General features: G+C 37.0%; 1 long non-coding RNA gene across 2 annotated transcripts; it reads left to right on the top strand.

The window, feature by feature from the left end:
* The first annotated feature begins 14,829 nt into the window (after positions 1 to 14,829).
* Positions 14,830 to 68,040, top strand: LOC128112143 (uncharacterized). Of its 2 annotated transcripts, XR_008218858.1 has the most exons (5): positions 14,830 to 15,085; positions 26,277 to 26,347; positions 27,239 to 27,361; positions 62,602 to 62,696; positions 64,029 to 68,040. It is a non-coding gene; the product is annotated as an uncharacterized LOC128112143 (long non-coding RNA). The 2 variants fall into 2 exon arrangements; XR_008218859.1 differs by lacking the exon at positions 27,239 to 27,361.
* The last annotated feature ends 4,049 nt before the right edge of the window (positions 68,041 to 72,089 follow it).

The raw sequence follows: 72,089 nt of genomic DNA, 5'->3' as shown, positions 1-72,089 counted from the left end.
AGAAGAATTTTAGTATGTTGCCTAGAGATCATTCTTGTGATATTTTGGTGAAGAAAGTGGCTGCCTTTTGCCCTTGTCCAAAGAGTTGGCCTGAGGCTACAGTGAAGAGTTTTGGATTAATTTTGTTGGCAGAGGAAATCTCCAAACAGCCTAGTATTGACTCTCTTGTATGGTTATTGGAGCTAACTCTAATGAAGATTTATAATGAAGAGGAGCAAGCTGAGCAAGGAAAAATACAACAGACAGAACAAATTGAGGAGAAAAGGAGCACCAGGAAGTGGAACGGAGCTAAGACCTGTGTTCAAAGAGATAAACAGATTAAGAAATGAAATAAAAGGAGTGGTGATCTTAAGGCAAATTCCCACCCAGGTAAGTTTCCAACTCATGAAAGAGAATTAGAGAAAAGATTAAAGTGGGGTGTGGTGTTGCATGCCTTTAATCCCAGGCACAGAGATGCTGGTGGAGCTCTGAGTTTGAGGCCAGCCTCGTCCACAGAGCAAGTTTCAGAATAGCCAAGCTTAAGTACTGAAGGAAACCATGGAAAACAAAAAGCTGGTGAAAATGTAATTGAATGAGGGGGCCACGATCCAGCCCTTGTAAGCAGCAGAACTTGGCAGTTTTGGCTATATGGTTCTGGAGTTAAGGATGGAAAACAGAGGCTATGGAATTTGCCTCTATGACTAACTAAAGCTGCTAAGGCCAGGCGTGTGTTAGGGGTGTCCCTGAACAGAGGTTTAGAGAGGCTATTGTGTGAATCTGTGAAATTGAAGCATGGATTGCCCTGGAAAACTCAAGATGTTGGAGATGTTAGAGTCATGGGATACCTGCCAAGGAGAGCTGCTAACAGGGAGTGGAATCAGTCCAAGAGAAAGAAGTCTGTTGTAGTCAACAAAGCTGAAAGGAGTTGGAGATCTGAAGAATGCTTGGACATCAGACATAGAGATGCAGTTTGGAGTTTGCCCAGCTGGTTTTGTTCATGCTTTGGTCTAGTATTTCTTCACTATGCCCCCTTCCCTACATTTTGGAATGGTAATGGAGATCCTGTGCCATTATATGTTGGAAGTATGTGATGTGTGTGGTTTTTTTTTTTTTTTTTTTTTTTTTTTTTTTTTTTTTGTTTTGTTTTTTTTTTTTTTTTTTTGGTTTTTCGAGACAGGGTTTCTCTGTGTAGCTTTGCGCCTGTCCTGGAACTCACTTGGTAGCCCAGGCTGGCCTCGAACTCACAGAGATCCGCCTGGCTCTGCCTCCCGAGTGCTGGGATTAAAGGCGTGCGCCACCACCGCCCGGCTGATGTGTGTTTTGATTTTGATTTTACAGAGGATTACAATTAAGAAATTGTGTGAATCTCAGAAGAGATTTTGAACTTTAGACTATGAGGACTTTTGAAGTTGGACTGGTGCATTTTTGCATTACGATATGGCTACACGCCTTTGGGGAAAAGGGAGTGTAATGTGGTGGTTTGAAAGAAAATACCCCACAAAGGGAGTAGCATTATTAAGAGGTGTAGCAGGAATCTTAAAACTTCTTATTAATAAAATCAAACCTGGGGACAGTTATTGGGGTGAATGCTGGAAGATCAGAGAAGCAGAACAAGCCACAGCTACCTCACCTCACCAGTTCCTCAGCTGGTCCTGTTTCCACAGACTGGAAGCCTCTGTGTCCTCATCCAGAATGAATCTCAGCTGAACTGTGGTGCTAGAAGCCTGAAAGCTTAACCAGCCAAATGCATCTAGTTTCTGGTCTTCACGCCTTATATACCTTTCTGCTTTCTGCCATCATTCCCTGGGATTAAAGGCTCACTCCGTAGGATTAAAGGCATGTGTCACCATGCCTGGTTGTTTCCAGTGTGGCCTTGAACTCACAGAGATCCAGAGGGATTTCTACCTCTGGAATGCTAGGATTAAAGGTGTGAGTGCCACCATTTCCTAGCCTTTGTATCTAATGGCTGTTCTGTCTCTGACCCCAGATAAGTTTATTAGGGTGCACAATATTTTGAGGAACACAATACCACCACAAAGAGGTATGGCCTTGTTGGAAGAAGTGTGTCACTCTGGAGGCAGGCTTTGAGGTCTCATATATACTCAAGCCACACCCAATAAGACAGATCACTTCCTGTTACATGTGGGTCAAGATGTGTTGACTTCTTCTCCAGCACCTTGTCTGCCTGCATGCACCATGTTGCACCATGATGATGATGGACTAAACCTCTGGATGTGTAAGCCACCCAATTAAATGTTTTCCTTTATAAGAGTTGTTGTGGTCATGGTATTTCTTCACAGCAATAGAAATCCTAACTAAGACAGTGACATTTAACATCCTAATCATCATACTCTGCCACTGGTTCCACAAAGACATATCCTTCTCATAATGCAGAATACCTTAATTATATCTATACCCTGTATGTTAATCAAAAGATCAAAATAAATTTTATGTATGCCTTTATTCTATTTCTAAGGATTCTCAAAGTCTCGATAATCCTAGAATTTCTCAAAATTCCATGTCCAAAGTTTTCTTTGATACCAAAGGTAAACTCTTAGCTGGTGAGTGCCTATTGAAAGAAAATCAAAATATAAGTTATATACTCCTAACATAGAAATTGAAACTTTCCCAACAAAATGAGGAATAACTCAACATCCAACAGGGCAATCGTTAAATTCTGCAGCTCTATATTCAGCATCTGGGCACATACTATCTCTCTGTAAGCTCTATGACTTTTGAAATGACTTCTCATTATAGACTGAAGCACACACATGGTTACTCTCTCATTTTGGGTCAACTAGTTTTCTAAAGCTTTACTTGGCAGAATTCCATATCCCTGGCATCTCTAATTCCTATAGGTTGCCTTTGAGAGTTCAGCTTCATTCACATTGCTGAATGCATTCCATCTCTTAGGAAATCTGGCACCCCTACCCACTGCCTAGGCTATTAGACTTTCTTTTTAAGTCTTGGTAGAAGTCTTTATGAATCATAACTTTCAAGTTCTACATGCCCATAAAACTGGAATCATGTGAACAATTTCAAGGTCTTCTACCACTGGTAACAGAAGCTGCTTGCCCCCCACACCGCTTTGTGACTGTAATAGCCTATGGGTACAAGGGTAGCTAAACCAGTGAAATACTTTGCAATGTGGCCCTGTATAAATAGGATGTCATTTTGCTCTCTTCTCAAAGCAAAGTCTAGCAAATGAGTTTAAACCTGTATGCCCTTGAGTGTGTCCTAGATAATTATTGGCCACATCCTGAGATTTCCTCAAGACATCTTTCCTGCTATCCTGGTTCAAATCCTTGGCTTCTTTTTCAAGGAGCTAATATAGTCAGCAATCATACTGTCCTTGGCTTGGAACTTTACAAGCACTTCTCTGGGAAAACTGCAGTTTGCTTGTTTTTAATCTTTCTGCTCTTCTTCTTATTCTCTTTCCTCGGCGAGAAGATTCTGTGTGGCATCTGTACTGCTTTGAAACTTCTTCCATTTAGTTTATTTTTTTTCAAACTTAGCCTCTCCTATGGTCTTTGAAACAGACAAAAGATAGAAATAAAATGTGCTCCATTTCGTACAATTCCTGATACACCCTTCCTTTCTGCCTGGAACCTGGTGAATACATTTTTTAATTAATTAATTAATTAATTTATTTACTTTTGCCAAGTACACTCCTATCAGAATTTTAGCTTCAAAACTCTCACCAAGAACTGTCTATTAAACTCTGTTTAAAGCATTCCAAGCTATTTCTAGCTCAGTTATCCAATTTTTTTGAGTCTTTGAACAAGTCAATTTTAAAGCCTTCTGAGCCACAGGGACAGGTATGTTCCTAGCAATGAACCGCTTTTGATACCAGATTTCCCTGTTCGTAGATTTCCATCACTTTGACAAAATGCCTGAGAAAAATATATTTCTTAAATATTTATTTTGTTTCAATGTTTCACAGATTTCTGTTAATAACTTAGCTTCATGCCTGTAGGCTTGTATTGAGGCAGAAGATTATGGAGCAGTGTGCATGCTGGAGCAAAGCTGTTCATCTTGTGGTAAGCAGGAAGAGAGGAGAGCAGAGGAGAGGAGCAGGGGGTAGAAGAGAAGAGATGAAAAGGGAAGAGAGGGAGAAGTGAGGTGGAGAGGGGAGGAGAGGGGAGATATGGGAGGAGGTGGAGAGGAAAAGCGGAAATGAAAAAGAAGAGGGCAAAAGGGAAAGAGGAGAGGTTTTGGAGATCAGACATACCCTTCCAGGGCTCACATTTGGTGAGCTGCTTTCTTCCATTAGGACCTGTGTGTCCTAATGAATCTACACCTTCCAATAGTACATGTCATTAGGAGCCCATCAGGATACTAATCTACTGATGACTTCAAGTGCTCCAGATCTACTCTCTTTCTACCAGTCTCACCTCAACATTTTGTACAGGAGAACAAGCTCTTCTATATGTACATGTTTGGGAAACATTTCTGATCCACACAGTTACAGTAGGTGTGGAACTATTAATCTTATGTTTAAGTGAACTTTGCTTGTTTATTACATATAAAAAAGTTAGTTCATTTTCATAAAACTCGGCAAATTGTTGTAGTGTTTTTAGCGTTATACTGTAGATTATTATGATGTCACTCGATTGTTGTGTTTTAGATTTGTTTCTTTCTTGCATATGGGTGTTTTGCCTGCATGTATATACACACAGAAAATGCATGTCTTTTGCCTCAAAAGTCATAAGAGGATATCAGATTCCCTGGATAAGGATTTAGGGATGATTGTAAGCCACCATGTTTATGCTGGGAACCGAACTTTTGTTTTTGAAAGAGCAGCCAAGGCTCTTAACAATGGAACCTTCTCTCTAAGTGAGCCTCACTTCTACCATTTTTTGATGTTGTTCTTTTTATGCTCGATTTTGGGGGATAAAAGGGGTATTAATTTTAACAATCTTCTTAATTGCAATTATTTCCTCCTATTCATAGGAGATGTGTTTCATGTTCCAATATCTCCAGTGGATTCCTGAAATAATAGTAATGAACCTTTTGTATGTATTTTGTTTTTCTGTTTGTTCTGATCATAGACATTAGTAACATTGGCATAGAGTTATTTTTCACTTTTATAGGTCAAGAACTTGTTTCCTTTCACTTGAATGAAGCATTTGATTACTTCTCTCTCATATATCTGAAATTCCAGCATCACCAGTCATATAGTGCTGCACATGCAATTTGAGTAAAATAAAGGTTCCTTGAACACACTGTTGGGATAGAACAATAGTCAATCTTATGATGAATTGGAAGCTATGGATTTATGGATATCGAGATGGCACATGACCCAAGCTGTAGGGAGGAGGGTGGGGAGGGATTTCTTGATGCTTTCTATAATGTCACTTTCAGGTAACTTTTAGAAATTTCTAGTTCACTTCTAGAAATTACATGGAATTTTTTAGTTGACTATGGGTAGTGGATTTTAATAACTGAACTAACTTGTATTTTGATATCAATTATTTTCTGCTTAATTCTACTTAATTTGCTCTTTATTATAAAATTTCTTCAGATGGCAAATGAATCCCATCATTTGCCAAATTTATCCTTCATAGTTTTGATATATAGTTCTGTGAATTTCCCCCTCAATTCTTTAATGGTATCCAACAAAACAGGGCAATATAAAATTGCAGCTACCCATCCAGGCAGTGGGACCGGGACCTGTCCTCAGTGCATGAGCTGGCTGTTTGGAACCTGGGGCTTATACAGGGACACTTGGCTCAGCCTGGGAGGAGGGGACTAGACCTGCCTGAACTGAATCTACCAAGTTGAACTCAATCTTCAGGGGAGTCTTTGCCCTGGAGGAAATGGGAATGGGGGATAGACTGGGGGGAAGGTGGACGGGGGTGGGGGAGTGGGGGGGGAGGACAAGGGAATCTGTGGCTGATATGTAAAATTAAGTTAAATAAGAAAAATTGCAGCTACCTTGATGTAAATAATTCTAACTTAAAGACATTCAAGTATAGGAAGTCAATTTATCAGTGAGTATTTATCTTTAATATATGAGAATTTTGATTTTGCACTCAACCCATTATGTTTCTAGAATTAAAACTAGTATTAAATCAAAATATTATTTCCTTTATATTCTTCTAAAGTAAGCTAAGATAACTGAGCTAATTAGAAACCTGTACTTCATAAGTTATAGCAATTATTTAATTCTGCATTTGACGTTGATTGTTCTCTGGTCTTTACTCTGTATTCTCCCCACCCCTCCCACACATTCCCTGCCAAGAAGCATCACCTAATTTCTGTTTCAGAGCCCAAATGATTCAGGAGAACAAGGGAGTGGAATGGAGCTAAGGCCTGTGTTCAAAGAGATAAACAGATTAGTAAATGGAATAAAGGAAGTGGTGACCTCAGGGTAAGATGCTGCTAAGTTTTCAATTTATGAAAAAGAACTAAAGAAAAGCTTAAAGCTGGGTGTGGTGGTGCATTCCAGAGACAGAGGCAGACAGATCTCTGAATTTGAGGTCAGCCTGATCTACAGATGCAGTTTCAGGACAGCCAGGATTAGGCAGCCAAGGAAATCATGGAAAAACAGAAAGCTGGTGAAGACATAATTGAATAATGGGGCCACGTTCCAGCCCCAGCAAGCAGGAGAACTTGGCAGCTTCAGCCTGTGGGTCTGGTTTTAAGGATAGAAGAAAGAAATTATGGAATATTCCTTGACAACTAAGGAAAGCTGCTAAGACCAGGCATCTGCCAGGTGTTGTTGTTTGCTTTTGCTCTTTTGGAGACCTGTCATTCAGCTCCCAAATAAATCACACATGGATACTTATATTTAATTATAAATGCCTGGCTTTAGCTTGGCTTGTTTCTCACCAGCATTACTTAACTTTAATTATTCTGTCTAGCTTTTGTCTTTGGTCTTTTACCTTTCTCTATTTCTGTATACATTTCATTATTTCTTACTCTGTGGCTTGCTGTTTAGCTAGGTGCCTATCCCCTGATAGCTTCCTCCTTCTGGCTCCTAAATCTTTTTTTTTTCTGCCAGATTTCTCCTTCTATATATTCTCTTTGCTTGCCAGCCCTGCTTATCCTTTCTCCTGCCTTGCTATTGGCCATTCAATTCTTAATTAGACCATCAGGTATTTTAGACAGGCACAGTAACAAAGCTTCACAGAGTTAAACAAATGCAACAAAAGTAATACACCTTAAAATAATATTCTATAACAGTTAGGGGTGTCCCTGAATGGAGGCCTAGAGAGACCATTGTGTGATGCTGTGAAAATGGAGCCTGGATTTCCTTGGTGATCTAAGATGTTGGAAATGCTAAAGCTGTGGGATACCTACTGAGGAAAAATGCTAATAGGGATTGGAACCAGCCCAAGAGAATGAAGTGTGATGCAGTCAAGAAAACTGAAAGGAGTTGGAGATCTAAAGAGGATTTTGACATCAGACATGGAGCTGCACAGTTTGGAGTTCCTCACTTTGCTTTTCAGTCTTTCTTTGGTCCAATATTTCTTTACTATGCTCCCTTTCTTACATTTTGGAATGATAATGTATATCCTGTGCCATTATATGTTGATGTATGTGATCTGTTTCTATAAAATCTTTTGATTTTGTAGGGATTACAATTAAGAGATTGCATGAATCTCAGAAGAGACTTTTAACTTTGGAATTTAAAATGTTGTTAAGACTGTGATAGACTATGAGAACTTTGGTAATTGGACTAAACACATTTTGCAGTGTAATATGGTTACAAGTTTCTGGAGACCAGGAAGCAGAATGTAGTAGTTTGAATGTAATTGACCCCCATAAGCACACAGGGAGTGGTACTATTAGGAGGTGTGGCTTTGTTGCAAGAAGTATGAGGTTTTTGGAGGAAGTGTGTCACTGTGGTGGAGGGCTTGAGGTCTCATATATGCTCAAGTCACGCCCACTGTTCAGACCACTTCCTGTTGTCTGTGGGTCAAGATGATCCAGATGTAGGACACTCAGCTCCATCTCCAGTACCATGACTGCTTGCATGCCACCATGTCCCACCATAAGATAATGGACTGAACATCTGAACTGTATGCCACCAATTAAATGTTTTCCTTTTTAAGAGTTGCCATGGTCATGGTGTCTCTTCACAGCAATAAAAACCCTAACTAAAACAAGATGGTTTTAAAGCCATCTCTGTATGTAAAGTGTAGGACATAAATTAAGTCAATAAGGAACTTTTCTTATCCATGATAAGCTTGTTGCTTAAGCATGATCCATTTATGTTAAACCTCAAATTACTTGTGGAATTTCTAAGAAAAAGATTTTTTCTCCTTTCAGGATTATGCTTAATTCTACACCCTACTCATTTTAGAAATAGCATGTTTACTATATGAGGAAAGTCAGCCTGACAACAGATCTAGTATAAAGAGAATGGGAGGGCTGGGAAGATTTCAGTAAAACAAAATTGGATGTGGGGCTCACACTGTTTGAAGGATTTTATTGTTCAGGATTTTTGGCATATGATTAGTAAGTGTAGTGTGCATTGTTTAAAGTACTTAAGTCAGCTGTCTGTTATTGCAACTAAAAGATGAATAATCAAATACCATAATTTACATAAATGTGTTAAACTTTGAATGGAAGTGTGTTCATGAAAAGAAAACTGTATGTCCATTATGTGAGGGAAAGAAGTAGATGTTAATAAATATTTGCCATGCTATGGGCCGTGTATTGATCTGACTCTCCAACTTATTTTTCATAGGTCATCCCACACTGTTTCTACTGTGACATTCACTGCAGAAACAGAAGGTTAGATCTTTTGTCTTCCTGATCCGTATTGAGTAAAGCGAACCCAAAATATCATGTCTTAATCTCGTAAAACTTTAAAAACTGTTAACTTATTCAGAAAAAAAAATTATGGATGAAACTAAGAATCTTGATTTGAGATTGAGCTTGTGAAATGCACAGAATAGGAAACAACTTGAAGATACAAGTGATGCTGCTTTAAGCTAAGAAATTCTAACAACCATGATGGACTAGAAGAAGCAACAAGCAGAATCTCTCCTAGAGATTTTGGGAGGAATTGCCACAAAACTGACGACTCAATTTTGGATGCCTTATCTCTAGAAGTATGGGAAAATATATTTCTGTTACGTTAATCCATCAAAGTCGTGTTAACTGATTATAACACACGGCCTCCGACAACTCATCCAATTGCTTTCTTGTACAGAAAAGTGGAATAGGCTTGACCAATTGAATCCTTGGACCATGGTCTCGGCTGTTTTAAGTGTTACACAAAGATAAAGTATAATGAACTCATAAAGGTAAACTAGTAGATACTTGGCATGGCTTATCTGTGCATGGTGAAGATGTGTCCTGCAAACACTTGGCTCTCTAGTGCAGGAATCCTAGCTGTACTGCTTTACTGGACAAGCTTTGTATTTGTATATATAGTATCTTCTTCTTTTGGTTACTTTCCAAATTCATCTCTCTAGAATCCCATATATTTGGGACACATTTTATGTCTTCTAATTTCAGGCAAATTCCGTAAAACGGTAGTTTGAAGCATGAATCTATTTAGTCTTATCAATAAAAACCAGGGGTCAAATACCAGGGTAATAACCTAAAAGATCAGAAAAGCAAAGGAGCAGTCACCAGTGACTTCTTACCTCTCTGATCCTCTGACTTGTCTCCACCCACCTTATTTTCCTGTTTCCACCTTGAGATTGTTCTGGGAATAAAAGCATGCACCACCACCGCCTGGCTCTGTTTCTATTTTAGATTGGTTCAATCCTGTGTAGCCCAGGGTGGCCTTGAACTCTTGATCTTCTTGCTTCCTCTTCCCAAGTGCTGGAATTAAAGATGTGTTCCACCGCTGCCTGGCCTCTATGGTTAACTAGTGGCTCGCTTTGCCCTCTGATCTCCAGGTAAGCTTTATTTGTCAGAATACAAACAAAGTATTATACAATATTAGTCCATTTTTTCACTGAAATTACAAATTTATAATTGTCTTGAACAAGTAATGTTTTAATGTTCTGAAATTTTGAATATAGAAATGGGTAGCAGATTTCTATTTTTTTTTCTTTTGAGTAATAGCTAAGTATACTAAATGCTTTAGAGTTAACAATACCTGGGTACTTATTTCTTTTACTTTTCTCCAAAGTAAAAATCTAACAGACACAACTTTTGAAAATTGCTACAATAATATAACCCCTCACTCTCTAATATGCAAAATCAACACCAGAATTCTCACTGGAGTGGTGTTTTGAGTTCAAATGTCAAATGGACCTGGCAATCACATTTTATTCTAATATTCTTTTCTACACCAGCATTTATCTCACTCTTTTATCCACGTCTTTCTGCACCCAAAAGACTATTCCTGTATTGAGCATTGCCAAATTAAAAAAGGGTCTAGTTCTCATTCTCAAATAGTACAATTTTCTTTCATGTTCTTATGTAGCTAAATGTGTGTACTGAAGTTCAATATGCCTTGGGGAAACAGTGAACTTTGCAGTAATTAATTGAAAAAGTTTTATATTTACACAGGACATTTTTCAAATATTTTTTTTTTACCTTTTAGAAATGTTTGAAGACTAAATAAATAGGATGGACATTTGCATTACTATAATCCAAAGAAGGTTCTACTTGATTTTCAGCTTAGGGCTTAGCATTTTTTAAGCTATGTCTACATAATATTATATGTATTAATAAGTGTTCTCTAGAGAAACAGAGCCAAAAGTGTGTGTGTGTGTGTGTGTGTGTGTGTGTGTGTGTGTGTGTGTGTGTGTGTATGTGTGTGTGTATGCAGATAGAAGGACAGATAAATAGGAGATAGTTAGATAGACAGATAGATAGATGATAGGTAGATAGATAGATAGATAGATAGATAGATAGATAGATAGATAGATAGGCAGATACATAATTTATTAAGGGAATTGGTTTTTTACAGATTATAAGAAAAGTCTTGACATACTGTCTGAAATATAGAGACTGGGATGTTTAAGCATGGCTTTGTTCAGACCAAGTTCAATGGTATGGAGGCCACTGATGTTAATGTAAGTTCTGAGTCTAAAGGGTGAAGAGGTTGTAGCTATGATAGCCAATTATAAGAAAAGGATGTATCTAAGCTTTTTAAGAAAGAGAGAGACTGATTTTTCACCCTTTCCTCTGTGCTGACACCCCACCTTTAACCACAGCACATTGAGTGACATGTGCACATTGAGAGTGGATCATCTCTAAGTCCACTTAGAGTCCCATAAAACTTCCTCTCAGACATACTTGAAAACAATACATTGACAGCTCCTCGGATATTCATTAGTCCACCTAAAATTGACACCTAAAATGAGCCACCAGGCAAGAGAAATAGCACATTTCTCTAGAAGAAAATCAGTGCAAATAAAAGGTAAGGGATAGCAATAACTAACTGCTTGACTAATGAAATATTTTGGTTGGTTAGTTATAGTTTTATATCAAAGTGGATTAGGCTTTAGTTTATTTCTCTTTTGTGCCAAATAGAATTCAGAGGGAGTTAATTATAACTTTGTAAGCCTTTTATTTCCCTACTCAAAAAGTCATACATTCCTGACAAAAAGAAAGTAAATATATCACAGCCTGACACTCTGAAGCCAAATAAATATATTCCATCCTTAGCTCTAGTCCCCTCTCAAAGACCACATCTTAGTTGCTCATCAGGAGCAAAGTGTTACATGTCATGTGGCCTTAATGCTCAGAAAACAGTAAAGTCACCAGTGTTACAATCTTGAAAATGAAGAAAACTTGACATTATGTAGTGTTTGGCTGACTGCTGAGTAAGTATTGTGTCATTGTTATCCAAAGTGTGTTAAAACAAAATGTCTTGTACTCTAGTGGCAAGCTTTTATACTTTTAATGTTGTGTCATTTAAGTGTGAGTCCATGATTATATGAGAACACATCAAGACTGATTGTATATGTGAAAACTTTGGATAATAGGAACTGATTAACTACACAGAATGAATATCAAAGTAAGTAAATCTCCTTTATTGATATTTTAAATAAAAATATGACCATGACACAGATAAGTTGTGGGGGTATATTATTTTTTTTAAAGGACGTTTTGTGGTTTTTAGAGTAATGGAAGTGAGAGGATCTTAGAGATTAAATAGTAACCTGAAGCTTTTTCATCTTAATATAATGATGTCAGCATATGATTCTAGGTGTCCCATAATTTGTAGCAGAAATGATATTAGTGTGCAAGGTGTCTAATATCTCCTTTTTTTTACGTCATAGGGACACACAACAGAATCTTTTTAGATGAGCAGTTTATTGCACAATAATATCAACATATTTGCACACTGTGATGGTTTGAATGAGAATGACCTCCATAGGCTCTCATGTTTGAATGTTTGGTTCAGTTCTCAGTTAGTGGAACTCTTTGAGAAAGATCTGCAGTCTTGCTGGAGGAGCTGTGTTATTGGGGCTGAGCTTAGAAGTTTCTAAAGCCCACACCACACCCAGTCTCTCTCTCTCTCTCTCTCTCTCTCTCTCTCTCTCTCTCTCTCTCTCTCTCTCTCTCTCTCTCTCTCTCTCCTGACTGCAGATCAGGATGCAAGGTTCTCAACTACTGCTCCTGAGCCACGCTTCCTGCTATGATGATCATGGACTAGCCCTCTGAAACTATAAGCAAGCACCCCATTAAGCACTTTCTTTTGTAAGACTTGCTTTGGTCATGGTGTTTTTTCACAACAATAGAACAGTAAGTAAGACACACATTGCATTTATTAATGTTCCATAAATTAAGGTCATAGATTAAGTGTTTGAGGCCCTCTTCAAATGCATAAGCTAAAACCTGAATCCCCAAACTGAGAGTGTTTGGGTGGTGCTTCTGAGAGGTAAATAAATCATGAGAGTTAGCTACTCATGTTGGCTCTAGTCTAGTCTTAGGAGCCACAGTATGTTCGTCACTTTTCTCACTATTCTGATAAAAAGCAACTTAATAATGGAAGGGCTTGCTTTGCCTCTGATTTGAAGATACACTCCATCACTGTGAAGAGTGCATGAAAACAGGAGCATGAGGTAGCTGATCCCTGAATCCCTAATAGGAAAGTAGAGAGCTGTGAATAGGCTCTCAGCTCAGGCTCTCCCTTTCACTGAGTCAAGGACCCTCTGCTTTCACACATTTTTAGTGTGGGTGTTCCCTCCTCCTTTAACCCAACCTAGAATCTTCCTCACAGATGTGCCCTCAGGTCCGTCCTCTCGATCATTGTCAATTCTGTTAAGCTGGCAACCCAACACACAGAGAACACCATTTTTCTTTCTCTGCTGTGTGAGATGGGAGAAGATACCCATCTATGAACAGGGAGGTAGGCTATCATTAATCATTAGATCTCCTGGTGCCTCCAGTTTGAACTTTCCTAAGCCTCATAGCTGGAAGAAATAATTAGTTATTTTTTAAATTACTAATTTAAATTCTTTGAGTTGTTCAAAGTGACTCAGATACTCAATATATCATAAGCATCCAGGCTCCGGGGCAGAGGTCTCTGAGGTGGAGTTCTGCTTTTTGTTTCTGGTTATATGACATATGGCAGTAAATAACTTTAGGAACAGATTTCATATTTGTCTCTGAGATTATGTGACTGCATAGGCTTTCTCCTGCCCTGAACTCTTGCTCTACAATACAAATTTATACCCTCTAGTGTATCCTTCCACATCTCTGTAGATAGTTTCTATCATCAATCAATTAGCAGGGCATAATGCTTGGTGAACAGTTCTGGCCCTTTAGAATTCTTTACAATAGACTCAGAATCACCCTTCATTGCTCACTGCCCACATGGTACCTCCTGTCAGTTCCTGACCAAGACCTTCTTGCTGTTGTCCAGCCTGCCATAGTCAGGCTCAAGTAACCTGTCATGATGTTGGTGTATCAGGGTTACTATGGAGTGACTGTGACTATTTACTTGCTTTGGACACTTTCTAAGGATGAATAAATATATATTCCATAAACATATATAGCTATGTGCATGGCTATATTTTAATATATGGGAATGCTAACTAAATTTTATATATATATATATGTATATATGTATATATTTATTTATTTGAAGGTCATAGCATTTTCAGAGGAAATTATGTGACATACATAAACTGATTTTAATCGTATGGGGACTTGGCTCCTCTTTTTATATTTACAGGATTCCTAATACCTCACCAAAAAATGCTTAGTGACTGAACTTTTCCTAATTAACAGTAACTTATGCTCAGAAACCAGGAGAGCAGGCAGTGGTTTTGAGAAACATCATATAAACCAGCATGAAAAGATGTACTGCTAATTGGTAGAGATTTAGTCAATAGCATCTCCAAAAAAAAAAATTGTTTTTATTTGAGGCTTAAAGTCTTTAGTAAGTCCTTGTGGCTGGTGAGTCCCAGGTGCTACACCAGGCTCTTGGAGAACACCCATGAGGATGAGGGAGTTAGGCTGCCTCTGTGATCACACCTGCTCCAGCTTTGCATGTTACTTGCTCTGAGTACTTATTTTTGTCCTCAAGTTCCTTTGATTATTAGGAATCATCATGCTTGAAAAGCCAGCCCCGCTACTCCTCCACAGAGTGAGGGAGGGAAATGGCACATTTTGCAAATTTCAGTGCTTTTGAAAGGAATAATGAAAAGGAGGTGGTGCCGCTTTAGAAGGCGGGCTGCAGATGGAACAAAAGGTTAACTCCAGTTTCTGCTGAAAATAGAAAGTAAAAATAGTAATGATGATCTATACAAGAGCAGAAAACACAGCAAAGTGAAGTTATTCATTTAGAATCAGCAACTTCTTTTAAAATAGCCTTCGGGTATTCAAAAGATTTTATTTTACAAATTGGCAATCAGTAGGCACGTCCCACAACTGGTTCATTGTGTCTTTTTTTTTTTTTTTTTTTTTTTTTTTTTTGCCAATTGTTAGCATCTGTCTTCCTTTGGATCAACTGAGGAACTTCGATGTTCTGGGGTAGTTTCTCTGAGGAAAAAAAATGTTCCAAACATTTCTCCAGTGTTTTCTTTAAAAGAACCCAAAGCTTTGCTCTGCACTCAGTGACTTTCTGTGTGATCTTTGTGGCTGATTCCCACTTTCTCCATCACTATAAGTGAGAGTCTTCTTGCTTTTAGATATCAGCTTTTTGTCTGCTGGGGACCTCACTTGATAATAAAAGGTAATGTGTGTGTGTGTATATATATATATGTGTGTGTGTGTGTGTGTGTGTGTGTGTGTGTGTGTGTGTGTGTGTGTGTTACCCTTCATTATATATATAATATATAATCTTCCCAAAGGTTGTAAAACTGCAGATAAGAAGTTGCTTTCCTTGGAGACTTCTGAAAAATGCAGGAGGGTGTATGAATGGGAATACAAGTGAAATTCAGGAATCCATTTTGAGCATTTCATAGGTATGGCTTTGAATAGCAGCTGAGCAATCTAAGAAGACTGCCTTTAGTTACTTCATGTCAAGCCTTAACTCTAGCCTGTGCTCACTGATGAATAGCTTCAGATCCTCTTGAATTAGAAAGAAGAAAAACAGCAGCAAGGGCAAGAACAACAAGAAAGCCCAGCTCTCTGTTTAAGGAGAATGACAAGGAGCTAGGAATGACATACATGATATATTAAATCTGGTAGTTCACACTTGATAAAGTTTCTTCTGTTATGACCAGAATGTTTATTTAAAACCATGTTGACAAGCGGTGTCTCAAGTCTTCCAGGCACCAGTCTGTTGATGGGAACTTGGATATCTAGCGCTCACAATTATGATGGCATAGCAAATATAAAAAAACAAAAAACATTGCCTAAAGCATCCTCTTTCATTAATAAAATCCCCCAAGTGAAGATTTTCTGTTCGTGGACTCTTTGAACAAATAATACCATAAGTCTGCATGAGACACGACTATGAATCAAGTGCTTTATATGTGTAACAGGCACTTTTGAGCAGGACACTCATAATCACATTCTGAAGTACAGATATTGAAATCCCTGGTGTGGATGAACTTGTTTACAAAGACATTGAGTTTTGAATAATGTTGTTGTGGCAGACAGTGCTTGTTTTCCTTTAGTCTATTCCCTGGATTTTTGTTTGTAGGTTACAGTCACTTCCCACTTTGCTTTGAGACTACGACTGAGTTTTGGCTAGTAAAGTATAAGCATCCCTGTCATTTACAGTTTCCAAACATGTTCTCGAAGACCATAGACATGACGTTGTTTGCTCTCCTCTTTTTCTGTTTGCTGAAAAGGAGGTCTGAAGGCAGAAGAGGTAGGAGACAGTGTGCTCGTTGAAGATGAGGGGGTGGAAGACTAAGATTGGGGAACTAAACTGGGAGGGGCATACCTTTGGGCTGCCAGATGACTTAGTGGGTAAAGATGCTTACCTCCAGAGGATTCAGGCCTGATGATCAAAATTTAGTCCCTAGAACTCACCTGACAGTGGAGGGACAGAATCAACATCATATAGTCATCTTTTCATCTATGATCCCATGACATATGTGTCCCTTATAATAAAATATATACAATTAAATTTAAAAACAGAAACAGAGTACATACTTGGTTAGCCAGGTTATTTAGATGCTAAGTGAAAACCTTGTTAGCCCTCTTGGGTTTTTCTCAAGTTATAGGATTTTATGGGAATTTAATTTCATGTTGTAAATGTAATCCAGATATTTGTTATATATATTGTTATAGTAAAGAACTGCCTGATATTAGCACATCTGCTCTGTGTGAATAGATGTGATCTTTATACTTTGTCTTGGACGTAGCCTGTTAACAAAGGTTTCTTCAAGAAGTCAACCATTTACTGTTCTACGTAGGGTGGGTCGTAATTTTGATGTGGACTCATGCTTTAAATGCCTTAAGTACCAAGTATTTTACAAAACATTGCAAGAATTAATTTTTATGCAAGTACAATGTTTCACATTATAGCACTTTAGAGAGATATGAATGAAGATATTAAAATCTTCTTTAAAAGTGGGTGAAACTGGTAAGAAAAATTGGAGTTGGGATGAGAAATGGAACGGTTAGCTAGTGTTCCTTTCCTATCATCAGTCTGTCTCATTCACTTCCTTCCACTGGGTTCTTATAGTAAAGCTCCCATTTCTTTCAAACAGCTGGTAGTCTTATCTCCTAATGATATACAACACATTACAAAATGCGACTAGTCTAAAAATTCTATTCTGTAAAGATAAGCATATGGTTTGGAAGATGAAAATGCTGACTACGTGATTACATTTCTGTCTGCTTGGATTGTACAGGATCATTAAGCTATTCATCATTCTTTCTGTGGACTTAATTTGGGGACTGGGTACAGGGAGACTATGGAAGCAGAGAACTTTTATTTGGCAGACAATGGGTTTGACCCATGCCGATCTACATGTTTCTCATCTGAATTGATCATGGAAATCTTTAGTGACATTCCAGGTCTTTATGGGGCATAACTATCTCTGAACCTTAAAACAAATAAACAAGAAATTCTTAAGATTTTGTAGTTCCTTTACTTTTCAAGTAGTATATTTTGTCCTTGCTATAAGCTTTGGAAAGGAATTAAAACTTGTCTTAAATCCCTTCTACAACCCTTATTAGCTGTATGATAATGAACTACTCCTCTATTTATTAAAAGAATCTAACGACAGCCTGTGTTGGGAGTGCAGTCCTGGCGATTCCATATAACAGTGCAGGTAAAATCTTTTGCATGGGAACTCACGCACTGTGAGTACTATTTGTTCAGCAAGTGATTAATATATGACAGGAAACACACATAGGTAAGAGGGATACTCGGTAGGGTTAATAACTTCATTGATAAAATAAAATAAAATAAAATAAAACCTCTAACTTTTCATTCAAGGAAGAAAAGTATTTGGAAGGAAAATGTTCAAGTGTAGGGAGTCTTGAGGACATTAGTTCTATCTCACAGCAGCACAAATTTAATTCACAGCAGTTTCACACACATAGCAAGTATGAGAACACGGTTTTGATCTAAGTGAGCCAACTGGATTTTCAAAATGAATTCATGAATTTGTGTTCCTAAGTGACTGAAACTCACAGAGCCCTTTTGAGTTCATCGACTTTTTCTCTCTTTGGTGGAGGCTTGAATGAGTAAACAGTACGGCTAAAAGTAGCCATATTGTTTTCTTCTCTCAGAATTCAAGGGTTTGTTTTTCAAAAACAAAACTGAAGCAAACATGTAACCCATGACTAGGGTAAACTGTGCAGTTTAAGTTGGTATACTGTAAGTTAGGAAGTTCAAAGTTTGTCTTTAACATTAGGGAGTTTTCCGAAAGTCCATGAATGGACTTAGTAAATTCAGTCTCTGTTTCCATTTTCCACTAAGAATAATGGTGATTCTGCTAGTGTTTATTGAAAGACTATAGAATTAGTTTCATTAAAAAGAATTTGTTGGGCCAGGCAGTAGTGACGCATATCCTTAATGCCAGCACTCAGGAGGCAGAAGCATGTAGATCTCTGAGTTGAGGCCAGCCTGGTCTACAGAGCAAGTTCCAGGACAGCCAGGTTTATGCAGAGAAACCCTGTTTTAAAAAAAAGAAAAAAAAAGGAAACAAACAACAACAACAACAACAAAAAAAAAAAACAACAAAAGAAAACACCCAGAACAGGAAGAATTTGTTTTAACTCTATTAGAGAGTTCAGAAAAACTCACTGAACGTGAGTTCGTACCTTTAGGAACTTATACAGTATAAAAAGAAATGATAAAAAATTAACAGTGTTAGCCGGGCAGTGGTGGTGTACGCCTTTAATCCCAGCACTCGGGAGGCAGAGCCAGGCAGATCTCTGTGAGTTCGAGGCCAGCCTGGGCTACCAAGTGAGTTCCAGGAGAGGCGCAAAGCTACACAGAGAAACCCTGTCTTCAAAAACCAAAAACCAAAAAAAAAAAAAAATTAACAGTGTTGGTGCTGAAAAAACAGTAAAAATAGTAGCACAAGCAATAAACTCAGAATCTCGATCTACTTTTTTTTCTTAATACTTCTTATGAGAAAAGACTTCATTTATAATTTCGCTTATTTTGCGGTCCTAGAGTGAAATTATAAAGCAAATTCATATTTTCTGGAGTGAAATTATTGAGTAAATTCATATTTTCAGATTAAATAAAAGAAAATTAATTATTCAGATGACGAGATATTTGGGCTGATTACCTGTTAGCATTTAGTTTCTCCATATGAACAGTCCAATCGAACAGTCCTCATCACGCTTGGCTGTCTGTTAATGCAGTAGAAAGCAGTTACCTGATGGGAGCTGAACTCTGGGTTGTGGGAACCCTTTGCTCATCTGATTTGCTTGATACTCAAATCAAACAAAGAGATAGTTGCTGAGTTGTTCATTTTTATGTTTCTTAACATTGTTCTGAATCAGAGGTAAACGTTACCATGACTTTCTCTCCTTTATTCTCTAGAAAAAGAGAAAAACACGAGAGATATAATAAACAGATTGTACCTCCTACTTGAGAGAGAGACTTTTTGGTAACTTTATCAGCTCATATTGTATTTTGAACTAAAAACAAAGCAGTGAATTTATTTTACTTATGGTAAAAATGCACTTGCATGTTATGCTCTCCAATATTTTTCCTCTATAAACTCAATTTCCTAATACTAACTTGTAACTGGCCAAAGAACACACAAAGGGAAATTATCTCATACAAATACAAAAATAACATTGACAGTTTATATTTGAGGGCATCTACCTGATGATAGCTGAGCCATCATAGTCAAGTATTTCAAGATAAACTTTGGACATATGGGTTATTTTTTTCAAAGTTGTAACAAAACTTTTCAAAAACACCATTTTCTGTCTTTGCAGACGACTATATCTTAAGTTTCTCTTTCAGATTGACTTCAAGCTTGCATAAGTAATAATTAAGTAGCCCACAGTAGACTGCATTGTGTTTTTCTTTATTCTTTTTTAATCCACTGGATTTCTAATTCCACTAAGAAATGAGATCTAGACCAGTCTTGTTCACATACAAAATTATTCATGAAAGTTCAGAAAATGATAATTGTAATTTCAATGAAGTGGAACATAATTATGTGACTATTTTTACCTTTAATAAAATCAAAAGTAGAATGTAATTTTTAAAGATGTCTCTAGGATAAGCTTAGAGATTGTTTAATGACTGAAAAATAAGGCAAAAAAAAGAAAAAGAAAAGAAAATGGGGGTGAGAGTTTCCATCTTATTGACAATTTCTCATCAACTACTGAGAACCAAGTTCCACATATTTTAAATTGTCTTCTGACTTTAGAAAATTTCAGGACATTGACTAAAAGCAAATCAAAACCAAGAGTAAGAAGATACTAATGTGGGGTCCCAAACGTTCTTCTGATTGTTTATATCTGGTTATCTTGATGTAATTGTTTTTTAAGTTATTTTGCTTTATTTAGAAAAATCATTTCCTTTATATTTTGGGAACAAGATTTAATTGCACCATTTCCCATTCCCTTTCCTACCTCCAAACTCTCAAATACACTCCTCCTTGCTCTCTTTCAAATTCATGGCCTGTTTTTACATTAATTATTGTTTTATATATATATATATATATATATATATATATATATATATATATATATGTGTATTCTTAAACACATAAACACACCCTTCTCTGTCTGTATAATGTTGCTTGTATATATCTTTTTAGAGCTGGCCATTGGGTATTAGATAATCAGTTGGCATGCTGTTTCCTGGATAAGACTATATCTGCTGCTCTCAGCCTTTCTTAGTTACCTGTAGTTCCTTGCACAGGACTTGTGAGATTTATACCCCATCCACTTTGGCATGCCTATTGTTGCTGTCCTTGTCTAGCTCCTTTTGACACTTTATAGGTGTAGCTTCAGACATTGCTAGGAGACACAATCTCCCAGCAATGGTGCTCTGGCTCTTACAGTCTTTGCTTCTCTCTTCCAAGGTGTCCGTTGAGCCTTAGGTATAGAACTTGTTTTGTAAATCTATCAGTTGGAACTGGGCTCTATAATGCTGATTTTGGATGGGTTGTGGTTTACTGTAATGGTCTCTGTCTATTGCAAACAGAAGTTTCCTTATCTATTTTAGTCTTTCTTTCCCCAATAATCTGAAAACCCTTTATCTATATTTCTCTGTCTACCTGCTTTCTTTTCTCCCTCCCTCCTTCCTTCCCTCCCTCCCTATTTCCCTTCTTTCCTTTTTCTCTTGTTCCCCATTTCTCTTTCCTTCCGATTGCAAAAATCGATAATAAAATATCATAGTTCTGTTAATTTTCTTTCTGCATTGTATCTAAATTTTGTTACTCACGTATTTCACACAAAAAAATCTGGCTAACTACCATGATAATTAACAATAGTAGAAAGAGAAGTTTTTGTGTCATGAATCATGTTCTCTAGGGGGAAGTTCTTCAAATTATTTTTTAAAAGATTCTGCTGTTTCTTCTTTCATCATGTGAACTAAGAATAAAAGCTGACGAGGGAATGGACCCTTTATTTCTATCTTATATAAAAAATGTACAGTGGAATGCAGTTGTATTTCTCCATGGAATGCCATTAATAAGTAAAATATTAGCAGCAGAGGGTTAAAGATTATATAGTGAATAATCAATTTTAAGAATTCTGTTTAATTCAATTTCCTGTTTTAATATATTTAGTAAAGCATAGGTTAAGCTGGTACAAACAAACAAACAAACAAATATAAAGAAATTCCAAATGTGGGTAGTAAAATAAAAAAAAACAAATAAAAACCTGCTCATATCAACAATGATAGTGAACAACAGTCAGAAGTGAGTGATAAGTCTTCTTGTCTTGAAATGTTACTTCCATCTTGATTCTACCCACGGTCATTTACCCATCCATAAGATGAATGGGCCGAAGTAACAATGCATATTCTCTATGAATTCTAGAGCTGGTTGTACTATCTCTTGCCTTTTCCCATTTGCCTCCACTTTGCCAACTTTGTCATCGGGCATGAAGTAGCTCTGTTAAATCAAGGGAAAAATGGGAGTTTTATTTCATTTCAAAAAATTTCTTTGAAGACAAATTATAAATTATTTTCTATACATGAAGTGTATATAGTTTTCAACTATGACTTATTTCAGCTGTATTCTAGGTTAGCTAGTGACATTAAAAAATGAATTTGATATTCTATCAAATAGATATTTTATAGAGTATGTAGTGTATGATTTTTATATGTCTCTGGATGTGGTAAACAGTCTATTTATTTTGTTTTAATTTGGTCCACACTTATGAAAAAAAATCTGACACTTACTTTCAGGGCCTTATTAAAATTGGACTTTGTAGCTACATTGATTTTCTTGCTAAGCACCAAACTCTCTCTCTCCCATTGGCCTTTACTGTCAATGATCCTCCTTCTAGAACCTTCTTCTTTTTACACTTTTGCAGGGTCTGCCACCATATCCCCCACATCTCTATTCAAATGTTACCTTCCTAATAAATTCCAATCCCCCCAGACAAATTTTACTGGAAGAAATGATTGATATGTAGAGAATGCTTATACATTTTTAAAAAGATGAATGTGTTTGATATAGGTAAAAACATCTTAAAACATCAAAATTGTCAACAAATAGTCTAAATTTCAAGTCTTAGATATTACTCTCCTTATTTTGTTTGTTTTTTTGTGAATTTTATTTGTTTGCATTTCAAAACAGAATCCGTTGTATCTATGGATGAAATCCTAATCCTTATGCTTTTGTTTTCTGAGAGCTGATATCACAGATTGTACGATCAAACTCAGTTTTATGTGATCATGGGCCTTGTGTAGGCAAAGTTTCTACCAACTGAACTACATTCCATGTTTCAGACATTTTTATTAGTATATAGTGATTTTTGTCTGTTCTGACAGTATAGCTGCTATTTACAGTTTTCTTAGGTGTTCTTAAGGTTCATAGCAAAGCTTTACATTTTATGATGTCATCTAGGCTTATTTTCAACATGCTAAAAAATAGTTCAAATGATAGTTTCATTCATGCATATCATTCTCAATTTAAACATGCCTTATAGGAGCTAATTATTGTGAAAGTATTGCCTTTGTCTTAAATCACCCATGCAGTATTATGCAGTATGTGTTACGTGAATACCAATTAACACTAAGCTAGCAGTTCTGCACCTTGACTAGTTTCTACTACCACACAAGGTGATCTTGAAAATCCCCATGGAGGGAACTGCAAACTAGTTTTAGGTGTAAAGCATTGATTTAGTTACACAGTCAACACAGTTCTGAACATTGTCTAAACAAGGTGTTCTTGAACATTTTTTCCTCTGTGTGTAATTGTTAAGAACACTTCAAGTTGATAATTAGGGGATAGCAAATGGTATTGTCATGGGAGTCAATCATCAGGTAGTAAAAACTTCACTTCAATTTTATTATACAGCTTAAGTACTTAGTAATATCATCTATTGAAAATGACCTCACCAAAGGTAAAAATTTTAAGAATTTTTTTATTATGTCTTGATAAAATCCACAAAAGCTTGTGTAGATGAGAAAAAAATCTATTGTATCACATCAACTAACATTTTGTACTTTTTCTTATTTCAGTAAATTAGTGCAGAAATTGTGTTGTCTAAAACTTTTGTTCCACAGGGGGGAACACATTGCTGCGCACAGTTGCAATGAGTCTTGCCTCTCATTCTACCATCACACACTTCAATGACAAGAGCTAACATATATAGTCTTTCAGTGGCATCCAAAAATAATGACAACAACAATAACCAGTATATTAGCAATTAGCTTTCTATAAGCACTTGTGTCTCATACCTGGTGTTCACTGATTTGAATGTATGATTTAGTTTTCACACCAGTACTTGGATATGTTATTATCATAATTATGTGAAAAATGAAAAAAATGTGTCAGAGAGTGTGGACTAAGCTCAACTGTTTTATTCTAGAATTCTGAATCTTCATAATAGCATTGTATTGGTGCAATGAAAGCAGAGTTGGCAATGTTTCCTCAGCATTAGTGCTCTGTCTTGTTAGGAGAATTTTCTTGATTGCATAGCTCACACGTCCAGAGATTGCTACCTGGATCTTATGTGGTGGATACTTGCTCAAAGAACTGAGTGTAATGATGGATTCGTTGTTGCTTTCTTTTCAAATCATTAAAAGCACACTTAGTTTTACGTATATGAAGACTCGTATGCCTTTTTGTCATCATTTTCCATTTGATAGTTCAGGGATGATGCAATAGTGCTTTGCTTATGAATTGAGGTGCACTCTAGCACTGGAGTATTTAACTAACATGTATGGGGCTCTGGGTTTCCTTTGAGTGCTGGACAAGAAAAGTGAAAAGGAATTAATCTAGAATGCCCTTTAAATCATCTCTTATACAGCTCATACCTTATAACCTCTGATGAAACCCTGTTGGCCTTCTATTATGCTGGGAATGCTTACATACCCCTTGATCTGGACATTGTTATCGTAAAACCTTTTGAGCAAATTGTGCAACCACTTTACCTACAGTTCTCTTCTGTGTAAAATGGATGTACTTTGATGTTCTCCAATGCTCTGATGCTTATTAAATAACCAAGTGAAAAATGTGTGTGGAGATTATATGGCTCACAGTAGTTTGGAGGGGACACATGAATGGGAATAGCATGGTGCCAAAGCGCAATAGAATACTATGAAAGACAGGCTGGGAAAACCCCAGGATTCTTCTCTTAAATTCATAGCTTTAAAATTGATACATGATTACCGTTTAAATTTATATGTAAATGATATATGTAAACTCATTTATATAAACTTATGTATAAATTGGTATATATGACATATATATATCATATATCATATATATGGTTTTCTAGTCTCAATTCCATTGCTGTGATAAAATGTTATGACAGAAAACAACAGGAGAGAGACAGGCAGTGGAGTGAGGGACTGAGAGGTGTGGAGAGAGGAGAAACTGTGGTTGGGATGTAATATACGAGAGAAGAATTTAAAACCTGAGGAGACTAAGGTTTCTTTTAGCATATAAATTTAAGTTTCTTGTCCATTATTTCAGAGAAATCAATAGAAGAACTTCATACAATATGTCACATCACGTCCACAGGAAAAAGCTGGGAGAAACGAATGCATCATGCTTCATACTCCGCTTCCTTTACCCTTATATAGCCCAGGGCCCCAAAGTAGGGAATGGTACCGCCTGCTGTAAGGCTGGGTCTTCCCACGTCATTAAGGCAATCAAAACTGTCTCTCACACAAGTAACAGTATGCAGACTGAACACGTGTACATGCGGATTTATGAATACGTAACATTAACGAAAAAGATGCCAAGAATTTGAAACAGAGATCGGAGGGACATTTGGGAGGGTGTGGAGTGAGGGAAGGCAGGGGGAAGTTCTGTACTTATAATCTCAAAAAATAAAAGAAATAACTAAAAGTTATAAAAACAAAAACAAACAAACAAAATCCCAATCCCTATAGATACACCCTTAATTCAACCTAATCTAAATTCTCCATTGAGAAAGCACTTACTTCCCAGATGACTCTAGCTTGTGTCCAGCTGATAATTAATCTAACCATCGTACATGTTAAAGTGTACTGGGATAGCTAGTGCATCTGTCACCCCAAACATTCGTAATTACTTTTCTTCGAGAGCAGTGACACCTATCTTGGTGACTTTGAAATATCCATTGTTGACTATTGTCACTCTGCCACACTGTTAAATGTCAGACATTGTTCTTCTTACCGAAACTTCTCACCCTTTGACTAATCTCTCTGCCTCCACCTCCTCCCCAGTCCTCCCTGTTGTCACTGGTAACGGTCCCCTCTACTTCCCACAAGCTAACATGCTTAAGTTCTATAGATGAGCCGTCCCTCACCATTTCACTCCTGTGTGATGTCCAGGGTCCACCTGGGGCTGGAGGAGTAGTTCCTACCTGACATACAAAGAGAAGATGCCTGCACTTCACAGTAGCCAGTCTCACTTATTCCCCGTGAGCCCTGGTCAAACATTCTGTTCACATATCAGGAAAGCAGGAAATCAGAAGGCAGCTTTGTGAGGCATCCTCCATCGGAACCTGTTTCCTTGAAAGGATGCTGCTGTGTCTGGCTTATCCGTTTGGGGCATTGTCGTCCTGTGAGGCGGCTTTGCTCAGTCACTTGCGCTCTCAGCCTTTTAAAGTGGATCATCTGGGTCAATGCCAGGTCATGTCTGTAGTTTTTGTTGTTAAAAGGCGAAAGTAAACATGCTGAGAGCTAGGAAAGAGCAGTTTAAATTAGGTTTTGAACTATGCAGTGACTTGAAGGAACTTAGAATATTATGACAATTAGGCAGAGAGAGAGGGAGTGAGAGTCCCTAATGGAAAACTCATCGATTTGACTCTGTTAACCTTCCAACTTCCAAATAGAGAGATAATTTAAAAATATACATTTTTTTCATTTTTAGATGGTAATGAAGTGCTATGACCCCAATATGTACAGTGGCTCTGTGTGTATCTTCGGACAGAAGTGGGTGAGGTAAGGGGAAGAAGGAAGGGAGGGGAGGAAGGAGTAAAGAAGGTGGAGAGCAAGAGAGGAAGAGGCTGTGGGGGGAGGAGGGGAAGAGGAGGTAGACCTGGCTGTATTAAAACAGTCCACACTGATTCAGTTGATTACAGACACGGTTTCCCATTTCTTAAAAGACTGGTTCTTCTTGACTATAATCAAATTCATGCCACAGAGTTATTTTAAACAAATGCCATTATAAAGATAGCCATCTAGCTGCCAGTCTGCTCAAAGCAAAGGCAGAGATGGAGTGCTGCCAGCTACTCTTTTCAAGATATTACTAGAAGGTGCACTGGGCTGGGTGATCTGCACACGCACGTACACACGCACATGCACACACGCACGCACACACACAGAGTAAGAGAGAGAATCCTGTATGTGTCTGAGCAGAGATGCTGCTCTTTCCACAGAGCTCTGAGAACTGCACTGTTTGCATTCACCAAAGCAGCTTGGTTTTTCGAATGACAGATGACACACCACACAACACTGTTTTCTTTGTTCATGTGCTCTTGTCTCTGGCCATGGGAGGCATGATCCATTCAGGATGCAATTCTGGGTTTCTGGAGCAAATCGCTGTATAGGGGGAGAGGCATAGCTCCTATACCTTACTAGCCCAGCCAAGACAGTCAGTCAGGAAAATGAAAATTCCCACAGAAGCCCTTAAGCACACTTCTCTTTCCCTGATAAAATATTCAGTTCTGACAGTTGGGAAAATAACAATGGTCTTGGAATGACCAAATAGAGTAAGATATGGCTATTACAGCATAGACCGTTACAGCCGTAGATAGTCAGATGGCTGGAGAGTTTAAAGTACCAGCAAACAAGAGAAGATCTCTGATTGAACGTATTTCAAACCATTCTCAGGGAGAGGGCAGCCGTAAGTGCCAAGTGTCAGTCTCCCTAACAGACAGCAGAACCACTGTGGGCACACACCTTCAGCACTTCAGTGGGATTTACCAAGTCTCGGTTAATAGCAAAACATAACAGGTTTGTGCTGTTTTTATACTTTATACCTCATGCTATCCTACACCTGTCTCCTAAACTGCTTCCCTTGTAAAACATCTGCTAGCTGCCATAGGTCTCACATTACTGAAAACAAAGAGAAACGCCACCTTCCCAAGTTTTTTTCTTTTCCCCTTGATTTTCTGATTTTCCTCTCATTACTTTGGGCCACTGTTCTTACCGCTGCCTCCTCAGCACCTTCATCCAAGCAGCTGAATGAGGCTGGAGAAAAACGGCTTTGGCTTGCCTTCAAATTCCTTCATGACTCTCATCTCTGTGGACTCTTTATGCTACAGCAGACCACACTACACACTTCTGACTAGCTCACTCCTTGCCCTTCTAGGTAGTTGTGGAACACATTTTTCTTTTCTTTTGTTCGATAAATAAACCTGAAAATGCCTTTTCACCATTTGTACTTTTACTGATGGTCACATTTGCTTTTTTATTTAGAAAGTAGACAGATAAAAGCTTCAGAAATCTCTCACTACTACATACATTGGCTTGTATTTTTTTTTTCACACTGACGCCAACTCCCACTGCTTTACTCCTGTAGCATGACAGTCCTTCCTCTTGATCTTTGAATGCTCAGTCAAGCACATTGCATTGCCAGTACCCTGCTCTTCTTCATTATATTTTCCTCCCTGGCTGCATGATTTCCTTAACATACAGATTTTCTGAAATTCCCCAAAGCCAGTGAAGCAGTCACAAACAGCCACTGCTCCACTGTTAGGAGTCCCACAAGAGGACCAAGCTACCCAACTGCCAGTTATATGCAGAAGACCTAGGTCAGTCCCATGCAGGAACACTTGTCAGTTCAGTCTCTGTGAGCTCCTATGAGCCCTGCTTAGTTAATTCTGTGGCTTTTCTTGTAATGTCCTTGACCCCTCTGGCTCCTACATACCTTCCTTCCTCTCTTCAGCAGGTTTTTTTTGGAGCTCGGCCTGATGTTTGGCTGTGAGTCTCTGCATCTGTTTCCACCAGCTGCTGGATGAGGCCTCTCTGATGACTAGATTTGTGGATAGATATTTGCTGTGAGATATCTTTGTGTATGCTGTGAATATGTGTGGCTCCCATGGGATAATACATAAAGCTGTTTTGGCCTATGGCGAGAAGGCTCATAGACAGGAAATTCAAGCAGAGTCAAGAGAGCCCCCAGCTGCCGCCAAAGGAGCAACAAGATGCCATAAGACTGGTGGCAACATACAGATTAATAGGAATGGGTTAATTTAAGATGAAAGAATTAGCTAGCCAGAAGCTGAAGCCATAGGCCATACAGTTTGTAATTAATGCAAGCCTTGGGGTGATTATTTTATAAGTGTCTGCGTGACTGCAGGGCCGGGCGGGACTGAGAAACATTCCGGCTATAGACATTATTTACATTTGACTTTGTCATGAAATTTCTTGTTTTCTCCTTCTATAGTGATTGAAAGCTTTGAGGAGTACATTAGTCTGGGATGACACCTGTGGTCTCTTAGTATCTGCAAGAGTCTACAGACTTTTTTTTTTTTTTGTGTGTGTGTGTGTGTGTGTGTGTGTGTGTGTGTGTGTGTGTGTGATGTGCTTGACCTTTGGCTTTTGCAGTTCTACCTCCCACTCTTCAGAAGGATTCCATGATATCAGCCTAATGTTTGAGTGTGGGTCTCTGCATCTCTTTCCACCAGTTGCTGTATAAAGCCTCTTTGATAGCTACTGGGCTAGGCACCAATCTATGAGTATAGCAGAATATTGTTAGGCATCATTACATTGATTTTTTTTTCCCCAGTTGTGTTTGGTTCTATCTTAGGTCTGTGGGCATCAAGCCTCTGGGTTCTGGCATTCCAGGCAGTTCCAGGGGTGGGCTTACTCTTGTGGCAGGAGTTTCAGGCTGGACCAGCCATTGGCTGGCCACTCCCACAATCTCTGTGTCATCCTTGTCTGAGCACATCCCATATGCAAGACAGGCTATAGGTCGAAGGTTATGTGGCCTGGTTTTTGACCCAGTCCCTCCACTGGCAGTCTTGCCTGGTCACAGGAGGGAACCAGTTCAGACTATATATCCCCCTTTGCTAAGCTTCTTACTGGGGTCATTCCTGTAGATGCTTGGAAGTTTCCCATGCACTAAGTTTCTACCTGACTTTGAAATGACCCCCTTTCTAGTCAGCTCTTTCAATACTCTCTCCACACACACCCTACCTGAAATCTCATGTTCCCCCTTCCCACCCACCCCCAGTCCACCCACGAAATCTCTTCTGTTTCCTGTCCCAGGGAGATCCAAGTGTCCCCCTTGAGCCCTCCTTGTTACCTAGCCTCTCCCTATTCTTTAGCACATTTCATGCACACTTTCAAATGCTCAGGATCTAATCTAAGCCATGCTTCCCTGTGTTTGATAGAGGGTTCAGTCTTCTCTCCTCCTGTCAGCAAAGCTACCAGAAGCCATTGAGAGATTGCTCAAAAAGCTGCTGCCTCTCTGATGAATGTTTGTGTGATTAATTCTGCCAGCTCTTCTTTCCAATCTGGGTCTGATGTATTCCAACAAATTCCCAGCCTCCCTTTCCTCTAGCCTTTTCCTCCAAAAGCTTATTTCAGTTAACAACTCATTGTTTATGGTTGTTGAGCTAATGCCTATGAGAGGGCTTTAGTTTTATCTTATAACAGCCATACAGTATACCAGAAATTTCATTAATACCTGTCCTTAAAATTTTACTCGGAATCTCTTCATTTCTTTCCACTTGACTATCACATAGGCTAAACTGATTCATCTATCATCATCCCTTGTGTGAATTATTGCTATGCTTTCTAATTGGTCTTTTTTTCTTTTACTTAGAGTCTGTCTAATTCAAGCTATATTTGCAATGGGATCCCTTGGAATATAACTTACATAATATTGTGCAAGGGAGCTATAAATAGTCACATACAAGTCTCCTTAGAATCATGCCTGGATCACATGGTAGGTGTAGGCTTAATAATTTAAGAAACGTTGCTTTCCAAAGGCTAAGCACCATTTTCTATTTGCAATAGTAGTGTATACAGAGTCAAGTCCCTCTACATCGTAACTATAAAGACAGAAATCAAGTCAGTGAATACCTGACAATACTGAATGGAGCAGAAAAAGTAATAGTGATGAACAAATGGATTCAGATGCTCACTAAGAAAGGTTTTGTGGATTATGGCTATGTTCATTATCTTGACTGTAATAATGATTTCCTAAGCATGTATACGTATGTATGTATTTGTGAACATATATTTAAAATGTTTTAAGTTTTACAACATATATGTACTTCACTGAGTACAAATTATACTCCTAAAATAGTTATGGGAGCCATGATATTCTATTTAGCTATCATGCACGTTAAATGAGGTATTGCATGCAAAGTACTAGACAGGAGACTAATTTATGTTAAAGTGTGCAATAAATGGTGACTATTATAACTTTATTATCAACAGTAAAATAATCCTGCACTTTGCTGCCTAGAGATATGTGATACTAATTCAGACGTGGAGACAGGAATAACCTCTTTCTAAAGGTACTTGTGCTTTTATGGTAGATGCTTAAGAGATTTTAGTTGTGATGAATTCTAAAATAGTTTCCCCAATATTAATAAACATAGGTAACATATCATTACACCCAAACAAAAAGACAAAAAATTAGGGCCCATTTTATAAAATATCATGAAAGCAAAATTAATTCCTTATTTCAATATTTTTGATCTGTCCCATAAAATAGAATCCTGTGAAATTACCCTGGACATAAAGCTCAGGCCACTGAACAGCAGGAGCCATGGGAGTGATCTTCCTAGAATGGGGCATTGCCTGGACTCTGGGTTGCATCTTGCAGTCATGGCAGAGAGAAAGCAAACTCTCCACAGAAATATGCTCCTCATTGTTCATTACTGATTCCCCTTCTGATTATCCCATTGTTATATTTCTTCGTTATCAATACCCCAGTTCAGGAAATTTTGATTATATTGTGTTACAATTGGATTTCCACTTTAAGGATATCTATTTTTGTCTACCAAAATATCTAATTTTGCCACATTGATCTCTTTATGGGAAGTTAGTTCATTTAAGAAGAAGAAAAAATGAAAAGGAAAAACCAATTGCAACAAAAGTCTGGGTGTGACTTCTGATCTCCTTTTTCAGTAACCAAATCAGATAATACCACTTTTAATTAAAACAAATGTGCTAAAAATAACAAGGTTGCCATGGTGCCATGGAGAAAAAATTCAATTACACTTTATCTGACAGAACTGGAACATCATTAAGAATATTGACTAACAAAGAGAAAAAAACATTACCTTTTTTAATGTTCACTATTAAGTTCACGTTAATTTATTATATATACATATATATTTTAATTTATTTTTTTAGTGAGAAAACTTTTTCATTCATTTTACACACCAATCAAAGATACCGCTCTTCCCTCCTCCCGCCCCCCCAGCCTCCCCCTCCCAACCTACCCTTCCATTCCCCAATAAGAAGCCAAGGCCTCCCATGGGGAGGCACATCCAGTAGAGGCAAGTCCAAACCCCTCCCCCTGCCTCAAGACTGCATGAGGTGTCTCATCATAGGTATTGGACTCCAAAATCCTGTTCACGCACCAGGGATGGATTCTGATCCTACCGCCAGGAGGCCCCCCAAAGCAGATCAAGCTACACAATTGTCTCACCATGCAGAGGACCTAGTCCATTCCCATGCTGGGGTCTCTCTTGGTGGCTTGGGCCTCAAATTAGACCTATCATTGTTGGCCATGCCCACAAGCTCTGAGCTACCATTGCCCCAGCACATCATGCAGGCAGGACAGGTGTGGTCAAATGTTTCGTAGCTCTGTTGGTGTCCTACTCCCACGACTGGGAGACTCGCATGGTTACAGAAGATGGCTGGCTTCAGGCGCTGTATCCTCCATTACAGTCCTCACCTGAGTTACTCTCACAGGTCCCAGGACATTTCCACCACACTAGATTTCAACACCACCCCCATAAGTTTTGTGTCTAATTTTATTTCATCTTGTTGTCCTTGTTCAGTTGCTATCACTGGGAAGCTTGTTCTTTTCTGAAGGGAAATGGAGGAGCAGTGGATCTGAGCGAGAGGCGAGGTGGGAGGGTGGGGAGAGTGGAGGGAGAAGAGGTTGTGATCAGGCCGTATTGTATGAGAGAAGAATAAACAAAAAGAAATAAATCATGAAACAGTGAATACAGAGCACACAGACCTTCACTTGATTAAAATGGCCACTGATTCTATGAGGAACTATTCTTGTGCTGGTCTTTTCATGGGGTTTCTTTTCTGCAGCAAAACATTTTGTTAAGAAAATTTGGTGATAAATATTAATTACACATTCAATATTAAATATAAGGGCCATTTTCTGGAATATCTGACTAGTCTAGGGTTGGTTTATATAAACATTAAGTCTACTTTTTAGACTTTCCACATAGTTATATGATTATCTTATAGTCAGTAGTTATAGTTTTGACTCATACAGCCCAGGTTATATCTACAAAGAACCTGTAGGATATAAAAAGAGAAAAAACTAAAAAAAGAAAAAAGAAAAAAGAAAAAGAAATAAAAAATAAAATTAAAAAAAGCCCTGACCCAATATTATGAGTCAAGGAACCTTCATAGATGTCATTGAGTTTGTTTTCTGTTGACTAAGTGTTGCTGGGGCATGTGGCCTGCCCTTAAGAGCAGTTTGTTTCCACAGTTGAACTCCCTTGGAAAAAATGAATTTTCATTTACAAGTGGGGATAGCTTCTGTGTTAGGGATGGTGGCTTGTGTCCATGTCTCCTCTCAGCTCTAGGAAGATTGCTGGTGCAGACCCATGCAGGCCTTATAGAGGCTTCCTATCTCTGCGAGTTCATCTGTGTGTCAGTCCTATTGTGTTTAGGAGGCCTTGTGTCTTGGTGTCTTTCATCCCCTGTGGCTCTTACGCTCTTTCTGTCTCTTCTACAGGGTTCTCTGAGCCTTGAGGAGAGGGATTTGGTGGAGATGTCCCATTTAGGGCTGAGTGTTCCAAGGTCTCTCGCTCTCTGCATATTGTCTGACTGTGGGTCTCTATTTGTACCTATCTGTTGCAGGAGGAAGCTTCTTTAATAGTAACTGGACAAGGTATTATCTATGAGTATAGAAGCAAGTCATTAGGAGTCATATTATTGCTATGGTTCCTTTAGTAGAACAGTAGTGTTTGGTTTTTAACATAGGATATATAGTCTCAGGTTCTTGGTCACCTAACATTGTCCGGTATTGGTTTCTTCTCGTGGAGTGGGCCTTAAGTCAAGTCAGATATTGGTTGGTTACTCCCATACCGTTTGTGTCATCATTGAGCTAGTATATCTTACAGGAAGGATGCTATTGTAGATTGAACAGTTTGTAGCTAGGTTGTTTTCACCTCCTCTGGTAACATGCAGAGCACCTTAGACCAAGAACATGCAGGGACCAAGAACAGTAGTCAGTAGGGGTGAAGGCTCTAGGTACCAGCTTGACTTCATGTTCAATGACTTGTGTAGGTGTCTTCAGCAGTGGGGTGTTTCTGTCAGTTTGTGGAGAACATATTATAATCTTGCCAACAGCCATGTTGTTTGGGGGTTCCCATGGGACCCTATTGGCCAAAAACTCCATTAGATGTAACTCAGTTTCATTACTTGAAGCTTCATTTGGTGACAAGAGATGTTTGTTTGGCATTCTGACTCCCCCATTACTTAGCAATTTCATTTAGGCTGCCTTCATATGCTTATATATTTTAAGAAGATTCTATTCTACCAAGTTTCCACACTACCCCTCAAATAGCCCTTAATTTTTACTGTCTCTGCCCATATTCCCTACCTCATCCTCTTATTCCCTTCTCCTCTGCACTTTATCGTTCCATTCCAATCCCCCCTCCCCTGTCCATCCGTAACTAATATACCCTTTATACCTAATCTCTGTGGTTCTATAGATTGCAGTTTGCTTATCATTGACTTGATAGCTACATCCTCTTTCAAAAGAATATATAACATATTTTTAATTCTGGGTGTGGGTTAAGGTAACCACTTTTAACATTGGCATATTTATTTAATTTAATCTTCATCATCATATTTGTGTGGGGGTTGGGTGGAGTGGGTGCATGCATGATACCCAGGCATGTATGTGGAGGTAGAAGACAATGTTCCAAAGTAGTTTTTCTCCTTCAACCCTGGCATCCAAGTAACAAACTCCAGTCACCAGGTTTCTTTTGCAATCATATTTGCTTGTTGAGCTGTCTCATTGGCAAGCATTGTAAAAAATATTTATTGCAAAATGTAATCTTAAGTAAATTTTATACTCATACACTTACATGTTTTTCTACAATTTTCAATTTATAGAGTGGAATAATATCATACATTAAATTTTGACTTTAAGAACATTTTTGTTCTCAGAAACATTTAAGTTGCTGTGTTGAGTGATAGGTATATTTTATTTTTCAGATGTGTGATGTGGCAAGGTATTATGCTTCATATTGTCATTTGCCATGCTTTATTTATTTTACACTGGCATAGCCTCAAAAGAAAAATTTGTGTTTATAAAGTATTGCATATTTTTAGTGAGCTTTTTGCCTTTTATCTCATTTAAACCCTTCAGTTTACTTGTGCAGTAAGTATGGCTGCTACTATCAGATATATGAACCTGGTATTTATCAAACCCTGGTAGCTTGTGCTAAGGAAATCTAACTGAAAGCCCCATATTCTTACACTTGTTTCATTTGTCTTGATGTGTTGGGTTTTCCTTAAAAGAAGCTAACGGCTGTCACTTGTCTCAAAAGAAGATGATAGCAATAAAAATAAATATATCATCTATTCTCATGTTTTGTATTTTTGTATATCTCTCTCTATATAAACAAATGAATTGTCATTTGTTTATAGAGAGAGAGATGGCTATAGATAAAACAGATATACACATATAAGTGCAGCTGAATGTCTGAGTGTGCACTGAGAATTAAATCACTTCTCAGTATATCTTACAAATATACTTGTAATGATTAGAGTCATATTTAAACAATTTATTGAACTGAGAAGAATAGAGTTACTCTGTGTGCCTCAACTTCTATTGAACATGGCAGAAGAGCTGAGGTCCAAGAGATAGAATATTGGGTTTAGGATTGATTGAGGTCTTAACTAATCTTAAGGCAGCCATTTAATCTTTGTGTCCCCACAGACTCATGTACATGATAGAGATATTCATAAATACTTTAAGTAGTTGCATTGTCAGAAAACACACACACACACACATGCAGATACACACACACACAGACACACACATACAGACACACACAGATACACACAGAGAGACACACACACACAGATACACACACACACATCCTTTCTTTTTATAAAACACATCAAGTCCACATTTCGCTACCCAGATATTTCTAGATGTGTAGACTTCTACTGGAGTGTGGTTGACCTACCAGGGTCATACACTTAAAGAAAATAGATTTGTCCTCTCCAAGAAGCTATCTACTGTCAAGAGCTCCTCAGGTAGGGATGGGGCTTCTTGCTCATATCCCCTCTTTTCAATTGCAGATGTTCAGAGATCCCTTTATGAAAGCTCAACGAATGTATTTGAAAGTCTGCTTCAATCTGCACTGATAAGCTCTTATACACAGAGGTTATGAATGTCTACTTTAAAGATAAATTGTCTGGTTTTATATACTGTATTTTCCATTTACAAGCTATATAACCTTAAAAAGAATTATTTAATATTTTTATATCTCAATTTCTTCATTTATAAAATAGTGACAATAATGGCATCTGCAATGTAAAGAATGGGCTTTAAACAGTAATATATGCACATATACATTTGTGGAAATATACATCTATAGCATTGCAGGTGATAAAAAAAATGTTTTTATTTGTAGTTCTGAACACACTGTGGCTTCCCAATATATAGAAAAATATTAGTCTCAGTTTTATTCAAACATGTTACTATAGTTCTTTATATTTAGTGAATATTCATTATTGAATATTCTTATCTCCAATTTTGTAGCATAGGTAATGGCTGATGTTCTATTCATAGGTGATAGGTGAACCATTCTAAACTAGGAAATGCCAGTTACAACTCAGAGTCCACAATAATCTCAGATTCTTTGATTCAGGCTCTGATAGCACAATATCACCAAACACTGTTCCATCCTTCATTCCTTAGGGCTGTAGTATACCAAGGATGTTCTTTATTCATTTCTTGTCCAATAGCACATGCTGGTATATTGCTAGTATGTACTATGCTTACACTTATCACCAGAAGCACTAACAATTTACAAGAAGATTCTGGAAATTAAAAAATTTAGACTCTCTATTTTTGGAAACAGAGTAAGACACACACACACACACACACACACAAACACACATGTATTCTCACATATAAATACACACACTTCAGCATTGCAGTGTAAGATATTTTCTAAAAATCAAAGTCATTGCATGGAAGTCTTTTATTTGAGGCTACTCATGAAATCTGACATATCTAACTTCCTATAATTATGCTGTCAGTCCTACATCGCTGTTTCTAATTATATTATTTGGCAGCTTTTCATCTTTTTGACATTGACTAGATTACAATAAAATGATAAGGATAAAATATAATTTCTGGCAGATCGTATTTCATGGGTTATGATTTTTGTGCAATGTTTTGAAGCTGAATCTTAGAAGGAAGTACTATTGAAATGCTACAACAGTCTCAGGAGCAAACTGTCTTTGTAAGAATCACAGCTGATGATGTTGACGAATTGTCTTTCCTACAAAATTGACAGTGGCAGAATGCGCAGTGGCTAAATGCATATTCCACTGCTTGTGTGGTTTATTCATCTGTTGACCCCTCTCTGACACAGCATTTCTAGCTTATAAAATGTTATTGTGACATTCTTTATTCATAGCATGATTGTGTAGAGTAAATTAATTAGTGTATCTGGAGTAACCATCAAACAGTAAATATTGGCTAAGAGATAGCTAAAAAATAACTATCAGTAAAGGATATGACTGGGGTAGCTTCTTCTCCTGTAAGGATGGAGTGAGTGCATTTGGCATATGAAAAAGACATTTCTGTGTCCCACCTGGTCCACAGCTGCTCAGATCCAAGTAAACACACAGAGACTTATATCAATTAAAACTGCTCAGCCATTAGCTCAGGCTTACTACTGACTAGCTCTTACATTTAAACTCAGCCCATTTCTGTGAAACATTCCTCAATCAGTAGCTCCTTGCTTGCATTTCATGGAGATCTGAAGGGGTTGATACATTTCCCTTCCTTGTTTTAAAGAGAAGCAAAATTAGCTGACAAAGTAATGCATTTCAATATGGCATCGCATACTTGATTTGTTCTGATTTGACTTGCTCTCTCACTGCCCTCTATTGTTTCTTTCCCAAGTCTTGCTCATCACTCCACCCCAATAGTCTGTTTCCTGCTTTTGTCACACACCCTGATTACCCTCTTTTTGTTGCCTCACTCCCTTAAGATCTCTTCTTCCACAAACAGACCAGGCTACAAAACTGTTGCCCTGCAGAAGTCCTAGTTTGGTCACATGCAGGCTCCCCAGCTGTTGGTCTGGTGTCCATGAGCTCCCACATGCTCAGGTCATCTGTCTCTGTGGGTTTCCCCATATGATCTTGATCTCCCTTGCTCCTATAATCTCTCTTCCCTCTCTTCAACTGGATTCCCATAGCTCACATTATTTCCCATGAACTGACAAGAAAATGGAGAAGCAGCCTTAGTGTGGAATTATGAAACTGTTCTGGAAGTTTGGAGCCCCATGTCTTATTATCTTCACAAGTGTTATGTCAAATTTAGAAAGCAATCAAGACTTAGAACTGTTGTGTAGTTATTTCCTCCAAATGGAAGCATTTCCTGGAAGGAGGAAGATTGTCCATAATATAGAGAAAGCTCCCAAATCTTATGAGTCCAAGGAAGCTCAAAGAACTTACAAGACTCAGAAATGTCTCTCCATTGCTCAATGACCTTGAGCAAACAGTTGCTCAAGGAGAGGAGTCTCTGTTGTGGAGTTGCCTATAAGATGGACAGAGAGCTCCCAGGATGAAGCTTCTTTTATCAGAAGGCTCCAAGGATGAAGCTCATCCATATGACTCACTTTTATGACTCATCCATACTGGGATGGATCATCTCAGTAAGTAATGTTGTTGTCCAAGAATTATCAAATTCCTGTAATTAACCTCTCATCTATGCTTCTCAAAGCAACTTCAATAAACTCCTTTGCTTAGAAAATTATTGTTGGCTAGAAACATTCTTAGGTTTTTTTACTAGTGTTCCAACTAGACTGAACAGATTTGTTCACATATCTCCATAAACAGTCACAGGAGATGCCTTCACATGTCATGGTCATTTAATGCTGTAATGTGATAGAATGAAAGCATGTCAAGTAACTTACAAGGAGAGGTACCTAAAGTAAGACTCATGCTCCTTACTAGTTGTAGTTGATATACCAAGAATCATGGAACAAGAGGTAACTATATCCCAAGTCTATTTGTGAAATAATCTAAAAATACAAACAGACATTATATACATGTACAGTATATACTAGAAATTTGAAAGACTCTTTTGTACTCCAATAAGAACAATTTCTTACTTAAAGAGAACATTTAAAAACCTAAATCCATGACCTAGACTTTTCCCTAAATCTGTGATTCTCAACCTTCCTAAAGCTGAGATTCTTTAATATATTTCCTCATGTTGCAGTGACCCCCTAATCATAAAATTATTCTTGTTGCTACTTCATAACTCCAATTTTGCTACTGTTATGTGTAGCTTGAGTTTTTCTGCCTGGCCCACAGTCAGGACAAATCTCTGACACCCGCCAGTCCCACAGCTGTCAGACCCAACCAAGTAAACACAGAGACTTATATTGGTTACAAACTGTATGGCTGTGGCAGGCTTCTTGCTAACTGTTCTTAAAGCTTAAATTAATCCATTTCCATTAATCTATACCTTGCCACATGGCTCATGGCTTACCGGCATCTTTACATGCTGTTTGTCATCATGGCGGCTGGCAGTGTCTCTCTCCCCCAGCTTCCTGTTCTCTCAATTCTCCTCTCTGTTAGTCCCGCCTTACTTCCTGCCTGGCCACTGACCAATCAGTGATTTATTCATTGACCAATCAGCAACACATTTGACATACAGACCATCCCGCAGCAGTTATGAATCACAGTACAAATATCTGTGTTTTCTGATGGTCTTTGGTGATCCCTGTGAAAGGGTCATTTGATCCCCCCTCTCCAAAGGGGTTGCAACCTATAGGTTGAAAACTGCTGCCTTAAATAGAAATACGTGTGTTTGTGCGTGTGTGTGTGTGTGTGTGTGTGTGTGAGAGAGAGAGAGAGAGAGAGAGAGAGAGAGAGAGAGAGAGAGAGAGAGAGAGAGAGAGAAACACTAGGGGAGAAAAGGAAGAAATTCTGATCCTCTCTCTTCCCATCATTGTGAGAGGATTTATCAACTCTGCTTGCTAAATTCTATGTATGTTATGTTGAATGTACATTATTATTAATTACTTTATTTACATCAGAAGTAATTTTAAAGTTGTCCATTTTCATTTTGATAAACTTTTAAGTGTATGTATATGTAAGCATATATTTATATCAACATATATTTGTATATATCTTTGAAGGTACAAAAGAACATTTACTCATAAGGAAAAGAGGGAGTAATTCTTGCACTTGAAATTTAATCTTCATTTTATACTTTTGAGTCCATATTCCTTCAGTAAGTAATCAGGAATCAGGTTATGCAATCTCTCTTTTTTTTTTAATTTCTGTTTGGCTTGTTTTGCGAGTTTAAGAAGTAAAATAAAAAACAAGGCAACTGAAGTGTTCAATGCTATGGAATTAAAATACTGAGTGGATTATGCATATGGATATGTGTATTTGTTTTTCTTATAAGAAATGCAATTTACATTGCCTTATAGTACTTTAATGGTTTCAAATACATGGCTTTTGAAAGGGACAGTTGAAGAGCACATGTCCCATCAAGGAGCTCTGGTATGCAGTGTACCCTGGGCTAACCAGCTCAAACAGATGGCCCTCAGTCTCTAGGAAAGGTCAACTGCTTTGTGCATTTGGCACATAAGCAGGCAAAGAGATTTCAAATTCTGTCCTTCTAATAAGTGACTCACTGCATGTTTTCCGAAATTCAAATGTAATTGTATGGTTCTTTTAAATTCGCCAGAGAAAACCCTGGGATCTAACTTTAAGTCCTAAATGGAGTTTAAGTTTATAATCTGAAATTTAGCATTGAAACTATAGGACCGTCCCTGGTCCATTATTTGGTCTATTCACAAATCTTTGCATGACTCTGGAATGGTTCTCACAACCAAACAGCAAGTTCACTCAGTTCTCTTAGTCTGATATGGGGCTTTGCTTGACCACAGACCATTGTTCCTCCTACAGAGTTGTCAAGCTTGTGCAAGACTTTTACCAGTGTGGTTAATAAAATTGCTCTTTCTTTTACATGCCTTTAGCCCTTGCTGTGCATTTCATTAATTTAACTTTTAACATTTTAATGATGTTAATTTTTTTAATGCAACTTTTCTGTTCTCCATGTGGTGTGTTAAAATTGGACCTCCTGTAATTCCTTTTTGGATAGGGAGGAAATAATTGGGCCTCAGCAAGCATTCTAATCAGGTCATTTTCCTTGTGTAATAGAAGAAAAGAGCAAGCCTGAGGCTTTGGCCTTTTCTCATCAGCTCTTATGCTTCTGGGGGCTTCATTAACCATTGAACCTTTAGGCATATGTTCCCAAGTAAGTAACTGGAGAGGTACCCATGATTTATTTCTTGTTTTCATATGCACTTTATAATGCTTACTTGCAAGTGAAGTTGGACACTAAGGTGGATACATCCTCATCACACAGCACCAACCCTCTGCATCTGGTTTAACCTTTTACTTCTAACATCAATTATCTGTCTAACATCACTTAGCACAGTGGTTCTCAACCTTCCTAATGCCCTGACCCTTTAATATAGTCCCTCAGGTTGTGGTGAACCCCAAACACAAAATTATTTTTGTTGTTACTTCATAACTGTAATTTTGCTGTTGTTATAAATCATAATGTAAATATTTTTTAAGACAGAGGTTTGCTAATGGGGTTGTGACTGACAGGTTGAGAACCATTGGCTTAGAATATCAAATACGTATAGAAAATGCATATCTTAATAGAGATCCAAGGGTCTGCCAAACCTTTTTCTTCATAACAAAAACTATCTGTCTTACTATGTTTGTACAACTGAAATTATGTCACATAAGCAAAGTTGCCTTTCATCCCAGGTATGGACATCTAGAATGACAGAAATTTGTTGAGGAATATTATTTTAAGGTGTGTTACTTTCGTTTATGTTGCATTTGTTTAACTCTGTGAAGCTGTCTAAAACACCTGATAGTCTAATAAAGAGCTGAACAGCTAATAGCAAGGCAGGAGAAATAGGCCGGGCTGGTAGGCAGGAAGGATAAATAGAAGAAGAAATCTGGAAGGACTAGAAGAAGTAGCCAAAGAAGGAAGAGGAGGGCTCCAGGGGCCAGCCACCCGACTACACATTGAGCCATGGAGTAAGAGAAAGACTTACAGAAGGAAGAGAACAGTAAAAGCCCAGAGGCAAAAGGTAGATGGGATAAGTTAAGAAAAACTGGTAAGAAGGAAGCCAAGCTAAGGCCGGGCATTCATAAGTAAGAATAAGCCTCCATATGTGATTCATTTGGGAGCTTGGTGGCAGTCTCCCCCCCTCCTCCCGAAAGACCAAAGACCAACCAATTACAGGAATTACCTTCAGAGCAGGCACAGTAGGCAATGCTGCAGGGTTCCTGGATATTTCAGAGATGATTCTCTGTGGTCCTTCTCACTAACATCATCCTGGAGTAGGGTGGTTGGAAGATAAAGGAAGTACACAAACACTTACTGACTTACTTATTCTGTTTCACTTGATCTTGTTCTTAATTATATGTGTGTGTTGGAGGTGCCATGGAGGCCAGAAGAGCACATCAGAGTCTCTAGGTCTGGAGTTACAAGCAGTAGTGAGCAGCCCTAGGTGGATGCTGGGATCCAAACTTGGGTCCTTTGCAAGAACACAGGTGCTCTTAATGCTGATCTACCTCTCCAGGCCCAGTTTTCTCTAATTGTTGTGTGTGTTTCAGCACAGATAAATACCATGCTCTGATAGAGCAGCAGTTTTCAAGCTGTGCACTGCCACTCCTTTGGCAAACCTCCATCTCCAAAAATGTTCACATTATGATTCATAACAATAGGAAAGCTACAGTTAAGAAATAGCAACAGAAATGATTTTGGTTGGGAGTCACCAACAGCTACTGCCATGAAAATGCTACCTCTTGCACTTTGTGCATATCTTGCTATGTTGGTAATTGTCATGGTTCATAGGTATGGGTAGAGTTCTTCAATTGCTTTCTTCCCCTGGCTTCTTACCTAGTATTTTCTGAAATCATGGAAGCTAGACTACCAGAAAAGAAGCTTTCTGATCAGATCCAACTCAGATGATCCTCATCCTGTTCCCTAAGTGTGTGGTATCTTCAGCAATAGGGGCCAAGCATGAAACTCTGAGAGGTAACTGAGGGCTACATCATTAATTTATATTATTTTGGGAGTCGCTTGAACTTCTCTGACAAACCATTTCAAAGGAGGGTTCTTCTGCTTGGTACTGGAGTTTTTGCTAGTCTATCATCCTTGAGAAAAGTGTCTTAACTTCCTTTAAGATATATATGCACACATACATGTATGTTCATATATGTATGTATGCATATATAATTTTAGGTAAATATATATTATTCACTGAGGTTTTATCAAATGACCTTGGTGTTTCCTGTCCCTAATGCCCCTCCTTATCCTTCTGTATGGACCTCTTTCCCTTCTCCCCAGTTAGAGCTCCCTTCCCACTATTCTGTTTCTAGCTTCATATCATCTGTACTTTGCTGTTTCTCTCCCAAGCTCCCCCCTACCTATGGTCTCTGTATATGTTCTTGGTTTCTGTGGTTACACCACGATGTTTACTTACATACACCTGAGAATTTGGAGTTAGGAACCAATAATAAAAGAGAAACATGTGGCATTTGTCTTTCTGTTTCAGGTTACCTTATTCAATATAATATTTTCTAAGCCTATCCATTTATCTGCCAATTTCATTTTCTTCTGTAGAAGAATGAGACAAGATGAGCATCTATTACACTGAGCAAAAATAAGGTCCAAGAGGATCAAAGACCTCAATTTGAAACCTAAAGTACCCAAAACTGCTTGAAGGGAACATGGCAGTATGCTACAACATAGAAGTGTAGAAAAGGACTTTCTGAAAACAGACTCCATTTACTTAAGAACTAGGGCTAACAATTGACAAGTGGGACCTTATGAAACAAAATCTCTTCTCTTCAGCTGAAGAAACAGTTAAGCCAGTGAAGGAGAAACCCACAGAACTAGCTCAGTCTCAGGATCTCTGGATGTTATAAACAACTAGAGGACAGATATTCTGGATATTGACTTCAAATTGTATGAATAGAAATGTTGTTTAAGAGTTTTGTCTCTCATGTGTGCATGTGTATAAATATGTGTTTCTGTGTATGTCTGTGTGAGCATGTCCATGTGTTGTAGCTGGAGTTTTCTCTCCGGGTCCCACCAATCCCCGGCAGTCTGACAGCCCACTTATAAAATAAACACACAGACGCTTATATTATTTACAAACTGTATGGCCATGGCAGGCTTCTTGCTAACTGTTCTTATATGTTAAATTAACCCATTTCTATAAATCTATACCTTGTCACGTGGCTCGTGGCTTACCAGCATCTTCACATGCTGCTTGTCATGGTGGCGGTTGGCAGTGTCTCTCTCACTCAGTCTTCCACTTCCCAGAATTCTCCTCTCTCCTTGTCCTGCCTATAATTCCTGCCTGGCCACTGGCCAATCAGTGTTTTATTTATACAGAGCGATATCCACAGCAGTGTGTGACTCTGTGTGTACTCATGAGTGTAAAGGCAAGTAACTTCATGCCATGGTATATGCTGGACATCAGAGGACAACCTTAGGCTGTGCTCACCTCATTTGAGACAGTCTCTTGTTTTTCCCGAATGTTCCAGGGCAGTTGTCCTATGAGCTTCTGCGAGTGCTCACTCCTGTCCCTGATGTCCTATGGAAATGCTGGAATTACAGACAGGCACCCTACTGCATCTGGCATGGTTCCTGGCGATTCAAACTCAGGCCTTCATGCTTGTAGGAAAAGCATTTTACCTACTGAGCCATTTCCCTTTCCCAAGAAGTATTTTTTTGCTATTGCACAGATGAATATGAATACAAACTTTAAAATGTGTAGAAGTAGTATACGAATGACATGAAGGTTACAAATGTACATGTGTAATAGTTTAAGTTTATCAAGTGTCCCTCAACTTAAGAAAACTTTATTGAACAAAGGCTAACAATCTAACTTGCCAAAAGGTCTTATTAATTTAAAATATAAAAATGTTATTCATTCTTTAGTAATTTCAAAAGTAATCTACTAGATTGTTTATTTTTAGATAAATTTCAAGGGGGAATGATACTATGTTTTCGCTGTTGTTGTTTAAGGCTAATGACAAGGTATCATAGAAAACAAACTCTAAATTAGTGATAGTTTGCACACTCAAAGTGGATTATGCAATACTGCCGAAAAAGAGGGTTTCTACTCTTTTCCTTTCTTGATTCTGTCACTTAATTAAAAATGGCTTTGGACACCTTTTCTCATTGAAACAATGACAAAATAGGATCTTTAAAGGTTTTACCTAAGGTTGTTCTTGAAACTTACCAATGGAACATGGCATTCCATGAATCAGTATTAACTTGTATAAAATCTCTGCTTAAAACAAACATGGTACATTCTCTCTGTCATTAGAGATCTTAAAAGCTCATCTACTTCCTGAAGGTAGAGAAGAAGATATCATTTAAACTTGATATTTTCTTTCTTTCCATGAATTTCTGTGAGAAACTGACCACCAGAAAATTAGCTTCATTTTATTCTGGGAACAGTGATGCATTTATAATCTATAGTTTTCTCAAGTGGCATCTGGTTAAAGAAGATCAGTGTAGTTCTCCTTTGCATACTGTGGTGATTGGATCACGGGTAGTTAAATCAGAGGAAATAATGATATTTATTATGAATGTGAAAGCCAGAGATCACAGTCAAAATATTCAGCTTAGAACATTCCTTTACTATGAAGACTTCATAACTCTTTAACCATTTTAGTTACAGGAACTACTACTATAGGAATGCAGGTCCATCAATTCAAACTATCCTGAGATGTTACAAAGTACTGGAATCTTAACTCAAAAGTTCTATAATTCATTTACACATGTCTGGTGTCTGTTAGTAAAGGTGATAATTCTCATTCCACATATTCAGGAAAATGAGTCCTTTTCATATAATCATCCTGCCATGTCTATAGCAGGAGAGACTTAGATTTATTATTATTGGGTTTTAACTGTCTTGGTTAGATATAAATAAACATATTGATACTATTTATAATTCATTAGAATCAATTAGTTTTATCACCCTGCTGTACATTTACTGCTCTATAACTACAGGAGGAAAGGCTAGGAATTGTAGAATGATCTTTGTAATGTTTTATGAACATTGAGTGCATCTTCAACATAACGTCTCCTGTTTATATAGCACAGTTTTTATACAAAGGATTGGAAGAGCCCTTGGTTTTAAGATTTCTACTTCTTACTTGCCACTACCACACAGGCAAGGATATACTAATAGCTTCATTAATGACTTAGAGTAGTGAGACCATGCACACAAATTATAACCAAAAATTGTTCCAAGATACAGCCTTCTCCTTTCATTTTGAAAATGTCTCTAACTGAATTCCTGGTCACATCTCCTATTTTCTCCAGTGGCTGGAGATAAGGAATTTCCATTTTGTAGTTCACTATCTCATCAGCAAGTTTTTCCCGTCATCTGGTATGCAATCTTGGGAGGCCTGGAGACTTGAAAGCATTTAGAGAAGCTAAATGCTATCTTCACCGTCTCTCTACATATCTTCAGGTTCAATTGCTTTTTACCAATATTTATTCCACCTTCTTCAGGCTAAAAATCATTCTCCCAGTCAAAGAGTGGAGAAGTAAAATAGAATTTTCAGAATTGCATTTTGTATAACCTGTTCAGTTTATAATATCTTGCCAGATACAGTACAGATGACCTCTTTGTTCTTGCTGTGAATATTACTGTAGCTTAAAATATTTTATTTTTCCAGGCACAGTTTGCCCACAAATATCGAATTATTTTTGCTGCTAAACACTGTATCTGCAGGCTCTTTTTTCTTTTTTCTTTGTGTTTGGTGATATGTTTCTCGCCACCTCTTTTTGACGTTCATATTTCAAAGTCATAGCCATCAAATAAGGTTTTAAGGGGACAGTAAAAGTTTTCAGATACTTTCCATGATGAGTTTTTTTTCTCATAATTTCATAGGTAGAAATTCAATTTCCCATTACTTTGAAACCCTCTAAACTTTTCTATGTCAGAGCTTGAAGCCACATACCCATTTATTTCTGTCACTTCTTTGGTTTCTTTCTATCCTTGTGGTTAAAGTAACTATTTTCCCATGGTCATTATGATCTCAATATGTCTAGAATATTTATAGTTCTCAATAGATGGTTTTTGAGTGACTGAATTTAGAATTAATTAAGGACAAAATTCCTTTTTTTTCTATGAGAATCCTATCAATATTAAAATAATTTCTCTCAAAAATGAATCATTGGGCAAGCCTCTAGACACTGTGATGATGTGGCCTCAATGCAACTCTTTTAAAAAAAAAGTTAAATTTTAAATCAGATTATTTTAAAAACTTCTTATGATCTTATTCATGTACCTTAAATTTGTACTAAAATGTTTTGAATTTTTGCACAATTAAAGTATTATTAAACTCAAACACACATTTGAAATCCACATAAAAGTCCTGTCATTTGTAAGTAATTTTATCATACGAATGTACAGCATTAAAAATCAGGTTTGGATAATCAAAATAAGAAAACATCAAAAGAAAAAATACATCCAATCCTACTGTTACTAAGAGCAAATGATCTTAAATATCTCTTTTGTATCTGTTTGCCTAAGATTTTATTAAAGCTAGTTTGTACTGAGTATGTAGTGATTTTTATAAGCTTAACTCATTATCACTGAAGTTCTAAAAATTTCTATCAGAATAAAAGGGACAAAATGTATTAAGTTTAAAGAAATAATTAAGTCAATATTAGTCATTAGGTCAACAAAAACTTCCAAATTCATAATCAGCTAACTGTAATCTTATTTTTATATCATAACCCTTAGGTTTACAGAGCAGATTTTTTTTTGCCCTAAACTCCCCTACCCATTTCTTTACACAATCCAAGATGTCTGAATAATTCTGTCTATGAGATTTAAAAGATAAATCCTAATCAGGCACACTATAACTCCCTTTTATCTTTTTTCTGAGTAATCTATTTCTTGGGTACATACTTTAATAGCTTCTGTAATTCTTGCAGTTCAATAAAGAAAAAAATGATAATCTGCTAAAATAGACTATGAACTTGAATAGATATATCTCTAGAGAAGACACACAAAAGCAAGCAGATAAATGAAGAGCTAGATGCTTTGACTCATCATCAGGGAAATGTAAATCAAAATCACAGTAAGCTATCACCTCACTCCTGTCAGTATAGCTATTATAAAAATACAAATGATGCAGCCTCTATGGAAAACAGAATAGAGGCTCCTCATAAAAGCCTAACACACCTGCCTCATCTTTAAAAAAAAATGAGTTATCTAAAAGAATTGAAATTAAACCCCTAGAATAGAACATCAAAATTGAGTATATCACAAACAAATCCTCAGAACACTTTTCACAATAGCCAAGAAATAAAACCACCTAAACACCCATTATCAGATAAAAGAATAAGGGAATATTCTAGATGGTTCCAACCTGATAATATTCACCCTAATAAAGCAGCGAACTCAGCTATGCACTACAAGAGTATGAACTTTGGGACATTACAAGGAAGGACATAAGCCAACCATAAACAGACAGCAAACAATACAAAAGAACCTTTCTTACAAAACAATACTGAATGTGCCTACTTTTATCCAGTTCCTAAAAGACTGAAATTTGTTGATCAGATAAGAACAGTGGATAGAAGCCAGCAGAGGCTAGAGGAAAGACAATGTGAGGCTCTGATGATCAAATATTAAATTTCAGCTGTATTAGTTGAACAGGTTCTACAGATCTGCCGTGTAAAATTGTACCTAAAGGCAATAATCAGATATTCCACACTTAAAATTTATTAAAAGACAGATCTCATGTTAACCTTCCTTCTCACAATAAAATAAAAAAATAAGGAGTAATTTAAATGAGAAAATTATTGTAATGATGAAGATATGATAGATGTCACATTGCTATTTTGTTAATAAAATATAAATATACATCTACCTTACAGTTTATTAAACTATTTTTAATCTTACTTCTTAGTTTGCATGAGAGTTTGTAGTGGACTTTAAATTGAAGACAACTATTTTTCAAATTTGTAGGCAGTTTTCTAACACCCATAGCTAAAATTAATAAGTCTGAAGTTACTTAGACTCATTGGTTCTGATTCCCTTTTCCACTAGGAATAAGGAGAATAATTTAAATCCTTTGTTCTTTAACCAAAAAGATTTTGTGATAAATGATTATCTTAAGAAATTTCTTTACTATTTATCAGCACATTAATTAGATGTTTTGTTAGTTTCTCTCTCTCTCATTTCTCTTTTTCTGTCTCTCTGTCTCTGTCTCTCTCTCTCATTATTCTTTTGATTTTCTTCCTTGTTCACTTAGTACCTTCATATTTAGTGAGATGTTTGTTGGTAATATAATGTTCTCCCTGTATATGTTACACACACACACACACACACACACATGCACACACACACTTTGGAAATCTGGTAATAGAATAGTTTCCTTCATTCTTCAGGATTATTTGAATATACTCTTCAGAGAGTCATTTTTCAACATTCCTGTAGTAAGTACAGAAAGAAGTCAAATCACCTAGACTTTTGCTTACTTTGAACTTGAAGCTGGAAAATAAGTTCTTTCTCACCCTTAGCCATGAAAAGGATTCTCTCACTTCCAATAGCATTCTTCAAAGTAGATCAATATGGATCTACGTTCAAGGACTTACTGTTATCAATACACCAAACACACCAAATGCATCATTCTTTCAGAAATCTGGTGAAGTATTTATTGGTCTATTGACACTACACATATAAATCTCTCAAATAGAAGCATAACTTTATATATTTTAATCTTTCAAAAATTGAGGCGATAAGAGCTCATTTTAAAAAAGCATGATCCATGTGGCAATTAGAACCGAAAGTTCTTTATTTAATGTTAATAAACTTAACAATATTTAAATTGTCTTTATTGAGAAAAGTACTGCATGAGTCTAATTGTATGATACATTTGGAATAAATAAAATATCAATACAGCATAAAATGGTGGTTTAAAGAATCTGGTGGAAGGCAGAGACAGGGATTACTTGTTGAATTATTTTAGGATGTGAATAAATTCAAAAGATATGCAGCATAATATTTGCCTAAAGTTTTAAAAAAACTATATTGTATAGTTGAAAATCTGTTAATGATGTAGTGGTTTTGCTAATTGCTTTTACAATAATAAAAATAAAACAAAACAAAAGATTCTACAAATGATTAACATAAACAAAACAGAAAAAATAAGCAAAAGACCCAGTCTTAGATCTCATAGACAATATGATCACTTTATATAACCCTGTTTTTATTGCACTTCACATAAAATTTCCTTATTATTAGAACAACTCGTTGATATGAGCAGTGATTGTTAGTTGGATCAAATTTTAGAAACAAGGGCACAATTAATATGACTTAGTTTTAGTTAGCATAATTTAAGAACTGAGTTCCCCAAAAGGATTAAGATTCCAGAGAAGCAGTGACCTACATCTACATCCGTTATTTGTCTTTATTGTTCTCAAGCTCATGGCCCTCTCTTGGCTTGCAGACTTTGAGTATACTTTGAGGTAGGATTCATCTATGCTTCTTCTGTGAGATTGATAGTAGACAGTGGGAGGAAAGACTTTTCATCTTGTAATCTGCAGAAAAGCATCTTCAATTGCTTGAAGTGCCTAACGTGTTTCATTTCTTGCTGTATGTGTTTGCTCCAGCGTTTTCCTCAATTTTCCAGTTCCTGATGGCATAATAGGTATAGGGAAGGGTAAGACTCTCTGTTGAGATTTGGAGCTGAAAAAACAGTGTTACTCGAAATTACAATCTCTACGTAGCCATGTGTATTTCCCTCCTTTCTCGTCATAGAGGATTGAATGCACGCTAGCATGGTTTTTGTTACTTTGAATATACCATATTTGTAATATTAAAAACTGATTACAAACCCGATAGCAGATGTGAGAACAACAACAGACAGAAAGGAGCAAAGACAAGAAAAGCACAAGTTGTGTTATCTAGTTTACATAACACCCTAGAAAATACAAACTCATTTCTAATTACAAAATCAGAGCAGGAACTAAATGGAAATGGAAATGGTGTCAGAGAGTAATGTGGGAAAAAGAAAAGTCGAAGGATATGAGAAGTTATCAGGGGAGGTTAGTACTTCCAATAATTACTTGGGTGTGCACGCAATATAAATATTTTCAAATGCACACTTTAAATATATGCAGTGTGTCATATTTCTATACATGTAAATAGAGCCATTAAAACTGTTAAAACAATATTGCAAGATGATTGCTATTAAAACAAGCAACAATAGTTTCTTTGGAGTTAAATACAAAGATCTAAAAATGAAAATTGAATCAAAATCTATTCAAATATGTGCCTAAAATGTGTACCTAAAAATTTCAAAATAACTCTACAGAGAAGTCTATGAGACTCAAGACACACAGATTTAAAATGTAACAAAAGTATACACATTATGATAAAGTGAAGCACAACCCATGTTCCTATATGAAGAAACTTAAAGTCATGTAGGAGTTTCATTTCCTGAAAATGAGATTTTTAGAAGCCAGGCACTATGTGTGATGCCATGACTTGATATAGATTTTATTCCATCAGGGGTTATAGAATTTCAGTGAATTGTGCAGTGTGAATAATGGCAAATGTCTTTGAGTATCTTGCATCAGCTGTTAGCAACCAACAAATGTAACTATTGTATATCAAGATTAATGTTAGACACTGAAGCATAAAGGAGTATTCTGGAGCCCAGGGTTTCACAAGTGTGTCTTTCGGTGTTTCTGTGCATCTGGATTGTACTAAATAACCAATTGTACTAACTTTGACCTAGAAAAGGAGAAATCACTAAAGCCACAGAACTTTAGAGAGGACTAAACAATTTCCTTTCTAATTGGCTTTGAAAATATGCAAACCATTTCTGTATTAAAAACTACAGGTATAACTGCTTAATTACAAGCTTGATTTAGAATGGAGGTTAGCTTCTTAGGCATGCATTGGTTTAATGGACATATCTTTATTGTGCTTCTTTGTGTTTATATCTCTACTATTGTGATCTCCAACACATATTTATATTTCTTAGCAAAAAAAGATTTTGAAACTATAAAATTAAAAACTCCTGCATTTTCTAAAATAACAAGCTATGCTATGTTTATCTTCTCTTCCTAAATTTACTAAGTCAGGATCATCAAATCATTGGAACAAAATAACCTTTGATTTTTGTTAAAATCATTTGAAACGTGCTTTCAAGAAAGTCCCAAGACATGGGGTCTTGATGTTGCTGCTTTGCACCTCTTATGTCTGTGTGGAATCTCCAGATGGAAAATTGTCCTACTGTTAAGTGAATGAGCCTTCGCTTCAGAGAATCCATTTCCTCCAAATAAGGATAACACACCAGAACCTCACAGGGGTAGTTTTGTGGAAGATTATAGCTATCTTACAAATGATGTAAGCTATATACTTTTATATCTGATGAACAAAGAGATACAAAGAATAATGTAGAGAAAGAAGTAAGGTGTCTTTTCACTATTATGGCTACTGTATCAGAGCTGGCCACATTTTCTAACCATCTGAAAAATACAAAAGTTTGAATGCTGATATCAGTTTGATTTTGCATATTTTAGAATTCTGAAATATGTACTCACATAAATCTAGTGGGAGAGTGTATATTTTTACTATTTTCTTCTGTTAATGCTGTGATGGGGATTCTTGGCATGCTACATCAACAATCTTCTGCTGATTGATATCATGTCTGAAATTTCATTCTTAATATTCATTAATTTTGTGTTGGAAACTTGATCCATTTAGTACAAATGTGCCAATATGCAAATTGTCTATGCACTTTGAATTTATTTAAGAATTCATTATTCATCTGTTTCACTGATACCATTGAATATGGGAAATTCCACATTAAAAGTTTCAAAAGTTTTGTTACATTTTAAGATTTACTCTATGTATTACTCTATGATATCTCAGAATTCAAATACTAGTAGTCCTTAAAATGGAGTGATGTGAGGTTTTGTTAGCTTCAAATCATTATGACAATGAACTTCATGGGTATCATAAAAGCCTCGTTTAATTCCTTTGTTTAAATAGCTTAGAAATATTTACTTAACCATTTTTAGTAAGTGGTATGAGTTTTAAATTTATCTGATATCTCTCAGAAGAGTTAAAACTGAACAACTCATTCAAAGCTGGTAGTCTAATTTTTGATAACGGAAATGGACCAATTAAACATGATTTCTTTGACATATTTGTAATACTCAGTCATATTTTCTGAAGAATCATTAGGCTTCAGGTCTGATTAGTTCACCTTAAATATGTTGTCATAGGGGAAACCTGATCCAAGTTCTTCACTCTCAAATATATTAAATCTAGTTAAACAATAGCAGGGCTATTTCATTGGCAAACACACTTTTATAATTTCTTATTCATTTTCCCACTCACATGCCACACATTTCTGTATCGTCATTGGTTGAGCTATTCCAAAGTGGAGTGCTAGATAACAGACAGGGTACAGCATCTACCCCTGAGTAGGTGAAAAGTTGTAGTGATACTCTGCAGGAATGATCTCTAAACTGTGCCTAAGGATCATTAATATTCATATATGCAGGATCTGAGACTTATGTTTAGTTCTAGGGTCAGAGTAGCTCTGGCTCCCAGAATCTGGACAGGATATATGGTAGATCCAAATACTGTGTGTGAATGTGCGTGTGTGCGTGTGTGTGTGTGTGTGTGTGTGTGTGTGTGTGTGTGTGTGTATGTGTGTGTGTGTGTGTGTGTGTGTGTGTGTGTGTGTGTGTGTGTGTGTTTGATGTTATTAGTTTAATTCCTGGAATACTGGAGATCTGCCTTATGGAAAAGATTCTGTGTTCACAGAGTTGTAGGTAATTAAAGGAAAGAAACCAGGTTTACATACTCTTTTCTGTGCTCAGGCCTTGCCAGTTTTCAAATCCTACATTACATAATCAGTATGAAACAAATAACTATTTTTGGACATGAAGGATGATTCCTACTTTATTACATGACTAACAATAGGAATATTTTTCTGTATTTAAGATTATACTAAGATTGAGTTTAAGAGAGCAGTGAAATATTCCTTTGGACTATAAGGTAAGCAGAAGATATTAAGTAGCCACTTTATTACAGATAGATTATTTTACAGGCAATCTTGAAAATCTAAAGAGTTGTTTTCAACTCTTAATTCATTAAAGGCTTTGTATCATAATATAAATGCAACTTGAAATCAGTGTTATTATGACGCTTGATAGAGCAATTCTAAGTTTTCTAATAATTATAAAGAAATTAAGTTACTTAACTATAAAATTATTAATTATAAAAGAAAAACAAAAGATGAACCGAAGTGGGGATGATTAAATAAAACAGGTCACTTGCATTACTGAGTAATTTCTTAGCATGCAAGTAAGCGAATTACTTAATGTTGTATTGAGAAAGAAAATTGACATATATCCTATGATAGGACAGTGAAATTATGTGAGTTTTTGAGGCATGTTAATGCAAACTGGCTTTTATTTTATTAACTCACTCCAATAAAAATAAGTTCTGATGTAGCATGAATCTTAAATGTTCTTATTAATGAAATCAAACCTGAGCCAGGTATTGGGGTGAACTGGAGGATCAGAGAACCAGAACAAGCCACAGCTACCTCACCTTGCCAGATCCTCAGCTGGTCTTGTTTCCTCAGACTGGAAGCCTCCGAGTCCTCATCCAGAATGGGTCTCAGCTGAACTGCTGCTAGAAGCCTGAGAGCTTAACCAGCCAAATGCTTCTAGTTCCTGGTTCTCACGCCTTATCTATCTTTCTGCCTTCCACCATCACACTTTACATTGGATTGGATTTTTTTTATATTGTATACAAATTATATATATTAAAATTGATATTGTTAGAAAATGCTATGTGTATATTTCTAATTTTGTTCAAGATAGTGTACTTATACCGTTCATTTAACAATGTAATGCAAATTGCTGATTCTTGAATGTTATTATTACCAACTATTAGGATATAAAGAAATGAAAGTTAGTAGTTAGATATTATAATAGAACTTGTAGTCATATTAGGTATGTTTTCAATATTGAGCAGATATATTTTAGATAGACAGGTCATCTTCAAATCCTTCAGAGATCTACAGAACATGGCATTTAAAATGTTTTAATAACTTAGAAAATTTTTCTTTTTGTTATAACTATGAGACCTGTCGGCTCCTGGCAGTACCAATCTACTTCAGAGAAAATATGGGCATTGAAGAAACTGCATATGGAGTTAACTTTCATTGTGGCAAAAGTTAGCCACTGGACAACAAAGTATCCTCGAATCAACTGCTGACAACAGGATAAAATGGACAGACAGGACACAAAACAAAGGACTACTGATTCTTGCCAAAACAAGTGTGGTTATGGCTTTATCAGAAGGCATCTTCTGAGGCCAGGACAATATGGCACCATCCCTGAAATGGCCTTCGCAATTCGGAAAAGGTACAGTGCCCTTTTTTTCAAAGGCAGCTGAACAGGCAGTGGGCTGATGGCTTCTGATGTACAATGAAACAGCAGCTGAAACAGTTATTCTTGAAGAATAACTAAGCTCATGCCTCTCAATAGTAGAATGGCATTTAATAGAAGGATATGGAGAAGAACGGGATGCTGAGATGAAGCCACACACACACATAGCTAAGAAGAATGGACAGCTAAATTCAAAAAACATCAACAATTTCCAGAATTTAAAATCCTGAATCATGACATGACACTAGTGGAATTCAGGTGTTTCTGGTACTTGATCTGCTCTCACCCAATGTGAGGTCAAACTATTGACCTTGTGTACATCCTACTTCACAAATGAGTCTGTCAGATACGCTAAGCCTATAGGCTGAAGATGATGCCCCAACACTGTGGAGAAACCTCAGGTTACTGTCCAGGCAGCTGGCTGTTTCTGTCAACTCATATTTTTTTTTTTTGGAGGCTGCTTGCCTGCACTTCCTGTTTTTATTTTTTATTAGGTAATATTATTTCCTTCTTGGGTCTCTGAGGGAGTTGAAGATTAGTTAGGATAGAAAGTAAATTAGGTACATTTTGGACTTACCAAAATAGGATAGATAATGGAATTATTTTCTCTGAATTTGTCAAATACAAATGGACTAGACATTGTTTAGGTATTTATTACTTGTATATATGGTATATAGTTATTGTACTTTTGTATACAGTTTTTCTTATGTTAGTTACAACCTTTTTCCTTTTCATTAAAATAGAAAATGGGAAATATGGTGATATTTTAATTGTACTGAAATGTGATTGTATTTGTATGTTAATAAATAAAATTGCCTGGGGGTCAGAGCTAATAGCAAGCCATAGCAGAAGCTGGGCAGTGGTGGTGCATGCCTTTAATCCCAGCTCTTGGGAAGCAGAGCTAGGTGGATCTCAGTGTGTTCAAGGAAACAGCCAGCATAGAGACACACACCTTTAATCTCAATACCAACCATAGAAGACCTGGAGGTCTGTACAGACAGGCAGTGACGAGGAGGCCACATAGTTGAGTTTACAACCAATGAGAAGGCAGAATAGAAAGTCTATAAAAAAGACAAACAGACAGGAAATAGCTCTCTTGCTGAAGAGGACAGCAGCAGCAGTGAAGGGTAAGGTTTTTAGCTCTGACCTCTTGGGGTTTCATCTCTGCATTGGCTCTGTGTTTCTTATTTAACAAGACTGTTCATCTACATTCTGTTGCATAGAAGGTGTTAAAAGTTGAGTTGATTGTCCATTACCAAATGGTCAGCCTTAAAAATTTTACATAGAAGTTATATTATACAGACTATACATATATGTACAACCTGCTTAGTCTGTGTAATGTATAATAACACACACACATATACAGATATACAGATACATATACACACATATATGTGTACATATGTAAGCCCCTATGCTTAATTACCAGACCAATGTTACCTGACATGTCTATGAGGAATGAAATCAAGCTTGGGTTGGAGGGGTCATAGCACGACTGAGCCTGTGACAATTTCATTGAGAAAAATCAAACTTTTTATACTTTTACCAGAAACAGAATATAGTGGCAATTTCTTGTATCAATACAGTTGTAGTTGCCAAGATATAATATGCTTGCAAGTCATACAGGGTGCACAAGATTAATGTTCAAGACCAATTGTCCTGTCAAGCTTCCATATTTCCTTGACTTCTATGGAACATACAGAGAAACACAAGGTAGGCTGAACATTTCACTGTCTGAAAGAGTGCGTTGGTCTCTCAGAAACTGGAAGGCACATTGTGCTCCAGGAGTCATGGACTCTAACCTGAAATACCTATGATGCATGCCTCTCAAGGCAGCTAGGCCAGCTCCATAGTTCCCTGCACACATTCATACAAACATACATATATACATACATGCATACACACACACAAATCTATCTATCTATCTATCTATCTATCTATCTATCTATCTATCTATCTATCTATCATCCATCTCTCTCTCTCTCTCTGTGTGTATATGGGAAAGGGAAATGATGTAACTATAGTATAATCTCAAAAAAAAATAAAAAAAGATTAAGATGTTACATTTAGTTGTGCTTACAATATATGGTGTCTGGAGACAAATCTGCAATGTACATCAATGTCCAGTTAAGCTTTCAATGATATATACTAATTTTCTGTAACCCTTCAGTCTTTTGCCTGGATCATATAGGATAGTTACTAAGTGTTGGGTTTGGAAACAACTTCTGCTTCAGTATGTTTCTTAATGGTGTGCTAATCTTTGCAATTCCCTTATAGATATTTTATTTCATATGAAAATAGATATTTTTATTTCTTCTTAGCATACTATCTTAACCCTTGTGAGGATACTAACTAATTTATATATTAATTCCATTAAATATACAATATATATCCAGTCTTTTTTTTAACTATGCATAGAAAAACTCAAAGCTTACCTTGTCCAGTGATACATGATGTTGTTTTAGCTTTCTGAAAATAAGCATGAATTCAGAACCAGTAACTAAATAAATTCTGAAGAATCAGTATACCTCTATACTCATTCTGGTAAACAGTGTTTATTATATTTTAAACTGAATACAGCTGTTTTTAATTAAGCTAATTAGACCAAGTCTTCAGTATGGAATGGTTTCTGAGTTTAGATTGACTTAGCTGTGATAAGCATGCTGTAAGTCTTCAAAATGACAAATTGAATTGGACTTTCCCCAGAAAATCTAGAATTTTTCATTCTCTGTATGCCAAGATGCAATTATGTAGATTTATGGGAACCAGAATTTCTTATTTCAGAAGTCATATGTAATTATCAATAGCTAATTTCATGGGCTATTTTTAATGGCTATTTCTATGGCTCAGAGGATGAACTATGTTCTTTCACTGGGTTATTGTAGAATGGCTCAAATCTTTTCTTTGATCAGAACCTACACCTTCACTATATTGCTCTAAAACCTCATTGGTATCACAAAGTGAACCTTGACTACAGTTTTTCACACTCATATTTCTTATATCAGAATGTAATAACCAGATAAATCATCTTGAATGTTTATGTCTTCCTCATGAAGGCATTTTTGTTGTAGATAGGGTTTCTCTTTGTAGCCCTGGCTGTCCTAGAACTCACTTTGTAGACCAGGATGGCCTCAGACTCACAGAGATCTGCCTGCCTCTCCCTCCAGAGTGCTGGAATTAAAGGCATTTATCACCACTGCCTGGATATAAAAGCATTTATTAATATCTTTATTTTCAAATTTTTATTATTTTCATTTTATGAACACAAATGTTTTGCTGATCTTTATGTCTGTGCACAACTTTCATGCCTGGTGCCCGCAGAGGCCAGAAGGGGGCACTGCATTCCCAGAAACTGGAATTACCAGTGGTTGTAAGCTACCATGTGGGTGCCGAGAGTTCAATTCAGGTTCATAGGAAGAGCAGTCAGTGTTCTTAACCACAGAGCCATCTCTTCAGCTAGATTTCTTAATGTTTTATTCAAGAAACGGATACGATATCTACCACTGATTCAACATTGCCAACTGAATCAGCTTAAAAGGGAAAAAAAATGCTTGTTTTGAGTCATACATCACAGGTTTCAGTCCATGGTTACTTGGCCCAGCAGCTTTGGACCTAGCAGCACTATAATATATCATGACAAGTGTCCATGGTTAAAAAGTAGCTTTACTAATAGTGAACAAGAAGAGATGAGAGGTCATTAAAATTGGGTGGGAGAAGAAGACCCACATGCTCTCCATGGGTAGGGAGAAGAAAACAGGGGCCTGCCTGGTGCCATTAGGATGCAGTAGATGAAGGACACTCACACACCCACCCACCCAGGGTTGCTTGTCTTGAGCAGTAAGGAGAAAACACTGGCCTGCCAGATGCCTTGTGGCACCGGGTTGTCAGGCACTATTATGATGAGTAATGATGAGCTGGGGTATGGGAGAAAGAGAGACAGGATGGTTCATGTCTTGTGGGGCAAAGGCACATCTGAAGAGGTGAAGGCTGTGAGGAGAAGAGAAGAGAAAAACAAAACTTATAGAGTTCCTATATCCCCTGCAATGGCATCCTTGCGATGACCAAACTTCCTTCTCTGCAGGTCCTATAACATGAAATTTCTATTACTTCCTGGTGGCACCTTTTGTATAGGTATTTCCTCAAGACTGAAACAGTTATTAGAGGGAGATGGCATGAAGCTCAAAAGACTCAGAAAACTAACAAAACTTATACAGCTCAGGAATCTCAGAAGTTACAAGATTGAGAAACCCCCAATGTTATAAGAGCAGTTAACCATCACTCAAAGAGAGGAGACTCTTTTGGGTGAAGATGTCTTCATGATGCCCTGGAAGCTATAGTAATGCAGCTTTTGTAAATCATCACACATGCTAGGTGTTGTGAAATGCAGCTGCCTTTGAGCCATCCATTCCTGTCAGTAACCCTTCAATTATGCTTAATGACATCAACAAACTCACTAGTTGGCCAAGCTAGACTTGAGTAAAATCATTTCTCTGTTCTGTTGTCAATGTTCCATGTGAGATGAATAGATGCTTGGATGATGGCATCTGCCATAGCTATATTATTATACATCTGTGGCACTGTCCTTCCTTTCTTTGATGTCAGTTGTATACTACATGCAATGAGTAATAAGACGTGCAACCAAGATCAAGTAATCTGAGAGTAGCATATCCTTGGGGACATACTCCAGTGGCTGTCTTCTTCTACATGGTATGGGACAATCTGCCTCGTAACAACTCTATCTTGCTTGATCAATAATATACTTCAATTCATGAAACCAATACCTGTAGGACTGGATCATAAACAGGCTGTGGTAATTGTAGCATGGCAAGAGCTGTGTATTACAATGTATGCAAGTAAGGCTGAGCTATCTGCCCATGAAGAAGTTATCCATGTACTGGAAGAATTACAGCGGGAAAGATGACATACAAATGCTTACCTATGCAGTGGCCTCAGTGAAAGTAGACAAAAAGGAGGCTGAATTGGAGAAATTGGCTTGCAATTTCTTAGAGCTTTGGAGGTATGTAAAAAAAAAAGAAAAAGGATAAGTTGAATTTGTGCTAAGGAGCCCTTCAAGTGTCGAAGTTTTAGAGGCTGTCAGAATAACTAGATAGAAGAAGGATGGTGATGTAGAAATGACAAAAGATCACTTTGCATCTGATTTTTTAATGCAGAAGAAAGGACATTTTGTTATTTAGCATGCAGATGGTGGAAGTAAACAAATGAACTAGTGTAAAAAACTCTTAGACTGAATTAATACACCACTTCTGAACTGCTTAGAAAAGATTTAAAAAAAGAATGAAACACACTTGAACAGCCTAGCTTGTGAGTATGTGGGAATTGGGAGTTGATGGGATGTCTGAGTGCTATGGAAACAGAGAAACTGAGTAATTTAACTTCTTGAACTTGCTTGAAACAAAGGCTGAATAATATGCAAGTAATCAGTCCCTAATGGGCTAGTTCTTATGAGTCATTACAGACACTTGGTTCCAGCTGCCTGAGATTCCCCATGAATATCAGTATCTGGAAGACGAAAGAAGAATGAATAGACATCACTGAGGGACCTAGGCATGAGAGAGGTGATGTTCAGCATTTAGTGCACTGGACTTAATAGAACTGTACTCATAACAAGGTTTGGAAAAAGCTAATTCAGCGGGGGCCTCAGTGGCATAGAGTTTCGGTGGATTTACTGAGCCCTGTGGTGGGATTCATTTGTTATACAGTAGGAGAATCTCTAGCTAATAGAAATGATTTATAATGACAGGCAAACAGGATTTGCAAAAGGCTAAAGTATCAAAAGAGGATGAGAGAAGGGCAATACAGAGAAATGGGTCTACATGGGACACTCAAAGTCAAATGTGACAAGATTTGTTTTGAGTCAGAGTTCCTAGCAGAAAAAAATGACAGAAAGCCAAATGTGCCATTGAACCTCCGAAAGGCTCTAAGAATTTAACAACAGCTTATAGATGATATAAATGATAAAATATGCCTACAAAATGATTAAATGTCCTCAATGTGGGTAGTTATTTTGCCAGAGTATGATGTATACATTTCTTTTGTGAAACAAATTAATCAAGGTGGTGGAAATGGTTCTCCCAACATAGAACCCTTTCTTAGCCAGACATGGTTAAGGGAGAAGCAAGGTCTACAACATCAGACCAGAGCCTATCAGAATGGGGAAGCACCCAGAGCAAGAGGTACAGCTTGTGAGATAACAGCCCAACAGACAACCCCTGTAAAACAAGCAACTGGTCAGCTCTACTCTATAATTCTAAACTTAGCTTCTGTTTGAGCTCTTATCCAGACTTCCCTAAACAATAGACTGTGGGGACCAGAGAGGTGGCTCAGTGACTAAGACCTTTTGCTGTTCTTGTAGAGGACCTTTTCCACCACCCTTGTGGTGGTTCAAAGCTCTGTAACTCCAGTTCCAGAGGATCATGATAACTTTTGACCTCTGTGGGCACCAGGCATATGGAAACATGCACACATGCTTGAAAAAAATTCATACTCATAAGATATATAATTATTTGAAAAAAATAAAAAATAGACTATGATCAGGATATGTAAGCCAACACATATTTTTTCCCCAAAGTTGATTTTGGTCATGGTGTTTATCACAGCAGTGGAAAGCAAATTAAAATAATGCCATACACTTTTGTTGTAGGCCATAAAGACATCAGGATGGACCTGTGTAGAAGCTCTATATTCTCTGTTTTATTGTTTGCTTATTTTGTTTTTGGTATTGTTGTTGTTTTTCATTGTTGGAAGGCACTATGCTGAAAGATGAGAAAGAATTGCTATTTACAGTACTACCTGGATATGGACCTGTGTGGTAAGCTCCCAATACACCAGACAAGATTTACTTAGCATTGAAACAGCTTTATTGTTGTGGATATAGTCAACATATTTCCATTGAATCTAGAACCTTTGCCACAAGAAGAAACTAATATTTGGCACTGTAAATAAATGAAAGACCAAAGACCTGTGGCTGGAGAGGTCAAAAGTCCTACTTGGGAGGACATTGCCATTATTTTGTTGAATTGATATATTGCACCTGTGCAGTTTCCTTCTAATGACTTGTGGTTATGTCCATAGAAGACTGCTACTGTCACTTTCAGTCAGGGAAGTATATTCATATATACTGCAGATACTCGTAACTGTCCATATTGCTAAGAATAAGTGACTATTGCTATACCATAGTGGCCCAATACTCATTTGTAGAAGGATTAAAATAATCAGAAATTGTTTTTACTCATCCTAGGCTAAAGGAATATTATGGAAGAGGAGCAGAAAAAATGTCGGAACTGCATAAAAGGTGAAGGTTTATTTCCCGGAAATTAAACATTCTCTCTCAGGGTGAGTAGTGAGGATTAAAAGATTCGGGAAGCTAATAAAACTGACGAGACTCAGGAAGCTCAGAAAATTACAAGCTTCACAAGGACCCTCTACCATGACAAGGGCAGTGATCAAGAGGGGACTGTCTAATGGAGGTGACTGAAAGTTGTGCAGAGAGATCCAGGGATTCAGCTTTTGGGAGTAATCCCAAGTGCTACAACTACATTTGAATCACTCAAGTTAAGTAACTCTTCACCTTGTAAATAACACTTATAAACCCATTAGTTTACCATACCGGGGTTGGATAAATTTTTTTGTCTATCATTTGTGCACCATGTGGTGGAAATAGATATTTGTTTTTCTCCAAGAAAAGTTATGCAACATCATAGGTTGGAGACCAAGTCTTCAATACATGTACCTTTGGGGAGGGAGTCACTACAGGAGGGTATGTCTTCCCACAAATACTGGAGAGATGAGAGTAAGTAGTAGATGGGAAGATTCCACATAATATTTCCATTTCAAATCTAATGCCCTAAAAATGATAACATCTTCTCTTGCATTACATGGGAGCTTTTCAATTTCATTAACTATAGTTGTCTATTGAGGGAAAAGTAGAATTTGTCAACCTAGCAGAATATTAACGCCATGCATGGGTGCTCAAGCCTACACACAAATTTGGAAACCAATCTGAGTGCATCCATGCCAATTAATTAGAAACTAATGAGTCTTAAATTATATCTGTGGTCTAATACACAGAGAACCAACTGTCACACGTGATCCACAGCCTCCTACAAATTTATATTTGTGAAGAATTAGAAACTCATTTGATGATCAACTAAAAATAAGCAATAATGACAAACTCCCTAGAACAGAGGGCACTGTAAACCTAAAATTACATGTTATGATCAGAGACATAGACACCTCAAAGGGGTACTTCTAAAGGTAAAAAATCCATGTAAACTGTTTCAATGCAAAACTCATTATCTATAAAGGTATAATTCCTGGAGTTGTGGATCACCCATTAGTAATACCAGATGTTGCTTGAAAAAATGTCTTTATAGAAATTAATTATTCAGATCTTCTGTGGCTTGGAGAGTCCTTGTAATGTATCTTATCGTACACAGTTTTGTTGGCCCATGTTTTTGTTGGAAACCAGTTATATTTTGTTTTAATTTGACACAGATTCCTTCATATGAGTATTTATATATTTTTGTGGACAAGGCTATTTCTTCCTAGTATAGAACTTGTATCTTGTAGTCTACATATGCTGAAGTATAATCCCTATTATGTATCTGGAAGAAAGAATAGGAGAAGATCGGTTGAAAATTAATTCTACCATCATATAAACCTCAGTGTTCCAGGTGCAACTACATCTTGAAGAGGAACTGCTTTTTTGTTCATGTGGAGGGAGACACAAGGAAACCTGAAGCTTCAAGATCAGCCTCCCACCCCAAGGCTTACCCGACAGGGGAGACAGACTCACCTGCTGAAGATAGAGAAGATTCCTCTTTGTCTGAGGATTCAAAGTCTTTACAGGGATTTTTCTGGAGTCATGACTCATGTCTGAGGCTATGCCCAGGAACTCATTCTTCTGTAGTTTATAGCCTCCAGACTTTGAGACAAGACGTCACTTCAGAAAGCAGCTGCTCCAGAAGTCTATGAGAGCTGTAACACTTCTCAGACATGAGCACTTGCGCTGTAAGGGACAGCTCTTAATCGGCATCCCAGCACTGCCAAGAGCTTTGAGCTGTACCATGGTTTAGAGCTGTAATGGCTCTCAGCGATCATCTGCTGTTACTGAGAGTTCAAACTGTTCCATTTATGTCCCTCGTGGAAATCTGTCTTAAGTTATTTTACCTGAATTGACAAGAAATTACTTCCTGTTTGCACCTGTCTGCTCACTCCATTCTTTAACAAAGGTGGGATAGGAACCTGCTTGGAGACAGGACACAGGACATGTTTTCCACCCACCTACCATTTTCAAAGTTACTTTTATTTCATTTTCCTCTAGCACAGAGGTTATATGAAAACTCAGGGATTACATGTTCAATGCAGAGACTTACTATGAGGATATTTTCTAAGATGTGCCTGGTATTAGTTACTGATTAGGCAACAGGAAGTAGGAGACACACTAAAATTAAGATAATTCTGAAGAGGGTTTATTTCTAAACAACTAAAACACAATGTTTGGAACCATAGAAAATCTGATGGCGTAGAATAGAACTTTCTAAGTTTGTTCCATCATTACCTTCTTTAGATAGAGGTATCCAGAAGCAGTTGGGTAAATTCAGCTACTTTGGGTACATCAATGACTTTCTTAAATGCTCTAATCTTGACATGGCTTAAAAGGAAATTAAACAGAGGGCTTAAAGCCTGACCCTGCACAGTATCTTCCAAGTCAGTGTCCCCATGTGTGGGAGACTCCTTTGCTGGACATAGGAGGTACAAAATGTTTGATGATGTATAGCCGTAGACCATCCTTTCGGGGGGACAGAGTAGGATGGCTGAGAGTAGAAAGAGATCTGAGGTGCAAATGGAAATGTGAAGTTGATTGATTATTTTATACTGTGGAATCCTAAGTATAGTTAGTCATTTAATTCTTTCCCAACTAAGTTTATTGTTTATTTAAACCATTAAACATTTATTAAAACTTTCAAGATACAATAATCCAATTTCCTAAGAACTCTCCTCACAGGGAAAAAAAGAGCCATTAGCACACACTCTGTGGAGTTGCTATAGTAACAATCTAATTTATAAAAATAATGAATAGTTTTTAGTATCCAGCTCCCAGTACTTGGGAGGTGGAAGCAGGAGCATCAGGAGTTTCAAGGTCATTTGCTGCTACAAAGTGAGTCAGAGAAAAGAGAGAATCAATCAGGCAAAATCAAATAAAACCAACCCAGAAGACTATCACTAACAACAAAATAATACTAAGGCTTTCTTCTGATGAATTTTACATTTAGGATTATGTAGCCTGAATTTGCCAATTACTTTCGCTAGTTTAAATTCAATTGAAGTGTTAAGATAGTATGAGTAGGAACACAACAAAGAGCCCTGGTCTGCATGGAACTCACTAGGTACAATTGTAGCTAGAGTTTTCCTGCCTGGCCCACACTCAGGACAAATCTCTGTCACCCGCCAGTCCCACAGCTGCTCAGACCCAACCACGTAAACACAGAGACTTATATTGGTTACAAATTGTATGGCTGTGGCAGGCTTCTTGCTAACTGTTCTTATATCTTAAATTAATCCATTTCTATAAATCTATACCTTGCCATGTGGCTTGTAGCTTACCAGCATCTTCACATGCTGCTTGTCATGGCGGCGGCTGGCAGTCTCTCCCCCTCTCTGCCTTCCACTTCCCAGAATTCTCTTCTCTCCTTGTCCCACCTATACTTCCTGCCTGGCCACTGGCCAGTCAGTGTTTTATTTATACAGAATGATATCCACAGCATAGAATGGTCTCAAACTCCCAAATATCCACCTGCCTTCCACCGCCTCCTGTGGTGACTAAAGGCAAGGTTGTAGTAAATTTTTTGCAGCACTTGTACCTCTTTACAGAAAACAGCTACTAGAGAACTGAAAAACAGAATTTCACTTTTATACTTTATGTCTATTTTATAATTTTTTTCCCTTTTTTATTTTTCAAGATGGGGTTTCTCTGAGTAGCCTTGGCTGTCCTGGAACTCACTCTGTAGAAACAGGCTGGCCTTGAGCTCAAAATTCACAGAGATCCACCTGCCTCTGCTTCCCAAGTGCTGGGATTAAAACAGTATGCCGTCATTGCTTGGCTCAACTTTTTTATTTTTTGTAATTATTATAATTACATCATTTTCCTTTTCCCTTTACTTCCCCAACTGCTTTAATTTATCTTCCCCTATTCTCTCTATCTCTGACTCCCTCCCTCCCTCCCTTATCTTTATCTCTCTCTCTCACACACAAACACACACACATGTGTACAACACCTGAACAAATATAACCTCAAGGCTGACCATTTGGTATTGGATAATCTATTTTCTTTTTTATGTTGTATTTTTATTTTATAATCTAATTTAATTTTACATATCAGCCACTGATTCCCTTGTCCTCCCCCCCGCCAGACTTCCCCCCAGCCCACCCCCTATTCCCATCTCCTCCAGGGCAAAGACTCCCCTGGGGATTGAGTTCAACCTGGTAGATTCAGTCCAGGCAGGTCCAGTCCCCTCCTCTCAGGCTGAGTTAAGTGTCCCTGCATAAGCCCCAGGTTCTAAACAGCCAGCTCATGCACTGAGGACAGACAGGTCCCGGTCCCACTGCCGGTCTCAAACAGTTCAAGCTAATCAACTGTCTCACTTATCCAGAGGGCCTGATCCAGTTGGGGGCTCCTCAGCTATTGGTTCTGTGTACTAACATGACTCTGGGTTCAGAGGAGAAACTTAAGTTTCTACAGTAGATGGATAAACCAAAATGCATTGTCATTTCTTTTCCCAATCATTCTTATGTTTATTACTTATTCTAAATTAAGTTCACACTTTAGGACTCAAATTGTCCTAAAGTTTACTGTGTCATAACAAGGCATGTGGCCTTGGAATTGTGGCTCAGTCTCCCAATGGCTGTGATTACAGGCATAAGCCACCATAACAAGATTCCACCTTAGATTTAATACCAGAAAAGGAAAGAAGTTTGGAGAGTAGCTTACTGTTCACCAACAGGACTGACTGAAACTTCATTTAAGCTTTGACCAAATCCATCCATGCTGCTTCATGTCAAAACAAAGTTAAAAAATAAAAGAAGCATAGCAAAGACACCAGAAACTGAAAAGTGTAAGGGTAGTTGAAATATTTGGTCTTGACAAGTATATTGCAAATGCTTTGAGCAAAATAAATACAAATGGCTCGGGGAGTGATTTGGAGAAGATATTTATCAAAGTGAAATGATTACCTTTGATGTAATTCAGTTGTTCAAAGTGTTTATTATCCCAAGGGAAGAATGTAGAGTTCTTTGCAGAAAAGAGGGTTGAAATACAAGTTTTGATTATACTTGCTTGAAGAAAATAGTGATTTGTCTGTAATTGTATTAGCAGCACAGCATTTTCATGGGAAACTCAAAAGAAGATTATATTTGCATTTCTCAACACTCTTATTTTGTCTTTCATGGTTTCTAAGTTTACTCTGTGAATCTGTACTTACTAAATGTTGGCTGTAGTATTAAGCATACATGTTAAATATAATACTGGGAAATATAAAATTGTTATTAAATTACTACGTTTGAAAAAACTTAAATGAGAAACAATGTACTCAATAGACTAATATAGAGAATGCTTAAATAAATATGTCTAAATGATCACTATAAAACAATGTCAATAAATAAATAATAACAACTGCAATATTCAGAATTTGGTTATTTAATAATAAAGAAATTCTGGAAGCTGGAGAAGAAAGTTTAGAAGTCTGATTCATTGAATCTAAGGAGAATGATGAGAACAACCCCTGTGGATGCAAGAATCTGTTCATGGTGCTAAAAATGTGTGCTTCTTACACAAGCATGTTCTTCGCGGAACTCTTGAATACCCAGAATTTTCCTCTTTACTACATCTAGTTCATGATCCCATTTTCTTCAGCCCACACCACAAACATTAGAATTACATAAATCCACTGTGCATTTTCTAAGCTCCTACCCCCCGTCTGTCACCTTGTACATGATAAAACCTTGAAGAGGAAAGTATTGATTAACATGTTGTCTCAGTTAATCAGTACTGAATACCATAAAGTACTTAAAACATTTACCTGATTTAAGCTTATTATTGCTGCAAGAGGACTCACCATGAATTAATAAAATTCCAAAATGCATATAAATTTCTACTAGAGTAAAGGAAGCAATTGGTCAAATGTCATGGATGAATTCAAATATAATCAACTGGTCACCAAGTTGCTTTATAGCTCCACTAACAGCAAATTTTGAGTAACACTGTACTGGATAGATACACTACTGATGGTTGCTAAGGAAAACTTGAACAATTACTATTGGTTGATTGAGTTGATAAGGTTATACTCAATGTCTGAGTCTATGCACAGTTTCTGTCCCTATTGTAAGAAACAGTGTTTTATTAATGATAATGTATTACAGTTAAAGAAAAATAAGAGCTAAAATGCAGAGAATAGATAGTCTTTACATTGGATTATTGAAATGCTCATACAAAATGATGACTAATTGATAAACATAAATATAAGAATTTTCATGGGCCTAATTTAGAGACATAGACATGATGCCCTTCATCAAAACCATATTTCATCCATCTCCTAGTTTTCTTTCCTAAAATGCCTAATCTTTTTGTCAAGACAATAGCTGTTTTCCATGGGCCAGTGCAGATCACAACTACAAGACCACTTCTTACAATTAGTATAGCTATTCAGACACCCAGCATGAAGTTCTTCTTACTGGAAAGAGCTTTTTAAAATCATTGATAGAGCTAAGATGTCTGAGTTGGACACATCTTGGTAATAAACCAAGCACTTTACACTACATTAGAAAGTTAGATTTTGTTTAGTTTGGCTCTGGATAGCTATCCCAAGTGAGTCTTTATTTGTTCCATCATTGGCATTTATGGAAGCTTGGCTTATGATATTTGGTATATATACTTTAGTATTTTGATGCAACAGGCACACACATTTTGTACTAGACTAGAACCTGTTTCTTTTATATTCTTTTCTTGATAATGAATTGGTATTTTATACAACTAAAATGTGTGCAAATTAATGGGTATAAGGGAATCTAATTTATATTTATAGGCTTGATTTTAGCAGTCTTCTGTTATCTGAAAAAATATTTCAGCTTTGAAAGGACTTTAAAGCAGTTTAAAAGAACTTGTCAAGAAAAAGAGATTTAGTTGATGAACAGGATATAATTTGGCTTTATAAATTTAAGTGATCCTTATATCCTTATCATGAGTACCACAAACCATTCACACATACCAATAATTTTTTTTTTTATCTTTTTGAAACAGAGTTTCTTTGTGTAGCTTTGGTGCCTGTCGTGGATCTCGCTCTGTAGACCAGGCTGGCCTTGAACTCACAGAGATCTGCCTGGCTCTGCCTCCAGAGTCCTGGAATTAAAGGTGTGTGCCACCACTGCCCAGCTTATACCAATTATCTTTGAGAAACACTTACATCCTTTAAATCTTAAAAACTTAGGCTTTGTCATTTGAAAACTTCTTTCTTTTTTGTAAAATATCAAATTGAACAATTACAGTTATTACCTAGCCTATAAGTAAATATTATTAGTTTATCATGTTAGAATAAAGAAACATACTAAATAAATAACTTTTCTTAATTATAGACTAATCAATTTGCCTTTCACTTTGGAGTGGATGCCCTGAATGTCCAAAACCCTAAGCGTATATATTGTGTATGATTTCATTCTATTTGATATTTATATGTCATTGAAAGCCATGTTGAGGATTCATGAGCTGAACCAAATGGATTTGGTAATGGAACCACATCTGGAAGACTAATTATAACTTGGAATCACTCCCTGATTAAGCTTGAAAAGATGTGCTCTCAAATACTCATTAAGCTAATTTGGAAAAACAGTCAAAATATATTCATCTTTCTAGTCTCAGTGGCACTATCTATCTCTGTCATTTTCTAAGGATGTGGATATATACCACCTGATTTTTTTTGTAGAAATGGGGTTCTATGGATCATATTTTTGCTATTTCTACCATAGTGATCCTTACTCATAGAATGTGAACTCATGTACAATTTCTTTTTTTATGAGGTTGAAATCCTATGATAATGTTAGGGCTGCAGAAAATAGCAACTAAATGATTTTTAAATCTGTTATCTTTTAAATTATTTCTAACATTCCAAAATTATTTGTAAAATAGTTCAGTTTGATATTATTTTAATCTGTAATCTATTTAACTAAGCATTCTATCCCCAGTGATGATATAATCAAATTTTTAGAATAGTCCTAGAATTAATAAGAGATGATGTTAGGGATGGAGAAATAAGTGATATTCTTTCATGATAAGATTTTTAAGAGGGGGATAAATACAGCTTTTCATGTAAAAGACTGTGTTAGATGTTCATAGATATTAGAGCATTCCACCAAGCCTAGTTGGTCATACAGACTCTACCTTCAGAATCTGAGTTTTCTAGACCAGTGTCATCTATATCTTCTACAAATGAGAGAGCAAGGCTGGAAATTCAGCTGCCATTGTAAATCAGCAATATTCAGGATTAATCTTTGCATTTGGCTTTCAGTGACCTGTCTGCAACCACAGGTAAAATACATGTTTTAACACCATTATAGAAAGGCCCTAGTTTGAAGTCTATTGCTGGAGCTGAAAACATAGAAATTTGACTTCATACTCTTTTTAAGCTGCCAAATGACATTAAGAACAATCACAATGCTCTACAGTTCATGTGTTTCTCAGTTATAAAAAAATGTTTTTTGTATGTTTTCTTAGCTATGCCATAACAAAATATCACAAAGCCAACAGAAATTTAGTATGCCAATGTTAGGGAGGCCAAAAATTTACAACAAAAGCTCTGAAAGGGAATATACTGAAACAGGCAGGGCATTTTGTCCTTGGTTTCTATTACCTCTGGTGGCTTGGCAACAGCCTTTAGTGTTTATTTATAGCAGAAGCATCTTTTCCACTGTTATTATATTATGCATTTTCTCTCTATGTATATCTCTATCTTTACACAGAGTCAGTCACATTAGACTAGATGCCAACTTTTCTCTGTAATGACTACATCTTAATTCATTGTATGTGCAATTATCTATTTTCAACAATGTTCACATGAAGAGGCATTTTACATATGGGCTTCAGAAATATTTGCTTTGGTTATAAAACTCAATCACAATGTGCTTTATTATTATTATTATTATTATTATCATTATTATTATTATTATTATTTAAGAATATAAGCACAGATTCATATATTTTGTAAACCTAGGTTATAGTTTAGCTAGTAGTTTTCTATGCATGGACACAAGTCTAATAACTGATCATAAGTTTCTCTAATTTCAGACTCAAATGAGTAGATGATCTATCCTTGGCTTTCATCATTCCTTTACAAATCTGTGTCCCACTTCAAGTACTAGTCTTTGTAAAAATAAGATATCTTTATAAGAGACACGTTGTGCTACTTTAGGATGTTTAAAGAGTATGCAAATTATTCTTAATGCATAAGAATGCTCATCTAACAAACAGAATGATGTTGTGTGACACTCTTCTTTGGGATGTACAAAACTACCATCTACTTACTCAAAAGAGACTATTGACAACAGACTTAAAGTAAGGATGCCACTGAAGTCCAACTTGGCTAACCAATTACATTTTTTTTTTTTTTGTGGTTACTTACAGAAGTTTCACTGAAAGCTCAATCCAGAAAGGATTCTGGTTCAAGAAATTGTGAACCTTTG

Source organism: Peromyscus californicus, unplaced genomic scaffold, assembly GCF_007827085.1.
Source record: "Peromyscus californicus insignis strain IS unplaced genomic scaffold, ASM782708v3 Scaffold_16__1_contigs__length_79575227, whole genome shotgun sequence".
Classification (NCBI taxonomy): Eukaryota; Metazoa; Chordata; class Mammalia; order Rodentia; family Cricetidae; genus Peromyscus; species Peromyscus californicus.
This window is presented reverse-complemented; position numbering and strand designations above follow the sequence as displayed.